This window comes from Metopolophium dirhodum, chromosome 3, assembly GCF_019925205.1.
Source record: "Metopolophium dirhodum isolate CAU chromosome 3, ASM1992520v1, whole genome shotgun sequence".
NCBI lineage: Eukaryota > Metazoa > Arthropoda > Insecta > Hemiptera > Aphididae > Metopolophium > Metopolophium dirhodum.
Window position 1 is genome coordinate 4,909,021 of NC_083562.1, and position 60,948 is coordinate 4,969,968.

Consider the following 60,948-nt stretch of genomic DNA (forward strand, 5'->3'; position numbering starts at 1 on the left):
AAATACTATTTATTTTGAAGTATTTAAACCGTTTAATACTTTTTTATTCTTTTGATTCTTAATTTATTTCTATTTATAATTTCTTGTTTAATAAAAAAGCCTATGACGTCATGGTTAAGCTTCAGCTTTATTACAATATTATATTATATATTTATCATTTATGGACAATTCAATATCGGTTTTCATTGAAATATGACTTAATTAAAAGTTTTTTTTCTCCATGAAACAGTTTATGTTGATGACAATTGAAACGGTACATTGGTACCAGTATTAGCTTATTAAGTCAACATCAAAATATAAATGCAAAAAGCTTCTTCTTACCAGCTTATTATACTTTGTAATTATTTAACTCTTTAAAAAATTTATCGTTTATCATCGACAACAATATGGGATATTCAAATATTTTAATATAGCTATAAATTAATATAACTCTCTGTAGATTAAAGTTCATTGTTGTGGTGCATTGGTGCAACTATGTTCTTAAAATGCAATAAAATTTTTTTTGACAATGACAAATTATTTTAGAACTAAAAAGAATTTTTTTTTTTTTTGTATATGAAGATTATTTCAAATACTTCTATATTTATAGTATTTGGATTGTATTTTAAAATATTTTAGTAATTACATAAATACTTTTTAAAAATATTTTTTGCAACACTAACGATTGTGTTATAATTTTACAGTTGAATAAAACGGATAATTTTACAAAAGATATGAATAAATATGTTTCATTTTATACCTAGGTACATAGAAGACATTGAGTTTGTCATTATTATATAATGAGGTTCCATATTCAATTTTAATTTACCTACTATTAACTAAATAATAATAAAGAGATACATTTATTACAAAATAATGTAGATACTTACACAGTAAATGGTTACACTTATACAGGTGCTCATTCACGCTGGATAATTTATTAGTTGATAGTATTACCAATGATAATTTAGCATTATAATATTTACCGTCATCCGCACCTACGCTAATTATTATGGAAGAATAAAAATATGACAAAAATTAGTAAAATTATTTTTATTCATTAAGAAAATTTTTGTTGTTTGGTGAAAGTATTCTATATTTCTATCCACGCATTAACCTATAAACTTAGTTATAAACTTGGTACATGATAGGGTGGTCATTCGTCCAGGATTTCCCGGGAAATTACCCGGCTTAGGATGCCATGTCCAGGCATCCCGGACGAAGTCCTCGGGACCCAGGTTTGTACCGGTTTTGGACTTTTGCATATTAATGTCCCGGAAATTAAAATTGGTATTTTTTTGCTTACTCTGTTATCGACTTTATTTTGAACAAATCCTAATCGTAAATTATTTCGATAATGAACGTCGGAATGTACGACAATCACAGTTATAATCGTTTTCTAAATTTAGTCAACCTACTACCTTTAACTACATTATTTTTTTATCTTGAAAAAACCTTATTTTAATTACGATACGGTTACAAGATTTGAGTCCTAAGATATTGGTCGACTCTTTTCAAAACGTCAATGCTCAATATATGAAATAAATACAAAGTATGCTTTTACTGTTCAATCACTATATTCAAGGGGAAAAAATTTCGGCATTTGAATTAATTGATATATTAAATAGTTTATTAAATAACTTAAAAAACAGAAAGAATGAAGATTATATTAATACTGAAGTGGAGATAATGATTGATTTTAATGAAGAAGAGGGTTATTTAGTCAAAAAAGAATTTGATATAAATTGTCAAAAGTTTTACGATTTATGTATATCGTACTAAACAAACAAAAATACAATGGAGTAACATGGAATAATGCTAAAAATACAATAATGATGTTATCAAAATAATTTGAAGTTAATGAAGATGAATACTTTGATGAGCGATCAACAAAAATGGGTACAAATATTAAATTTATTTGAAGAAAAAGATGAAAATGTATCAAATCTTGCAATGGTTGTAGAGTTTGCATTTTGTTTACCGAGGTCAAACGCATCAATAGGGCGAGTATTTTCTTTAATGACAACTACTTGGACTGACGTTCGAAATCAAATGGATACTAAAACAATAGAATGTTGTCTGGTAACAAAAAAATATGGCTTGAGTTGCATTGAATTTTACAATGAAATAATAAAAAATCCTACATTACTGAAGAAAGTACATAGCACTGAAAAATATAAGGTCTCCATGGACGACAAAAATAAAGAAAAATAATAAATCAGTAAAATCTACCTAGATTAGTATATTTATCTTAACGGCTGGAAATTGTATTAATATATTTATTTAAATTTTAAATGCTAATAAAATAAAGATGGCCTATCTAATTGATTCATTTGAATATTATTTATATCTAAAAGTTATATACAAATACCTATGTAATTATACACTTACTAGATAATTACCTAATTTTCATGAATTTTGGTGTCCCGGATTTCTAAACACTAACTAAATTTCAATGACAAAAAACGAAATAATTAAAAAAATAAAATAGGAACACACATTAGCAAACCGCTTACTAAAAGAACATTTTCTTCGTTATTTTGAGGTTATAAATTAAAATTGTTTACTACTAACCACGGTCTTGGAAGATAAGGTCGGACAACTATACATTATCAGCATTCCGCTTAGTGAGGCAAATCAATTTCAAAATTTGGCCGCTGTACAATTGAGCGCTGCCCCGCAGACTTTTTTTGAGGTTATGGCATTATAGTATTATACAAGATTAAAATAACCTTCGACCATATAAACTAGCTAGTTTATTATAAATCAACTAGTTTATATGTTCGGAGAAAATAATATAATAATATAGTTCATAAAAATAACCCCGAATGCCATATAAATATTGTTCTTAACCTCAAAATAACTCTAACCGGCAGCGCTTTTGCGGCAATTTGGGAAATGTTTTTGCCTCATTAAGCGGAAATATAGCAATTGGCAGGAGGGTGGGAAGTTGTCCAACTTTCTCTTCTAAGACCGTGCTATTTACCATACAGTTAATAAAAACGGTTTATATCACTAGACTAGAAAAACAGACTGTTAATATCACTATCATGGATGAAAAATATCATATTAGTTTGACTTGAAATAAACAACAAATTACATTATCACAATATCACTGGCCGCCGAATTTCAATTATTATATCAACATATTGAACTTAAATAAACAATCTTACATATAATCTTACATTCATTATTTGAACATTTAACAATGGAAATAAATCATTATACGTTAATTTTTATGTTCAATGTCATTAAAATTGAAATATTTATCTCGTATACATATTTCTGAAGTTATATATTGTGAAATTCAAAACAAATTACTGCCTACCATAGGTACCAATTTAATGCATATCTAATATGCACAGACAATTAATGCTTATGACTGAATTGTTGTATTCAAGCTGATTTATTTTGTTCTAAGTACATATTAATATGATATATATTTATTTGGTATAATCGTCCAGATAAAATTTTTTTTAAACTTAATTGAGTTTTATATTGTACCAAAGTATTGTGTATTATTTATAACATATTAAGATATCGATTCTGTAAATTGTCGTATTGTTAGTCTCTCGCTTCATTAACAAAAAACATTTATATTTCTAACATAATAAGTAATAACTAATTAAATTACATTAAACTATTAATGTAATTGATATACCTTTATACTAATATAATAATGTATAATATGTTTAATTATGTAACACAGGTAGTCAATCACTAATGATGAATATATAATAATATAATATTTTGTATTATTAATATATAGTATATGTCTAAACAGTACTTTATGATAGACAACTATGACTATAATATGTTAATTTGTTAACTGTATAACACTCTTGGTTAATTCAATAATAATTGTCTTCACACACCACGTTTACTTAATTGTAATTTATATTTTTACATTAATTAAGGTCAACATCTCAAAAAAGTAATAATATTTTGGTATGTAATAAATAATAATGTATGTAACATTTTATATGTTATAAGATTTTTGTGTAACACCGCCATATAATAAAACAGTATTTATATAAGTTTTTATATTGCTTAATATATTAATCAATGCATATATGTATAGCACAAAATTTTATGAAAGTAATAAATACAATTTTACAAAATTTCAGAACACCACTGATATAGGCTATTATTATTATTATTATTATATCTAAATTTAAGCCATTTCTTGTAAATCTATAAATTAAATACTAGCTGATCCCGGGCCCTTCGTTGGCCATTAAATGTATCAACTCTATATGACTCAACCTATTCAGTGTATGGTGTTTTAATTGAGTAGGTAGTCCATGTTATAAATTGATATCCTAGTTTTTCTAGAACTTGGAAACCCTCTTTTGCTGACTATAAGAAACAAAAAAATACATTTAATTGTAATTCTTGTAAACATATATTTTTTAGTAACTGTAACATAGCTATTGAAAATTAAGAGTTATTTATATATGTGTTTAGTTATATTGTATAATGTATTATGTGCCAAGATGAGGTACCTAATTTCTGATCCATAGACTTTAACGATACTGGATGAAACTTTGAAATATGATCTTTAATAAATGGATGTTATAATAAGATATTAAATGTTTATTAAAATACAACTTGGAACAGGTTGGGTTCTAGGTATTAGGCTTAAATCATAATATCAGTTCAAGTTCAGATACATAATTTGGAGGCAATTGATTAACAAAGATTTTAGGTACAATAAATTATGCATGATGTACTTACAGTATCAGTTAAAGAAAAAAATATAAGTATTAAGTAAGTATTGTAGGTACCTATTTTAGATTCTGATTGGAGCGATGATTGTATTAATTTTACATTAATGTGTTTTTAATTATTTTATTTTAATGTTGTGTCATTACATTTTGGTACAGTTAAAATGCTTAACAGCTTTTCTACTTCATCATTTCTGGTATTGAAAAGAATCTAATTAGTACTTTGGAGGGTCAAAAGTAAAAAATTTCCAGACATTTTCAAAACATTAACAATTAAGGAAAAACTAAGATTTTTCAGCAAATCCAGTTTAAGAAAAATTCAATTTTGTTTTTTGGTGTAACTCTAAAAAATAAACTTCAATACATTAAAATGTTTAAAATATTTTGGATTTTTTTTAAACTATTTAATATTTAAAAACATAAGGGAATTCGTTCATAATATAAAATCAAATCTATGGAAGGTTATGGTACTTACAATCTATAAGTATAGTACCTACAAAGTTATAATTTGGAATCATATTATATATCATCATTAATAGGGTTCAGATTTGAAGGCAAATGTCTTTCTTTTATTAATCATAATAGAAAAATATTTTTATACAAAAATGTGTTTCATTTAATTTCTTAGACGATGTATGCATTATTTTTTTTGCTTTATTTTGCACTTTTACTTATAAATGTCTTTTTAAGATTAAGATATTTTCGTAATACGTAGATTTTCCTTTTCCATTTATAAAATATTTTAAGCCTGAACTGTAACCGTTTTTCTGAAGACAGCTTGTCAAAATACATCGTCAATTTTTTTATTATTACAAACTAGTTTATTTTGCATTAAATTAACTGGTGTAATTCAAGTAAGTTAATTTTTAAAATTGTTTTCAATTAATTCTTAGGACAAACCTGGTTAACGAAAAAGGTAATCTATTTATACAAAATAGCATAAACTTAAACGTGTGTGCATTTGAAAGTGTTTGATAAATGTCAACTATTTTATTTTGTAGTATATTTATGAATTGCTTTTTATATAAATTAAATGCCTTTTTTCGCCTTAATGTATCAATAATATTCTATCCTCTGGTAATATTGATATATTTTATACATCATTATAGGCATGTACCTAAGTATATACATAATTAGTATATGTAATTCATTATTTACATAATTTTATACTTGATAACTTTGGAAATTATTATCTCAAAATTTTCTTTTTATCATTTGTTTTTATGACGCACCCTAAATTGATCGATGCCCTTGAGCACTTATATCCTATGCTCCCCCCTCCCCCCATAGGATTACTATGAATACCTATATTGTAAATAAAAAATTTAGTATTAAGATGTACAACCTTTTTTTCCTAAATTAAATATTATGTTTTCAATTTTCACATAATTGCACACTTCAATAGAATTTTATTTAGTATTTTGTGTCATAAAGTTACAAGCCATATACCAAAATGATTCACATCTAATTGTCGGAACACTGAATTCCCAAACTTGTTATGTGTTCTTTGAAATTTAAATAGGTATGTTCAGATGCTCCGTGCTATTAAAATTGGATACTGGTTCCGCAATATATTACCTACAAATTAAAAGTTTTCTGTCTCTGACCCACACGCTACACGCAACATAGCAAATTTATGTTTGGCAAAACCAACCATGTGTTGTTAGGTACTTTTAATTTTAGGCCGATGCTAGAGCCCGGCATTAGAGTGAATCACCTATTATCAAGTTTTAACTTCTACCACGTTAAGATACTCAGAACTTTGCCTGCGTGTCTTTGGATTAAATAGTAATAAATATTAATAAATATTAATGAACAATAGTTCAGAGGAAAATATTAACGAATTCGAAACGATAGCTAGAGAAACGTTAGATAGAATAATAGAAATAAACGAAAACGAGAATAATTTAGAAATTGACGTAAACAATACTGATAGCGAAATAATTGACAACATAGAAATACATAATTTAGACGAAGAATTAGACACATTTAACGAAGAAATAATTAACGAATGTATAGAAATCAAACCAATAAGTAGTGATATATTAAATAAAAGTTTACGATTAATAAACCTAGAGGAGTTTGTAAATAGTCCTGCTTCTAGCGCAATTCGCCAAGGTATACGAAATAATAGAAATAATATTCACACCGAATATATACAACCGAAAAGAACAGTCAACGCTAAGAAAGCGACACCGATACGAAACCGATAAGTGCGTTAGACGCAATAAAATTAATTCCTAACTATTCAGTTCAGGACAATCCGAAATATATCAATTTTTAAATGCATGCGGAGTAATTATAAATACGGTAGACTCAGAACAGCACCCTTTCATGTTAAAAATGATAGCAGCTACTAAACTATCAGACAGAGCTTTTAACGTAATCAGATTAAGGAAATTATTGAATGGGGCGATATGAAGAAATATAGTTAGACGCGTTCGAAGTAAAAACAAAAAATCCTACTACTCTCGAACATGTATACCGTATTTCTGTGAACAACTTTTAATGACCAATCTGGCCTTCAATTTATCTATATTGCCGTCAGTTTTATATTTGGTTTTGAATACCCATGCATTACGTAATGCAACCTTGCCCTGAGGAAAATTAACTAGTGACCCGGTCTTGTTTTCGTGTAATGACGTTATTTCCTCGTGCATAGCGTTTTCCCATTCGTTTTTATGTGGTTTAGTAATCGCTTCGTTACGATTTAGTGGCTGGTTGCAATTGGCGATGAACGACGACACATTATACCTGATCGGCGCTTTTAATGTTTTCTGATCCCGCAATACCATGCCATTCCTGTTGTCGACCATCGTCGATTCGACCTTGATTAGATCATCCTTGATCTGAGTCGGTGTATCTGTGAATTCTAATTCGTCTACAATTATATTTTCAAATTTATTACTTTCGTTTTCGAATATAATGTCTCTAGACACTGAAATTGTATTTGTTTTCGAATAATACACACGATAACCTTTCGTCTTATTTGAATAGCCAACGAATATTCCTTTTTCACTCTTTGGATCCCAATTCTTACGTTTTTGTTTTGGTATATGTGTATATACGACAGTACCAAAAACTCGTAAATGTTTAATATCTGGCATGACCTTATAATATAACTCGTATGGTGAGTTATATTTAACTAAACTGGATACTGTTCGATTAAGTGTTAAAACCGCCGTGTTTACATCCTCTGCCCAAAGTGAGACATTCAGATTTTTGGCACAAATCATTGTCCTCGCTGATTCTACGATTGTACGATTTTCTTGTTCGGCTTTTCTATTCTGCTCCGGCGTATATGGAACTGTAGTATGGTGTCGTATGCCGTATTTTTGCAATATACCTGTAATTTCTTTATTAACGAATTCTAACCCATTATCCGTTCTTAATATTTGACCTTAGAACCTGTTTCTGTTTCAACACTTTTTATAAATGTTTCTAAAATATTTTTTACTTCATATTTATTTTTAATAAAATATACCGTCCTGTAATGCGAGTAGTCGTCCTTGAATAATAAGAAGTATTTCGAACCACCTATGGAGTTAATCTCCATCGGCCCACATAAGTCTGCGGGAATCAAATCATTTTCATTGAAATATTCTGTATTACTCTTACTAAAAGTTTTACGACTTTGTTTACCTATTATACAACTGCTGCACATGAACTCGTCGTGTTTCGCCAAACAACTTTTCACGTAAGTACTGTATATTCTGGTGTGCTAACCGCTCGTGCCATACGGACAACCTGTTTTCGACTGCTATCGTCATGTAGCTGTTCCGGTTTGTCGGCATTTCCACCTTGATTTGCAATTCAAACAACCTTCCGCAACGCTTACCTGCGCATACAGGTTTTCCTTTTTTCGTGAACATACACGTTTTATTATCCGACGTTAATTCTAAACCTTTATCTAACGCCGCCCCGCACGAGAATAAATTAAATTTTAAACCCGGCACGTGCAATACATTTGCCATGTATTTTTTATTCCAATAACCGTTTACGTATGATAATATATTAATATATACCTGTTGCAAACAGATTTGTCCCATCGCCTATTGTGATTTGTTGCGTGTTATCTAATGGTTCATAACTTGAAAACCACTCTCGATTCGTGCTCATATGATCTGACGCTCCTGAGCCTAATACCCACACATCTGTTGTAGTATTATTTATCATGGACTCGCTTACAGTTAATGCATTTAAATTTGTAATTGTATTACCGGTTTTGCCACCGTTCGTACTAAGTAGGTAATTCCTACAATCTCGTTTATAATGCTCGATTTTACCACAGTAATAACATTTAACATTACTTTTATTTGTAAATTCTTTTTTACCTTTGCCATAACTGTCGTTTCTTCCATGAGATCTGTTTTGAAATTTGGCTGGAAATGCACCCGATTTCTCTTGTTCACCAATTTCTCCTTTGATCTGGATCATCCACGATTCTTCGATCAACAACCGACTAGTTAAATTATTTATTGTTTTACTTCCCGCTGGGATAGAATCCCAAGCACTGTAAAAATGATTATATTCTTTTGGTAATATAATTAAGATTTTTTTCATAACCATGTTATCCGTAACTTGTTCACCCGCTACGCTCAGTTTCCTTCCTAAATTGACCAATTTAGAAATATGCGTCGACATGTCATTTGTCGGTTCCCTCGAATAACTGAAAACTTTTTGTTGAAGCAAATGTATACTTGCATCAAACTTCTGCTCGTAAATACTCAGCAGTTTCTCTCACATTTCCAATGCAGTGTCACAGTTAATCAAATATTCTAATGGACCTTCGTTTTTTGACATTTAGCATCTGCTTTTATCCAGGCAGTTGTATGCCTTTGCCAACGTATTTTGGCATCCTCAGTCGTCTCTGTTTCCGGCAACTTCTTGATAGGTAATCCTGGTTTAGTCCATTCACCTGAAACTATAGCATCTACTTCCAAGCCACAAGGCATTAAGTATTACCTTCATCTGGAACTTCCATAACGACCAGTTTTCTGCACATAATTTTGTTATCTTCACCGAGTCTTCCATGACCGATGGATCCCGTATACTTGACCTGTATACCAATTTACCAACAAAATTTCAGCGTGTACACTGTTCCGCCGTTTTCCCGAAATTCAGGAAATCTCCAACTAGTTGTAGTTTTCTGCGTTAATACAAATATAAAAATACTTTGATCACGAACTCACTAGACTGTGTGTCCTGGGGATCTGTGTTCTGGGCCCATAACCTGTTGAAAGTGACGCTTGACGGACTAATGACTTTAGTATTAGGATAAATGAATAATAACACGACAATATGATTATGTATAAGTATAATATATGATAACGTACAACTGGACTATTTAACTGTGACAGTACACACACACCGTATACGGACTGTACGACGGTGCCTGTGCAAATGAGTATAACATACATCAAAGGCCCTATATATATCCACAACTAAGGTCATGTTGCATCCGTAAAGAGAGTGAGTCGTATACTTGTATAACTAAATACTAAATTGTACACACGTGACTACTAATATAAATTGTATGTTTCAACAATAATATATACATCTTTCAACGATATACTATAATATATACCTAATCATATTTTATACACCATATAATTTTAAAATTTGATTGAATTTTTAAGTTATTTATAGGCTTGTATGTATTAGTTTTTTTAAAAATATTTTATACTATCGATAAAAAAATATTCACTTTGTCAAAAAACTTGAAAGTTTAGTACAAGGTTCCTCGTTAGGTTGTTTTTATCGGTATCCGGCCAAAATAGCGAAACAATTACCGCGAATGTAAAAATCGCGAATTAATAATAGCGTAAATAAAAATAGCGAATTGTAAAAAAGAGCGAAAATACATAATAGCGAAAAGAGAAACATCTGTCTGTCGGGTTGCTTATATGACACAGTGTAAAAATCAAACATATTTGTTAAAATAAAAAATGGATACACATAGTTTATAAATGAGATTAATAAATTTAAAAAAGTAAAGCATACAATAAAATATGGAGTGATCATGGAATATAAATGAAAAATCATTATATTTAGTGTTTTATTTGTCTCTTATATATTTGTTGAATACATTCATTATAATTATAATATCGTTAAGTTCTAATAATAAGTATTTATAGTAGCAATAATAATAATTTTAAATAAAATAATTATATTCAATTTAAATATAATTATATTTAGACATTCAGTGACAAATTATATGCTATACCTTTTATGAAGTTCTTATTTTCATTAGTATATGACATTGTATAAGTTAAATAATAATTAAGATAGCATATTGACGATATCAGTAGGTATAACGATATTATTGTAACCTACCTGCATAGGGTTTTGTCCTAAATTTATTTCCCTGCGAGATATTTAAAATGATATATAATTTTAAGTTTCGTTATTATGCATGATCGCTTATTTTGAAATTCGCTGTTTTTATTTACGCTATTATTGATTCGCGATTTTTACATTCGCGGTAAATTGTTTCGCTATTTTGGCGTAGACCCGTTTTTATCGGTAGGTAAAAGTCTGACAAATCAGATAGGTATCATCGCAGTATTTTGATACGCATCCTCCACTTTTTACTTCGCCTTTAGCGTAGTTTTCCAACTCTTATTGGCTGTCAATCATATACATACATATATAACATAGAACAAAATCAACCAATGAGAAGTGGAGAACTACGAAATCGGCCGGAGGTGAAGGGATGCGTATTTACTGCGCAAAACTAATACAAACTGTGATGATACCTATCTAATTTGTCAAGGGTAAAAGGAAGTCTATAGCGTATATTCATAATATTTTTTCATGCGCATATGAAGTTAAAATGTTTACAAGTTATTTTAAGTTATACATTCATAAAAATATTTCTATTTTTATTTTAAATTTGAAAATTCATTACAAGAGTCCTTATAATTTATAAGACGTGTCTCGTACCAGGTCCATATTATTAGTCTAGTTATATGACCGCCCGGTAAATATGCCACTTCGTACTTATAGTAAAGCAAATATCGCATATACTACTGCATACTCTATTGCCTCAATGTATATCCTACGAGTGGTTTATGTTAGGTTAAGTTATTAATTATTTTTCAGATATAATCAAAGATATATTATAATTGATGTAATGTGTATGTGATATAGGTATGTGTATAATGGTATATGGTGGCACATGGCAACCATAGCAGAGTATGGGGGACGCACAGTCCATATATTAGTATTTAAGTCTTGGGTTATATTGTGTGGATATAATTATTCAAGAGTGAAGATGGATAAATAATAATTATTATTATTGAGATTCTAATTTATACTATTAAATAGTAATTATATATCAATAATATTAAAACAAGTTATTCAAATATTTCATCTGAACTAATCTAAGCTAAATACCTACTACTGTTCCTATTCAAAAAGTGTTAATATTTAGAAGAAAAAATGAATGTTTAAAAATATATTTTTAATATACCTAAGTATCGATGAATATCTAATAAATTACAAATGTATACTTACCTATCGCAACACAAAATACTTGATAGGTATATGCTTAGGTAAAATGCTAAATTTGTTTTAAATCTAAAGTTATAATGTCATTTGTGCCCCTTTGCAGAAAACATTTGGCGCCCCCGTAAAGGGCCTTACCATGAAAAATATGGGAGGGATCGTCATGAACTTTTCAGATTATGAGAAGAGAAAAGAATATTGTTTAACAATTTCTTGAACACTCCTCTTCCGCAAAGACACAATTGAGGGTATGCTACTTATGATCCCTGCTTATAATTCTTCATAATATAAGTTTGTTTTCGTTTTAATTTTTCATATATGTAAGTACCTTAATTTATATCTAATTTAATAAGATTATTATTTACTAAAATATTTTTAATTTTGTTAAATAATTTAGATGACACGGTACGCAGCGGCAACCAGTGCAAAGTACAGGTACCGCAGCGACCGGTCTATACTTTTGTCAACCACCACCACGGGCCACGACAGCGCGAAACCGTCGACTCACCCACTGCGCCGCAAAGGCACATGGCGGGACGGGAAGGCAAGTCGCACAAAACGAGTACTGGCCACCGGCAGCTTCGCTCTCGCTTCGTAAACGACAACTTTTGTCTTTTGCGTACCGTGTCACCAATGACCATCATACACAACGTCACGTTATTTATTTATTTGTAATTTAAACGGGCTAAAAGCCCAATACATGTTTTATTATATGTGTATAATTGGTGAAATTAAATATTATTTTAAATGAGTAAAGTATAAATCGAAAGAAAAACAGTAAAAAATAATAATATGACAATAATTTGAGAAATTGAAACATAATATGTGACTAATGATAATATAAATTATTATAATTACAAATTAAAAGAAGTAACAAGTATACATATAGTGTTGGACACAAACTTAATCGTAATTGCATAACGTAATATCACGACCAGTCTTGCACTACATATAAAAGTTAACCGACGAACCTACCGCCCGACCGCACTCCAACAGTCAGCCTTGTCAGACCAACGGTGACGTGCCGTACTGTCATTTATTGTTTGCCACAACTATTGTTTTCTTTTCAACAACTGTACATTCATACACCATTATGCCAACAACTTCATCCCGGAGCATGGACCACCCTGTTCAATATCCGATAGTTTCGTGAGTCGGCTGTCTGCCACACATTTTGTATTTTTTATTGTATGTGATACCTTGTTATTATTTCGGCTGTCTGCCGACTGCCACTCATATTATTGTTATATTATTATTTATATGTAAACATTATTCCCCTATTGTTCGCGACCACCCCTAACAAGTTTATACAATATAATTTGTTTTGTATGCAATATATCAAGTACGAATAGATCAAAATAATACATATTGTACATAGTCAATCCCTCATGTCCGATAACTTAACAACGCCGGGTAAATCCCGCGATCTGTTGAAGTAAAAGTTAAAAATATCAATTTGAGTATCGTTAGCTTATTTTGTGGATCTATTTAATGGTGCATTTAATATATAATTAGTTCTGTGCAATTGATTTTGAAATGTATAAAAATGTCTAGTTTGCCTTTGGGGGACATTTATAAAACTAAGCGATTCAGGACAATCAATGTAGGTAACCATTTTTACTGAGATGATAAGTTTATTCTCTCTAATTTTAATTTCAGTTATAGATTTAATGATCTTGTCCAATTTATCTGAAAAATCGACGTTGGGCATAGTAATAAAAATAAAGAAAGAATCACAAGTATAACATAATATAGACATTGATTTATTACTATTAGAAAAGAAAGACGGGAAGTATATAATGTGAATACTTGTTGTTACTTGGGAAAAGGTTAAAGCTCAACTGATGTATGTTATTAACGGTTCAAATATTTCTGTAAAAAAATCGCCAGAGTAAGCGTTGAAAGTTTCAAATAAATAAAGCATTTCGTCGTTTAAATAAACTATATAAATCGTTTTGTGTACTTCTTTCACCACCACACCACAATCACGACCAGATTGTCATGGAAGGACACACCACATCAACGACAGCCTGTCTCAAATTAGCTCCCCGGCGGGGAATCGAACCCCGCCCACACAGCATAGGGGACATGATTACATTTTGTGAATGTTTTAAAATTATTAAATAATAAATATTTTTATATACATGAACATTTGGACAAAGAATACAACTAAAATATTTCCTAATTATTTACACAACTTTTTAAAATATTTTGAGAACTACATAATTATCCTGAAAATAATTCACCATAGTTCGAAAATATTTTCATGCTGTATAAGCGGTCTCCTGCGTGACAGGCAAGGATACTTACCACTATAATACCAAGCACTATAAGGATAAAATAATGATACTTTAATAATGACTAAATTGAAGAAAACTAATGATAATATGAAAATATTTTGTTTTTTTTTTTATTATTTATTGAAGGCTTCAAAAAGACGACAATCGTGTCCATAAATTCAATACATTCAATTTTCAACAATTTTTTTTTTAAAGATTTATTTAAATATTATAGTGAGGTGTCGTCGATCCATTGCTCTAGATGTTCGATGTAAGCACGGTTATCTTGATAAAGTCTGTGATGAAACCCACATGAGTTCGAATAGTTTGATAGTTTTGTGGTTTGTAAGGATTGAATTCTGAATGCTTCGGGCTAGTTGCATTTTGTATGTACGATGGTAATTAAGATGATTCCGCTAAAAAAGTCGCTTAAGATGAGGACATTATTGTGGTTTTTGGAGAATGAGAAAATTATAGCTTCGAGTACCGCGAAAGTTTCTGCAGTGGATATGCTGGAGAAAGGGACGATTTTATGGAGACTGTCATCTTCGGTATGTGTCATGATGAAGCCGGTTTCATTTGCTGTTTAAGAAGCGTCTGTATAGATGTGGAAGTAGTCTATGAATTCACTGTTTATTATTACGTAAAATGTTTGATGATATCAGACTATGGAGTGTGTCTTTTTTGTTAATTTGGTATTGTAATAATTGGTTATTATTTACTATCGTAGTAACTATTGTTATATTATATTGATGATAAAGAACTCATTTTTATGTTATTTAAATTATAAAATAAAATGTAAGGCAAAAAAATTATTTTTATATGTCTTGATTGATATAAATGTGTTCGAAGAGGAAACCATTGGTAACAGATATCACGTTTATACGGTCTTTATCTGTTATGTGTCATTGTATGCCGTTTTAAATTTTTTTTAAGAGAAAAAACTCTATCACATTCATCACATTTATACGGCTTTTCACCGGTATGTTTCCTTGCATGGATTATTAAACTTGATTTCTGGGAAAAAGCTCGATCACATTCATCACATTTATACGGCTTTTCGCCCGTATGTGTCCTGAAATGATTTGTTAAATTTGATTTCTGAGAAAACATTTGATCACAGTTGTCACATTTATACAGCTTTTCGCCGGTGTGTGTCCTTGTATGCATTGTTAAATTTGATTTCTGAGAAAATGCTTGATCACAGTTAACACATGTATACGGCTTTTCGCCTGTGTGTGTCCTTGTATGCCTTATTAAATTTGATTTCAGGGAAAAAGCTCGATCACATTCATCACATTTATACGGCTCTTCACCGGTATGTTTCCTTGCATGATTTATTAAACTTGATTTCTGAGAAAACGCTTGATCACAGTTATTACATTTATACGGCTTTTCGCCGGTATGTGTCCTTGTATGCATTGTTAAATTTGATTTCTGGGAAAACGCTTGGTCACAGTTATTACATTTATACGGCTTTTCGCCCGTATGTGTCCTTGTATGATTTTTTATGCTTGATTTCTGAGAAAACGCTTTATCACATATATCACATTTATAAGGCTTTTCGCCGGTGTGTGTCCTTGTATGATTTATTAAACTTGATTTCTGAGAAAACGCTCTATCACAGTTATCACATTTATACGATTTTTCACCTGTGTATGTCCTTGTACTCTTTGTTAATTTGGACGCTGTATTATCCAATGGATTTTTCCTTACGCAGTTTGATGTCAAGTCCAAATTCATACAAGTAATGAAATCTGCAGAATTGCTTTCGCTTAAAACTGTTCCTTCAAATTCAAAACAGTCAATACAATTTACTTCAGTTTTTATTTGGGTATCAATTGTGTTAATATTCTTTTCAGTTTTAGTTCTAAAAAATAAAATAAAATATTTTAAAAATGTTAACCTTTGTCAAATAAAGGAAAATAATTTTTAATATAAGTATGGATTTTTTAATTATGAATGAGGGTGCACCTTATAACCAAATTGCTATGAGGTTTTTCAAAATATTTTATAAATTATAATTAAATAATATGGACGAACACTTACGAATATAAATATATAAATATATGTATTTTAAAATATAATATATAATATATTCAAATATACTTAACAATATTCATAGCATTTTTTTGTGGATGTGTACAATGATAAGTAATTTAAATAATTGTTCAATTTTCAACTACAGTTTTTTTTTGGTGCTAAAATGAGCCTTTTTTATTTTGGAGTTGAAATTTAAAATTCCTTGTAATTTTTCAAATAATTGGACAAAAGAATGAAAGATAAACTGGAATTTTTTATGAACAACAGTTTTTAACAAAATCAATTTCTTATTTTAGATACTAAACGGATAGATGAATGTATTTATTTATTTATTTATTAATCTTTACGTGCTGAACCCTTTTACAAGGTTGCGGCACACAGAATATACATAAAAATATACTAGGATAGATATACAACAATATTAACTAACAATTTAAAAACGAGGAAGAGGGACATTATACGCTGTTATAAACCCATTTCATTTAGTAGTAGTATAAGAATTAAGATATGTATGTATTGTTATATATATATATTTATATATATATGTGTGTGTGTATATGTATATTATATATATGTATCAGTGTACCCTTCTGAACGAGCTCGGCCACATTATATGGCATTTCGCTTCGTGGAAAGTTTTAAGCTAAAACGAAAAGGCCCGACCGCGCTCGTCTCGAAGGGAAATCTGTCGTAGTCTTGCAGAACATCCGAACTCATGTATACTAAATTTGCTTTACGTTGCTTGAATAATAAGATTCCCGTTCAAACAGGTTAACACCCAGGAAAGGGTTGGGGGTCAGCACATCAAGGGTCCTGCTACCTGCACGATAAGCTAAGCTATTTATTTTTTGGCCCAACGGTGAAACAGGGGTCTACTCCTCCATCATGTTTGTGAAACAGCATTTAAAAATAAAGTGTCGTCAGTCTGCTTGGTCAGCCACAAATGCACACAAAGATGACGGGTGACAGAGACAGTGGGAGTAAGGGTGACAGAGTGAGCATGTGGAGATTATCTAAATTAATTGGCCGATATTCCTACACACGGTATCAGTCGGCATGGCCCAGACCATGGAGACGATAGAGGGGAGCGTGTGGGCGTTCACCGCACTGGAAGGTATTGTCGAGATCGGCGGACTTGAACCCACGGGACAAAAGTTGCTATCGCACGCACACGGAAACAATATTTTTTAAATAACTGCAGCCTATTGTATAAAAATTAATATGTCACATTGGAAACTCAACTCTGGTCATCATAAATAAACTAATTGGCTGACGAACTGTCAACACTCAGTATCATTTTCGAATAAATACAATGATTTTATATTGTTGAATTCAAATTTAACATATCATCCAATACAGTGAATCGCTTGCCAACCATTTTTTTTTTGTTCATTTTTATAAACCATCTCTTAATAGGTTAAACATCATGTTTAAAAAAAATTGACAAAAATTAAAATTGTGTCAGCAAATTTAATATTAATTAATACTAATTTAATTCATACCCTTTTTGAAATGATCGACTATCATTGTCATGGTCTATTTCTTCAATAATTTCCTCTTTGATGATTCCATTAAATACGTCTTGTTCATCAATATTTTCCTGTTTAATAATTCCGTTACATACTTGATCGTCATGTCTATTGAGTGGGATTGAAGACAATTTGTGTATTTTATCATTATACCTAAAAAAATTGATTTTTTTATCAGTATGTACTAATGGGTTACTTATGTATAAATCAGATACATTGCACAAATTTAATGATAAATACATAAATTAATAAAACAACTAGTTTTAAAATGTAGGTTAAAAATTAATTTATTAATGACACACTTATTACTAGGGAACGGATTTGAAGGCAATATAATCAGTAAAAAAAGCATTTAAAATGTAAAAAAAGGCATTTAATTTATATAAAAAGACAATTCATAAATATACTACAAAATAAAATAGTGAACACTTTTTAAACACTTTCAAAAGCACTTTTATGCTATTTTGTATAAATAAATAACCTTTTTCTTTAACCAGGTTTGTCCTAAGCATTAGTAAAAAACAATATTAAAAATTAACTGACTAGTTATACCAGTTAATCAATTGCAAAATAAACTAGTTTGTATTAAAAAAAAATTGACTACCACGGTTTTTTAAAATTATAAAATCAACTGAAATTTAAACACAAAAAAGTCAGTTATAAGTACAAAAGGCTAAAAAAGTAAAAAAAAAAGCAAAAAAATGCATCCGTTGTCTAGGAAATCAAGTGAAACACATTTTTGTATAAAAATTATTTTTCTATTATGATTAATAAAAGAAAGGCATTTGCCTTCAAATCCGAACCCAACTAATTACAATGTTTTTGCTCACTTGGAATTTATCCCGCAATCATCAGTAGTTATTCTTAATGGTTCCATATTATGTCCTCTATTGTTTGTTTTTCAATTAAATACTGTGAACATGAACCATAACAATATTAGGTACCTTATATTATCAAACCTTTCAATTGCTATGACCAACTTGTAAGAAGGGTTTGTAAGGTGTCTATTTGTACATATTATTTTTCAAAACATTTTTATTTGGACTGCCACAAATAAAAGGAAAACACTGATATGTATTTAATATTGAATATCGAGTCAGTATTTAGTGTTTTAATATATTTTTTAAATACATTTTCATCGTGTTTGTACAATTATCTAATTACCAAGGACAAATTTATAACAGCAATAAAGTATATTATAAAGAATAAGTTATAAAAAAAAAATAGGATTTACTTAAAAGTATTTAAGTCATTACTCAAATACTCTTAAATTAAAGTATTTAAAATACCACCCAAATACTATAAATAATAAAGTATTTGAGTAATACTCTAATACTTTTGAAAAAATTTTGAAATAGGTACAAAAAAAAATAATTTGTGAAATAATTTGTTATAACAAAAGTTTGTTTATTGCTTGTTAAAAACTTGTTCTGTTCAATAATTAAAATTCTTATAAGATATGTTAGTTGTACCGCAACTATGAACTTTTCTCTACAGAGTTATACAATAATTTAAAGCTATATGTATTTGGATATCTCATAATATTGGATAATGATAATTATTGATAACCATTTTCTTGGTAAATAGGTAGGTTGTAGGTAGTAGGTACTTATAATTAGTAATAATAATTTTGTATAATTAAATTATTATAAACTATAAACTATTAAGTATAATAGCCTTTAAGCAAAGCTTTTTACATATATATTTGGTTATTGACTTACGCTAATAGTGAAACTGACTACAGTTGTATCTTTACAATCTTTGTCAACAATAAAATGTCTTCTGGAGAAAAAACATCAAATCGACGAAAACCGATACCAAATTGTCTGTAAGGCATAATTAATGATAAATATATAATATTATATTATTATAATGTTAAAGCAAAAGGTTATGAAGAAAGAAGAAGTAAGAATAAGGCTATGTAAGATTGTCAGTGTTGTAAAATATTTGAGTAAAAGTAAAAGTATGTCAAATACATTTTTCTGTACTGAATACTTTTTTATTCTTTTGATTCTTAATTTATTTCTATTTATAATTTCTTGTTTAGTAAAAAAGCCTATGCCGTCATGGTTAAGCTTCAGCTTTATTACAATATTATATTATATACATATTTATCATTTATGACAATTCAATATCGGTTTTCGTCGAAATATGACTTAATTAAAAGTTTTTTTTCTCCATGAAACAGTTTATGTTGATGACAATTGAAACGGTACATTGGTACCAGTATTAGCTTATTGAGTCAACATCAAAATATAAATGCAAAAAGCTTCTTCTTACCAGCTTATTATACTTTGTAATTATTTAACTCTTTAAAAAACTTATCGTTTATCATCGACAACAATATGGGATATTCAAATATTATAATATAGCTATAAATTAATATAACTCTCTGTAGATTAAAGTTCATTGTTGTGGTGCATTGGTGCAACTATGTTTTTAAAATGCAATAAAATTTTTTTTGACAATGACAAATTATTTTAGAACTAAAAAGAATTTTTTTTTTTTTTGTATATGAAGATTATTTCAAATACTTCTATATTTATAGTATTTGGATTGTATTTTAAAATATTTTAGTAATTACATAAATACTTTTTAAAAATATTTTTTGCAACACTAACGATTGTGTTATAATTTTACAGTTGAATAAAACGGATAATTTTACAAAAGATATGAATAAATATGTTTCATTTTATACCTAGGTACATAGAAGACATTGAGTTTGTCGTTATTATATACTGAGGTTCGATATTCAATTTTAATTTACCTACTATTAACTAAATAATAATAAAGAGATACATTTATTACAAAATAATGTAGATACTTACACAGTAGCTGGTTACACTTATACAGGTGCTCATTCACGCTGGATAATTTATTAGTTGATAGTATTACCAATGATAATTTAGCATTATCCGAAGAAATTACCCGGCTTAGGATGCCATGTCCAGGCATCCCGGACGAAGTCCTCGGGACCCAGGTTTGCACCGGTTTTGGACTTTTGCATATTAATGTCCCGGAAATTAAAATTGGTATTTTTTTCTTACTCTGTTATCGACTTTTTTTTGAACAAATCCTAATCGTAAATTATTTCGATAATGAACGTCGGAATGTACGACAATCACAGTTATAATCGTATTCTAAATTTAGTCAACCTACTACCTTTAACTACATTATTTTTTTATCTTGAAAAAACCTTATTTTAATTACGATACGGTTACAAGATTTGAGTCCTAAGATATTGGTCGACTCTTTTCAAAACGTCAATGCTCAATATATGAAATGAATACAAAGTATGCTTTTACTGTTCAATCACTATATTCAAAAAATTGAAGGGGAAACAATTTCGGCATTTGAATCAATTGATATATTAAATAGTTTATTAAATAACTTAAAAAACAGAAAGAATGAAGATTATATTAATACTGAAGTGGAGATAATGATTGATTTTAATGAAGAAGAGGGTTATTTAGTCAAAAAAGAATTTGATATAAATTGTCAAAAGTTTTACGATTTATGTATATCGTACTAAACAAACAAAAATACAATGGAGTAACATGGAATAATGCTAAAAATACAATAATGATGTTATCAAAATAATTTGAAGTTAATGAAGATGAACACTTTGATGAGTGATCAATTAAAATGGGTATAAATAATTAATATATTTAAAGAGAAAGATGTAAATGTTTCAAATCTTGCAATGGTTGTAGAGTTTGCATATGTATATCGGGGTCAAACGCATCAATAGGGCGAGTATTTTCTTTAATAACAACTACTTGGACTGACGTTCGAAATCAAATGGATACTAAAACAATAGAATGTTGTCTGGTAACAAAAAAATATGGCTTGAGTTGCATTGAATTTTACAATGAAACAATAAAAAATCCTACATTACTGAAGAAAGTACATAGCACTGAAAAATATAATGTCTCCTTGGACGACAAAAATAAAGAAAAATAATAAATCAGTAAAATCTACCTAGATTAGTATATTTATCTTAACGGCTGGAAATTGTATTATTATATTTATTTGAATTTTAAATGTTAATAAAATAAAGATGGCCTATCTAATTGATTCATTTGAATATTATTTATATCTAAAAGTTATATACAAATACCTATGTAATTATATACTTACTAGATAATTACCTAATTTTCATGAATTTTGGTGTCCCGGATTTCTAAACACTAACTAAGTTTCCATGACAAAAAACGAAATGATTAAAAAAATAAAATAGGAACACACATTAGCAAACCGCTTACTAAAAGAACATTTTCATCGTTATTTTGAGGTTATAAATTAAAATTGTTTACTACTAACCACGGTCTTAGAAGATAAGGTCGGACAACTATACATTATCAGCATTCAGCTTAGTGAGGCAAATCAATTTCAAAATTTGGCCGCTGTACAATTGAGCGCTGCCCCGCAGACTTTTTTTGAGGTTATGGCATTATAGTATTATACAAGATTAAAATAACCTTCGACCATATAAACTAGCTAGCTTATTATAAATCAACTAGTTTATATGTTCGGAGAAAATAATATAATAATATAGTTCATAAAAATAACCCCGAATGCCATATAAATATTGTTCTTAACCTCAAAATAACTCTAACCGGCAGCGCTTTTGCGGCAATATGGGAAATGTTTTTGCCTCATTAAGCGGAAATATAGTAATTGGCAGGAGGGTGGGAAGTTGTCCAACTTTATCTTCTAAGAGCGTGCTATTTACCATACAGTAAATAAAAACGGTTTATATCACTAGACTAGAAAAAAAGACTGTTAGTATCACTATCATGGATGAAAAATATCATATTAGTTTGACTTGAAATAAACAACAAATTACATTATCACAATATCAATGGCCGCCGAATTTCAATTATTATATCAACTTATTGAACTTAAAAAAACAATCTTACATATAATCTTACATTCATTATTTGTACATTAAACAATGGAAATAAATCATTATACGTTAATTTTTATGTTCAATGTCATTAAAATTGAAATATTTATCTCGTATATATATTGCTCAAGTTATATATTGTGGAATTCAAAACAAATTACCGCCTATCATACCAATTTAATGCATATCTAATATACACAGAAAATTAATACTAATGACTGAATTGTTGTATTCAAGCTGATTTATTTCGTTCTAAGTACATATTAATATGATATATATTTATTTGGTATAACCGTTCAGATAAATTTTTTTTTAAACTTAATTTAGTTTTATATTGTACCAAAGTATTGTGTATTATTTATAACATATTAAGATATCGATTCTGTAAATTTTCGTATTATTAGTCTCTCGCTTCATTAACAAAAAACATTTATATTTCTAACATAATAAGTAATAACTAATTAAATTACATTAAACTATTAATGTAATTGATATACCTTTATACTAATATAATAATGTATAATATGTTTAATTATGTAACACAGGTAGTCAATCACTTTTGATGAATATATAATAATATAATATTTTATATTATTAATATATAGTATATGTCTAAACAGTACTTTATGATAGACAACTATGACTATAATATGTTAATTTGTTAACTGTATAACACTCTTGGTTAATTCAATAATAATTGTCTTCACACACCACGTTAACTTAATTGTAATTTATATTTTTACATTAATTATGGTCAACATCTCAAAAAAGTAATAATATTTTGGTATATAATAAATAATAATGTATGTAACATTTTATATGTTATAAGATTTTTGTGTAACACCGCCATATAATAAAACAGTATTTATATAAGTTTTTATATTGTTTAATATATTAATCAATGCATATATGTATAGCACAAAATATTATGAAAGTAATAAATACAATTTTACCAAATTTCAGAACACCACTGATATAGGCTATTATTATTATTATTATTATATCTAAATTTAAGCCATTTCTTGTAAATCTATAAATTAAATACTAGCTGATCCCGGGCCCTTCGTTGGCTATTAAATGTATCAACACTATATGACTCAAACTTAGTTCAATTTGTTATTTAATACTCAGTGTGTGGTGTTTTAATTGAATAGGTAGTCCATGTTATAAATTGATATCCTAGTTTATCTGGAACTTGGAAACCCTCTTTTGCTGACTATAAGAAACAAAAAAATACATTTAATTGTAATTCTTGTAAACATATATTTTTGATCCATAGACTTTAACGATACTGGATGAAACTTTGAAATATGATCTTTAATGAATGGATGTTATAATAAGATATTAAATGTTTATTAAAATACAACTTGGAACAGGTTGGGTTCTAGGTATTAGGCTTAAATCATAATATCAGTTCAAGTTCAGATACATAATTTGGAGGCAATTGATTAACAAAGATTTTAGGTACAATAAATTATGCATGGTCTACTTACAGTATCAGTTAAAGAAAAAAATATAAGTATTAAGTAAGTATTGTAGGTACCTATTTTATATTCTGATTGGAGCGATGATTGTATTGATTTTACAACAATGTGTTTTTAATTATTTTATTTTATTGTTGTGTCATTACATTTTGGTACAGTTAAAATGCTTAACAGCTTTTCTACTTCATCATTTCTGGTATTGAAACGAATCTAATTAGTACTTTGGAGGGTCAAAAGTAAAAAATTCCCAGACATTTTCAAAACATTAACAATTAAGGAAAAACTAAGATTTTTCAGCAAATCCAGTTTAAGAAAAATTCAATTTTGTGTTTTGGTGTAACTCTAAAAAATAAACTTCAATACATTAAAATGTTCAAAATATTTTGGAATTTTTTTAAACTATTTAATATTTAAAAACATAAGGAAATTCGTTCATAATATAAAATCAAATCTATGGAAGGTTATGGTACTTACAATCTATAGGTATAGTACCTACAAAGTTATAATTTGAAATCATATTATATATCATAATTAATAGGGTTCAGATTTGAAGGCAAATGTCTTTCTTTTATTAATCATAATAGAAAAATATTTTTATACAAAAATGTGTTTCATTTAATTTCTTAGACGATGGATGCATTATTTTTTTTGCCTTATTTTTAACTTATAAGTTATAAATGTCTTTTTAAGATTAAGATATTTTCGTAATACGTAGATTTTCCTTTTCCATTTATAATATATTTTAAGCCTGAACCGTAACCGTTTTTCTGAAGACAGCTTGTCAAAATACATCGTCAATTTTTTTATTATTACAAACTAGTTTATTTTGCATTAAATTAACTGGTGTAACTCAAGTAAGTTAATTTTTAAAATTGTTTTCAATTAATTCTTAGGACAAACCTGGTTAACGAAAAAGGTAATCTATTTATACAAAATAGCATAAACTTAAACGTGTGTGCATTTGAAAGTGTTTGATAAATGTAACTATTTTATTTTGTAGTATATTTATGAATTGTTTTTTATATAAATTAAATGCCTTTTTTTGCCTTAATGTATCAATAATATTCTATCCTCTGGTAATATTGATATATTTTATACATCATTATAGGCATGTACCTAAGTATATACATAATTAGTATATGTAATTCATTATTTACATAATTTTATACTTGATAACATTGGAAATTATTATCTCAAAATTTTCTTTTTATCATTTGTTTTTATGACGCACCCTAAATTGATCGATGCCCTTGAGCACTTGTATCCTTTGCTCCCCCCTCCCCCCATAGGATTACTATGAATATATTGTAAATAAAAAAATTAGTATTAAGATTTACAACCTTTTTTTCCTAAATTAAATATTATGTTTTCAATTTTCACATAATTGCACACTTCAATAGAATTTTATTTAGTATTTTGTGTCATAAAGTTACAAGCCATATACTAAAATGATTCACATCTAATTGTCAGAACACTGAATTCCCAAACTTGTTATGTGTTCTTTGAAATTTAATTAGGTATGTTCAGATGCTCCGTGCTATTAAAATTGGATACTGGTTCCGCAATATATTACCTACAAATTAAAAGTTTTCTGTCTCTGACCCACACGCTACACGCAACATAGCAAATTTATGTTTGGCAAAACCAACCATGTGTTGTTAGGTACTTTTAATTTTAGGCCGATGCTAGAGCCCGGCATTAGAGTGAATCACCTATTATCAAGTTTTAACTTCTACCACGTTAAGATACTCAGAACTTTGCCTGCGTCTCTTTGGATTAGCTTTTCACAATATTTTAATTGTTATATAATTAATAAGCATTTTAAACAATTTAAAGTATAATAATTTTCACGCTCATATTATTAAATTTACTTACCTTATAACTTTTAGTTGTACTGATTTCTTACACACACATAAATTGTTATTTTTATTATTGGAAAATATTATATAATAACTATTAATTAAAAATGTCTAATGATCTGAGTAATCAAAAGAGAGTTTGTTCAAAAAATTTTATACTAAAAAAATAATTTATCAATTTATGCTCAAACAAATCATTGAGGGCATATTATTGAGTTCATCTTATTTAAGTACAACTCCCTTTGAATTAGCTACTCCATTGTATAGAACACGTGTAGATTTTTGAAGCCCATTTTTAAGCCCCTAGCCCATATTTTTAAGTCCATAGCCCAAGTTGAAGCCCGCTAGCCCAAGTAGAAGCCCCTAAGCCCGAATTTAAAGCCCAAATCGAATAAAAATATATGTATAAAGAATTTTATATTGAGATTATATTAAACGTTAAGTAAATTGAGAAATAAATGAAGAATAAAACAAATATTAATGAATATTAATGAATAGTAATAAATATTAATAAATATTAATGAACAATAGTTCAGAGGAAAATATTAACGAATTCGAAACGATAGCTAGAGAAACGTTAGATAGAATAATAGAAATAAACGAAAACGAGAATAATTTAGAAATTGACGTAAACAATACTAATAGCGAAATAATTGAAACATAGAAATACATAATTTAGACGAAGAATTAGACACATTTAACGAAGAAATAATTAACGAATGTATAGAAATCAAACCAATAAGTAGTGATATATTAAATAAAAGTTTACGATTAATAAACCTAGAGGAGTTTGTAAATAGTCCTGCTTCTAGCGCAATTCGCCAAGGTATACGAAATAATAGAAATAGTATTCACACCGAATATATACAACCGAAAAGAACAGTCAAAGCTAAGAAAGCGACACCGATACGAAACCGATAAGTGCGTTAGACGCAATAAAATTAATTCCTAAGTATTCAGTTCAGGACAATCCGAAATATATCCATTTTTAAATGCATGCGGAGTAATTATAAATACGGTAGACTCAGAACAGCACCCTTTCATGTTAAAAATGATAGCAGCTACTAAACTATCAGACAGAGCTTTTAACGTAATCAGATGTAAGGAAATTATTGAATGGGGCGATATGAAGAAATATAGTTAGACGCGTTCGAAGTAAAAACAAAAAATCCTACTACTCTCGAACATGTATACCGTATTTCTGTGAACAACTTTTAATGACCAATCTGGCCTTAAATTTATCTATATTGCCGTCAGTTTTACATTTGGTTTTGAATACCCATGCATTACGTAATGCAACCTTGCCCTGAGGAAAATTAACTAGTGACCCGGTCTTGTTTTCGTGTAATGACGTTATTTCCTCGTGCATAGCGTTTTCCCATTCGTTTTTATGTGGTTCAGTAATCGCTTCGTTACGATTTAGTGGCTGGTTGCAATTGGCGATGAACGACGACACATTATACCTGATCGGCGCTTTTAATGTTTTCCGATCCCGCAATACCATGCCATTCCTGTTGTCGACCATCGTAGTCGATTCGACCTAGGCTGGATCATCTTTGATCTGAGTCGGTGTATCTGTGAATTCTAATTTGTCTACAATTATATTTTCAAATTTATTACTTTCGTTTTCGAATATAATGTCTCTAGACACTGAAATTGTATTTGTTTTCGAATAATACACACGATAACCTTTCGTCTTATTCGAATAGCCAACGAATATTCCTTTTTCACTCTTTGGATCCAAATTCTTACGTTTTTGTTTTGGTATGTGTGTATATACGACAGTACCAAAAACTCGTAAATGTTTAATATCTGGCATGACCTTATAATATAACTCGTATGGTGAGTTATATTTAACTAAACTGGATACTGTTCGATTAAGCGTTAAAACCGCCGTGTTTACATCCTCTGCCCAAAGTGAGACATTCAGATTTTTGGCACAAATCATTGTCCTCGCTGATTCTACGATTGTACGATTTTCTTGTTCTAGTAAAAAACAATATTAAAAATTAACTGACTTGAGTTATACCAGTTAATTAATTGCAAAATAAACTAGTTTGTATTAAAAAAAATTGACTACCACGGTTTTTTAAAATTATAAAAACCTAACCTAACCGCCGACCTCTGCCGCTCGATATCCACCTCCAACTGTCTGATGTCCAGTTTGACCCTTTCGTTGCATGTCGACAACGAATCTCCGTCTGACTCGGACTCGGACCCTTGTCCGTTCGTTTTGCCACCACAGCGGCCAAAAACTCTGTTGCAAGCGCCCGAAAACATCGTCGAATCACGCACGACGATTGGGCTGTATATCAGCTCGAAATTGACGAATTATTTACGCGAAACCATGATCAACAATCATACTATTTATTAAGTAGAACGTTCACTTGTGTGCAAAGTGCGTACGGAAAACGCTGGCTCATGACAAAATAAAATAAAATAAATTTGTTTTGTCGTGGACTAAAGTTTATAGGTCTGTGAGTCTATGTCGCCAACCATTAACCTAATAGCCAAATAGTTAACGATCATGCCAAAAATTGACAACTCTATAGTTTATTCCATGATCGAAATATACCTAAAGGACCTTATCTAAGCCCATGGACCTTATCTTTTCTATGCTGTGAAATATCATGTGAAATAATAAATTACCGATGGCCGACGCATAGACCATAGACAAGTTCGAACCACCATATAGACAATAGTGTACTAAAATAGAACAACAATTATCACCAAGGAGATTATAGAATATTACTACATTAGCGCCAGGGTTGGGCAAGATACTCAAAAAAAAGTATCATCATACACGATGCGTGCATTTATAGCGTATCAAGATACAAGATACATGATACTTTTACATTTCCAATCGAATTTCATTAACTTATACACAATTCACTATACTGTCTATACATTATAAATACATAATAATAGTATTTATAAATACTTATAAAGTCATTATTATATTAGAATAAGTCAATATAGGTACACATTATACATTTATAACTTGTATACATCACATATATAATTTAAATACACCAAAATTAATTAATTACATAAAAATTACATCTAAATTTATACTTATGTATAGTTGCTTTAAGTGTATAATAAAATTGGTTATGGCCTTATGGTCAAAAATGAATAAATAAATGAAATTTGTTTTGGTCTTATGGACTTAATAGCTATGGTTAGTTTAAATTAAATGTTATTTTTATAAATTAAATCTTAAAATTAATTGAAGAATTAATTTTTCAAACATTTTGTCTGATAGATTAGATCTACTGGGTGAGTGCACAAAACTATCAAATGAAAATGAACGCTCAACGGGAGCAGATGACCACAGACTTGTATTATATTTTATATATAGTTTTTTTATAGATGGATAATAATTTAAGCGCTATTGTTGTTCAAAATAGCACACAGCCCCATATGAAACTGGTATAGGCTATGGATTCTTTTATTATCAATGAAGATTTCATTCATAAAAATATTTTAATATTATAAAACATTTTAATATTACGGTATCCGTTGGTCAAACACGGAATTAAACCACTTTTTCATTTTCATTTTGACGACACTATTTCCGCTATATGTCCAAACACGGGCACATGGCTTTCAGATTTACGCTTTTCGACTTTCATAATAGAAATTCACTAGACTAAACCGGTTTAATCTATGGAATTTCTATATAGTATATATAATATTTTAGGCATATTATACTAATAATCTTGATAAATATTTGCGTAACGCCGTAACGTCATCATAATATATGATAATATAATAATAATAATTATAATGCTTCCAAAACCAAAGGCCAATGTCAATATGTCATAAAATGTATATACTTAATTGCCATTAAAAAGAAAAAATATGGGGGTGAGCATGCTTGGTAAATCACCTTGTATGCCCAGTATTTAATTTTTTTTGCCAGTTTTATTTACTTGCAAAATTTGAATTGAAATGTATTCCATACATAGTAATAGTAACCATAATATTTAAATATATATAGTTTCCATGAGAACGGTCAACTATACTATTAAAATAACATTTGTCTTTCACTTCATAATTATTGATTGTTTAAAGATTGCGCTTACAGTTACTCGCCTTCTTCTATTTAAAACAGAAATGTCTTCAAATACGCTAAACCAGTTAGATGACGTGTTGGATGATGTTAGTACCACGAGCCGTGCAATGGTCGCCGCCAGAAAGACGGTTCGACGTAAAAGCCGAGCCTACATCATGCCTTTGATGTCGTTGAGCCGGCAAATGGATTTGTACGGGGGACTATCGAGCCGTGCCAAATATTTCGGTGCCATGGCAGCAAAAAGACTGCAGACAACGTATTATGCCAACATTGAAGTGGCGATCGAGGCAAAAAGGAAAGCGCCCACCGGTTTAATAGACCAAATAACGGAATCGATATTCCGGAAGCTGGTCGCGGCTTGTCAGCAGGACTTGCCGCTGGTCGTCGGAAAAACGGTTCGTCGGAAACGCCGATTATACATCATGCCTTCGATGTCGTTGAGCCGGCCAATGGATATGTACGGGCCATTCTCGAGCCGTGCCAAATATTTCGGTGCCATGGCCGCGAAAAGATTACAGACAACGTATTATGCTAAGATTCAAGCGGCGGTTGAGGAGGTAAATCAAATAGTGGACCCGATAATCACCGATATATCGGCACAAAATGGGCGCCGATCAATGGCTTCGACTTCGGCCAGTGCAGAATTTAACGGCGTCGCGACAAATTATCATTCTAAGCCGAATATTGCGGCAATCGAATTTGAAAGCGATGTGCCGTCTGGTTCGAGGAGTCTGGATTCGGTGCAGGTAACCGGGAAAAACATAAAAAAAAGACGCCGTACGATTTGGTCACGCACAAAAAAATTTATAATGCGTATGTTGTGCTGTAGTACAGCTACTGAAGATTAAAAAATTATTGTCCTAACCTAACTTATGTATTATGTTCATGTATTATTTATAATGAAAATGTAAATTGTAAATTTGTATAAAAAAAAGATTACGTATGTATTATTTTTATGTATTATACCTACACGAAATTGCTTTGATTACAAATAATATATTATGTTTATGTTGAATAATTCAATATCGGTTTGAATTTTATGTATTATTAATAATGAACACTAAAATACAATTGAAAAAAAAGGTGGGCAAGTGACCCAGTCTCTGTGATTGATGTGTTAAATTTAAATTCAATGACATTGAATACGAAAAACGGTTCTGACTTCTGAGTGAAGACGATCTGCCATCCTAATGACAATATTACTAAGTATATAGGTATTATGATATTACTGCTGTTAAGATAATTTATTTTACTAACCAAACCAATAGTAAAATACGTAAAGTAGATTACAGTAATTTTTTCCTAATAAATTGCATTTTAAAATGTCCTGTGTATACAGCAAATAATATATACATTAATAGTTTCAAGTGGGTACCTACTCACAGTAAAATGTTTTAATTATAATAAAATAACTAAAATCATTATTCGTCATTTAATTATCTAATTTTATCAACATGTTAACTACACTTATAAAAAAAAATCGTGCAAACATATTTTTAATAATTTTCTTTTATTATTAAAATAACTATTTATGAAGAACCATGTATTAATTTTTTAAATCTTAGATATAAATAAAAATTATTTTATTAATATCTAACTCATAATAGATTGCAAGTTTTCATAATTTTGACAAATTTTGTCACTCATAAAAGAATATTGTAGATTTACGCTCAATTATTTTTTTTAATTTCCACTAATAACCTTTGAGTTTTATTTTAAGTTTTTTTACGGAGCCCCGCTTGTATCCTTTTTAGAAAACAATTCTCACTAATCAATCTGTTTGATAAGACGCCTGTTATGAGAAATGTAAATGATATTGCCAAAAAAGAGGTAAGTGAACTATAATATTATAGTCTATAGACAACCATTTGTCTATCTGTTTTAAATAAAAACAATTATATTGTGGTTTAGCGTACTGATCTTATTTTACTGTTATTAAAAATAATCAAACTATTTGGAGTGATATTCTTGTATTTTGATACATATTAAGTAGTAAGTACTAAGTATTCCCAAATTGTATTCCAATATAATATTTTGAATTGATTAGAAAATAAGTTAATAAGTAGGTGAAATAGTTAATAGACTGTATTATGTTAGAATAATATTAAATTAGTAAAACAAGATCATGTTTCTTTAAACATTAAAAGGTAGGTTGTATAATAAGAAAACAGAGTATATGATTTTATGATATACTTATCACTAGGGCCCGTATTTTAATGCAAAAAGAAACTTTTTTTTGGGTGATCTTAGACAATGATTTCCAAGTATAAAATTTGTTTCATGAAACACATACTTCAAATGGGAAACTTTTATTTTTCATTTTTTAGCACTTTATGGTCATTTTGTTAGTTTTAATACATATTTGTATGTCATACCTACAACTACTGTAGTCATTTTGTATGTCAATTTTAAGGTCATTATTGAAGCAAAATAAAATTTTTATGAACTGTATAAACCTAACCTAACCCTTATAAGTAATAACCTTTATATCCTAGCCCAATTATAAAGTATTTTTAAAACCAGTGTTTTTTTTATTATGAATATAATGCATTCCTCAATATTCTTAAAATATAATTTAACAATATAATCATTAAACATACCTTATTAATATTATTATAGGTGGCATGTCCGAACCAAAGATAACATTGCGCGTGTTAGGCGCGATGAAGCACAAGCCGCTGAAGATGAGAAGAAACTTAAGATGAGGATACAGTTAGCTGTATAATACAGTAAAACCTGTGTAATGTGGAACCTGAATAACGTGGAAACCTGACTTTTATGGAAAAATGTTACGGTACCGGCGAACCTAATGTAGTTTTAAATACATCGTTCCCTGAATAAGATGGAACCTGTTTAACGTGGAAATGGAAACAATATTTTGTCATGAACCTGTATATCATGGAAATATGTACATGTACTATTTTAAAATTATCAGTCAATGAATATAATCTATATCAATTATATAGATTATTTCGTTGAAATAAGTTTATTTTATCTATAAGTGTCGTAGTAGTGTTCTGACGTAGACTGCGTATAGACGTATATTCAATATGACGTCCAAAAATAAATGTTTAACACTAAATGAAAAAATTAAACTAATTGAGTCAAGTGAAAAAGATAAATTAACAGTAAAACAAATTTAATAATGCAACGTGTCATCCGCATTTAAATTTATCAAATGTTCGTTTAGCGTGGCTTCCAGCTAACACGACATCACTTACCCAACCAATGGACCAAGGAATTATTTATTCGATTAAAGTAAATTATCGTAAAATGGTTTTACAATCGTTATTAGCAAGTATGGATAGCATAAAAAGTGTTAATGAATTGTCAAATAAAATTAATATACTAGATGCAATTTATTGGTTGAATAAATCTGTAAACTTAATAAAACCATTTACAGTCAAAAAATGTTTCATAAAAGCCGGGTTTAATTTAGTTTTGGACCAGCCAACAGATGCCATTAACGATAACGATAACGATTTTAAATTGCTATGTTCTACAATAAATGAAAAAGTAGATAGTGATGAATATGTTAACATCGATAAGCATTTATGTACTAATGATACTGATATTATTACTGATACTACAGTGAAACCTTGCACTTCAATTTCAATAGACGTTGAACAATCCAGTTCCGAAGACGAAACAGATAATGTACCATTGCACGGCAATGATATTAAAACGTATAAGAACGCCCTCCATGAAATAAAATGATTAGAAATGTTCGCATTGGATCAAAATAATGAAAATGAACTTCTTGAATCAATTCTCAACTTGAAAAATTTAGTAGAAAAGAAAATGGCAAGTCAAATAACAAAACAAAAAACATTGGATGAATTTTGGAGTAAAATCCAATAATAAATAATATGTAAAATATATGAAATAAATAAATTAATAATAAATAATAAATTACATTTGATAAAGATCCATCGGGAAAATTTTTTTTTACAACCTGTATTAAATGGAAACCTGTTTAAAATGGAAAAAATATCCGGTCCCAACGGTTTCCATATTACACAGGTTTTACTGTAGTTTGTTCGTGTATTATGTTCATACTGATTAGTGATGACCGGCACAGTCGGCACACAGACACAGTTAAATTGTCCATTTCCCATTTCAATCTAACCATTTCACTATTCAGTATTTCAAAATTTCAAATAGGCACGTAACGTACCATATCTCGTAATATCGTGTGATCTTTTATATAATTATATACCTAGTATATTACTTATACTAGTTATATTAGTATGGTTATACATTTAAATTCGTTTAAAAAAGAAAATGTTAAGTATTTTTAATAAAAAAAAAACTCTGATGATCAAGTAAATGTCCCCTACGCCTGCGTCTCCAATAAATACTGAAAATATAATTGCAGATGAAAACTATGAAGAAAATGAGTTAAATGATGTGCCTATAGATGATGAATTTGTTTTGGGTAATTTAAGTTCAGGACCGCGTCAGCCAATATTAAAGGTAAGTAGATTTTTAATTACAAATTATATGTATATTAATATTATAAATAAGATTTTCAAAAATGTTTAAAAAGGAGTATCCTAAGACAAAATTTGGAAGTCAAAATCGAGGATTTACACCTTCTCAATTTAGTGATTTTAATTGGCTCGAATATAGTATTAAAAAAGATAGCGTGTTTTGTTTTCCATGTTATATTTTTGGAACTGCTCGTCAAACGGAAGATACATTTACTGTAATAGGATTTAATAACTGGAAAAAAGTAAGTTGCATAACTATTCTTATTAGGATTCTAATTAGTCTGAAGTTGAAGTACCTATGTATTTCAAACATAAAAATAAAATGAAAACTAAATTATGTAAGGTCAGGTGGGGTAAGAGCCTAACGGGGCTAGTGCCAAATCGGGTTATAAAAAATACAATCTTTCAATTTTAAAGTTGATTTCATGAAGATTACGAAGTTCAATAGGAATCGAATGTTGTATAATTTTGGTTACACTTTAGGTTATTAAACACAGCAGTTATCACTATTCAAAAAGCTAATCAGTTATTTACTCGTATTTTTTTAAATCGACGATAATTCAGTGGTCTAGTTAACACGCCTAAATTGCTCAAAATAATTTCAAATTAGGTAAATAAATGTTATTTTATATTTATAATAATATTTAATTTATGAGTTATGCCAATTGCATGATACAAATGAGTATTAGCCGATTATGCATTTCCCCCGTGTAAAGTTCCACACGGGGAATGTGCGACATGATTTATGGGAAAAGTGCGACATGCCTTATTTTGTTAAATAGTTAAAAAGATTTTATAAACATTGTTTGTGACTAAAATATTTATGAGTTACAAATATTCATTTTTAAATATGTAAATAGTTGACAGTTAAATTTTGAATATGTGTTAACATTATATCAATCAAAACTTAAAAAAACTAATATGTATTAGCTATAAATTAAAAAAAACTGATGGTCTGTCAAATCTTGATAAAATTAAAATAATTGAATTCTTTCAACGGAATTTCTTTGAAGATTTTCATTAGTTCATTAGTTCTCACTAGAGGCACTTGCCTCGGCCAAGGAATACCTTGTATACAGCTGTATTAAAAGTACCGGTTTTACACTTACCCCGGTAGCAGGGAAAGTGCGACACTTTTATTTTTTTTTAATTATTTTTTTTCAACTAAAAAATTATCGAAACACTTTTTTGAATACAAATTTGAATTTCTGATACGTTCATTAATGGATGATAAAGAACTATGTTCCACGTAAGAATACAGTAATATGGTGTTGTTCCATTAAACTGAGATTTTGCAAAACCCCGTCGCTGTTACCCCACCTGACCTTACCTACTTACTAGGTAAATTTATAGGCATAATTATAATAATTACAATATATTTTACACAATATTTTATTTAATCATCTATAGCTTTGTGGATCAAGAGATTCAAAGACCAAAAAATCAAAACTAAGTTTGCACGCTTCAACATTTAATCACATTAATTGTATGTCAAGATGGTTAGAATATAAAAATTTATTAAAACAAGGTAGTATCATCTCCAAATTATCAACAGCCAACAAGGAGCACATTGACAAAAATCGGCAGTATATTAAATGTTTAATTGACATTGTTATATTTCTTGGACGGCAGGGTCTTCCATTTAGGGGTCATCGTAAAAATGAAGATGCTTTAAATAAAGGTAAGTATAAACAAATAATATTATTTGTGATTTTAATGATTTGTTTACCTTTAAAAATTAAGTATAATATTTTAATTTCTTATTTAAGGTAATTTTAAAGAGCTATGCATGTTGTTTTCAAAACATCATATTGAGTTTGAGAAAAAATATATTTTCAACTCTACCATACTAGCTGGGCCATTCAAAATGATTTAATAAATATTTGTGCTTCATATGTGAGAGATAATATTGTTTCTGAAGTTAAAAAGTGTGGCATGTTTTCCATTTCATGTGATGAAGCCAGGTAAATAAAAATAAATATTTTTAAGAATGATGCTTAGTTATTTTGTAACAGTTTAAAATAATAAATCAATGTGTTTGAATACAGATCTCATAAAGAAGAGCAAATATCCATCTGTATCCGTTATACAAACAATTTAGAAGTGAAAGAAAGTTTTGTAGGATTTGTTGATGTATCATATAGTCAAAATGCTGATGCATTATATTCATCTATTATCGACTTTTTACATTTTTGTAATCTATCTGATATTCCAATTGTTGGCCAATATTTTGAAGGAGCAAATGTAATGTCTGGTCAGAAAGGAAGTATCCAAACTAAACTTAAGCAAATTTATCCATACGCTATATACATTCATTGTATGGCACACAAATTAAATTTAGTGATTGTGGACACATGCAGATATTTGAAAGTAATCCTCTTATTTATTATTTGTTTAAAAAATGTTTTAGTACTTAGTACCAATTAATAATTTATAATAATTAAAACCTTATTTTGTTTATTTAGGATCTTAGAAAATTATTTAATGGACTAGAAGCCATCTACGTACATTTCTCATATCCTTCAAAAAATAAAAAGTTCTACGAAATTCAAAATCAACTTGGTTTGAAAAAAAAATCTTTAGTTCAGTTAAGTGAAACAAGATGGGCCTGTCGTTTTAAAAGTTGCAGCTCAGTCATACAAAATTATGGTGTATTAATTCAGTCTTTAAAAGAGGAAATTGATGCTCAAAAAATTAAAGATGTCGCTGAAGCAATTGGTATTGATTTATGTAGATTTGTATAATTTAATGGCAACTATATTTTATTTTATTATTCAGTGAAAAAAATATTGAAATTATATTTTTTGTTTTAGGTATTATTTCAACAATTAAGTCTGATGATTTTGTAATATATTTATTCATATTAAAGGAAGTGTTACAAATTATTCATATACTATCACTCCATTTACAATCAAAATCAGCAACTCTGGGTAAATCTAAATCTTTAATAACTGGAGTAATTACAACTTTACAAGAACATCGTGATTCTGAACAACATTATAATACACTTCGGAATGAAATGCTTGAATTTAGCACTAAACATGAAATTTATCTTGAAATTCCTTTGGAATGTAAGAAAAAATATAAAAATACTGAATTAATTTATACTTTATGATTATTTATTTATTTGGTTATACAGTACTCCCTCGTTAACACGAACTCGGTTAACACAAATTATTGTATAACGCGAACCGGTTTTTCAGTCCAGAGAAAGGCTCTATACTATAAGATAGGGGTTTTTTTATTTCCTCGGTTTATACGAATTATTTCGGTTAACACGAAACTCGAACAAATTTTAGGTACCATATTGTCGTTTTGTTGATTAACACGAACAGAAAAATGTCAATCTGTACATATGTATCTAATTGTTTTAAGAAAGCCTGGAACATTGAAAACGACGCCAACTTAACCCCCGAAATACACATTGAGGATGTAATTGAGGACGATTGGAATAAATTGTTAGCTGTAACTTCTGATGAAAATGCTCAAACTTTTTCAAGTTTTATACTAATGGATAATGATCTCGATATCTGCGATGAGAATGCTGGAGAAGATGGAGAAGATGAAAACCCCGAAATCTCAGATCAAGAAATTGAACCTACTGAACCTCCAGTAGATAAACCCTCTCGGGCTGATGTGTTGGCAGCCTTTGATACCCTCGTAAAATTTTCCCAAACCAGTGCAGAGTTAGATTGCAAATTTGATAACCAGTTGAACAGCATCAGAAAACAGTGCTTAGAAAACTATGAAGTTACATTCACCCAGAAACCTATCACTGACTTTTTTAAACCGACGTGAGTTTTAAATTAATTTTTTTTTGAAAAAATGTATTAAAAATATTTCTTTATATATGTAATGTAGCGTAGTAATTAATTAATTAAAAATATTTCAAATATTTGTTTATATGTAGTATGTACCAAAGAAATGAAAATTTTTATTTTGAAGATTACTTAATAAAAAAAATGTATTTGAGTGTAAAATAACGTATTAGATTTAACCTTCTCTGATAACACGAACAAATTCGTGTTAAGCCTATCGGTTTACACAAATTTTTTTAACACGAACATGTTATTTTGTGGTCCCGTCGTGTTCGTGTTAACGAGGGAGTACTGTAGCTGTATCAAAGAAAAGATTACGAAAAGAACCATCTCTACTTAAAGATTTTGTTTGTTTGTCAACAACCAGTGCTAGTGATGATCATACTGCAAATATTGTAAAAACGAAAAAAAACTATTGGAAAAAGAAAGCTTATTATTGTATATTAGATACAATGATAAATATTTTAAAAACAAAATTTTCTGAAGAATGCCTCTTCAGTAGATAATTTACTAAAATTGAATTTTGAAGGTTCTTCATTTTTAATTAATCATTACAAGGTACATGTAAAATACATTATTATTTTTCAAGCATTTAACTTATGTTTAATATTTTCTCAGGATTTATTTGGAATTTGTAATCAGTCACTGATGTCTGAAATGTCTGTTTTAAAAAACATTCTGGGTGAAAACTAGTTTAGAGGAAATAAAACAGCATTTGACATTATATGATGGTAAAGTATTTCCAAATTTTAGTACAGTAAGTACAGCGACCTGTGAGAGATCATTTTCTACTATGCGACGTATAAAAACATGGTTGCGTACTTGTATGAATCAAGATAGGTTCGGCAATTTAAGTATTATGAATAAAGAAAAGGACATTCCTATCAATAATGAAGACATATTAAATATTTTTGAAAAAACCGAGATGCGTATATAATTACATTAAATATCTCTATTTATTTGAATAAATATTTAATGTTATTATAATATTATATATATATATATAAATGTACTATGTATGATACTAAACTACTTTTAGAATTCAATAAATACAGATACCATTCTTAAGTATGTACCTATAAATTATAATTTAAAAAAAATGTGTTGGGGCTTGAGCCCCCCCCCCCCCCCTAAACATTTTTCCTATTTGCGCCACTGTCTGCCACTCATATTATTGTTATATTATTATTTATATGTAAACATTATTCCCCTATTGTTCGCGACCTACCCTAACAAGTCTATACAATATAATTTGTTTTGTATGCAATATATCAAGTACGAATAGTTCAAAATAATATTGTACTTAGTCAACCCCTCATGTCCGATAACTTAACAACGCCGAGTAAATCCCGCGATCTGTTGAAGTGAAAATTAAAAATATCAATTTGAGTATCGTTAGCTTATTTGGTGGATCTATTAAATGGCGCATTCAATATATAGTTAGTTTTGTGCAATTGATTTTGAAATGTATAAAAATGTCTAGTTTGCCTTTGGGGGACATTTATAAAACTAAGCGATTCAGGACAATCAATGTAACCATTTTTACTGAGATGATAAGTTTATTCTGTGTAATTTTAATTTCAGTTATAGATTTAATAATCTTGTCCAATTTATCTGAAAAATTGACGATGGACATAGTAATAAAAATAAAGAAAGAATCACAAGTATAATATAATATAGAAATTGATTTATTACTATTAGAAAAGAAAGACGGGAAGTATATAATGTGAATACTTGTTGTTACTTGGGAAAAGGTTAAAGCTCAACTGATGTATGTTATTAACGGTTCAAATATTTCTGTAAAAAAATCGCCTAAGTAGGCGTTGAAAGTTTCAAATCAATAAAGCATTTAGTCGTTTGAATAAACTATATAAATCGTTTTGTATACTTCTTTCACCACTACACCACAATCACGACCAGATTGTCATAGTAGGACACACCACATCAATGACAGCCTGTCTCAAATTAGCTCCCCGGTGGGGAATCGAACCCCGCCACACAGCCTTGGGGACATGATTACATTTTGTGAATGTTTTAAAATTATAAAATAATAAATATTTTGACAAAGAATACAACTAAAATATTTCCTAATTATTTACACAACTTTTTAAAATATTTTGAGAACTACATAATTATCCTGAAAATAACTCACCATAGTTCGAAAATATTTTTATGCTGTATAAGCGGTCTCCTGCGTGACAGGCAAGGATACTTACCACTATAATATCAAGCACTATAAGGATCAACAGTTAGATAACTAAAATAATGATACTTTAATGATGACTAAATTGAAGAAAACTAATGATAATATGAAAATATTTTGTTTTTTTTTTTTATTATTTATTGAAGGCTTCAAAAAGACGACAATCGTGTCCATAAATTCAATACATTCAATTTTCAACATTTTTTTTTAAAAGATTTATTTAATTATTATAGTGAGGTGTCGTCGATCCATTGTTCTAGATGTTCGCTGTAAGCCCGTTTATCTTGATAAAGTCTGTGATGAAACCCACATGAGTTCGAATAGTTTGATAGTTTTGTGGTTTGTAAGGATTGAATTCTGGATGCTTCGGGCTAGTTGCATTTTGTATGTACGATGGTAATTAAGATGATTCCGCTAAAAAAGTCACTTAAGATGAGGACATTATTGTGGTTTTTGGAGAATGAGATAATTATAGCTTCGAGTACCGCGAAAGTTTCTGCAGTAGATATGCTGGAGAAAGGGACGATTTTATGGAGACTGTCATCTTCGGTATGTGTCATGATGAAGCCGGTTTCATTTGCTGTTTAAGAAGCGTCTGTATAGATGTGGAAGTAGTCTATGAATTCACTGTTTATTATTACGTAGAATGTTTGATGATATCAGACTATGGGGTGTATCTTTTTTGTTAATTTGGTATTGTAATAATTGGTTATTATTTACTATCGTAGTAACTAATGTTATATTATATTGATGATAAAGAACTCATTTTTATGTTATTTAAATTATAAAATAAACTGTAAGGCAAAAAAATTATTTTTATATGTCTTGATTGATATAAATGTGTTCGAAGAGGAAACCATTGGTAACAGATATCACGTTTATACGGTATTTATCTGTTATGTCTCATTGTATGACGTTTTAAATTGTTTTTAAGAGAAAAAGCTCGATCACATTCATCACATTTATACGGCTTTTCGCTGGTGTGTGTACTTGTATGCCTTATTAAACTTGATTTCACGGAAAAAGCTCGATCACATTCATCACATTTATACGGCTTTTTACCGGTATGTTTCCTTGCATGGATTATTAAACTTGATTTCTGGGAAAAAGCTCGATCACATTCATCACATTTATACGGCTTTTCGCCGGTATGTGTCCTTGTATGCTTTGATAAACTTGATTTATGGGAAAACGCTTGATCACAGTTATCACATTTATACGGCTTTTCGCCGGTATGTGTCCTTGTATGTACTGTTAAATTTGATTTCTGAGAAAACGCATTATCACAGTTATCACATTTATACGGCTTTTCGCCCGTATGTGTCATGAAATGATTTATTAAACTTGATTTCTGAGAAAACGCTTGATCACAGTTATCACATTTATACGGCTTTTCGCTGGTGTGTGTCCTTGTATGCCTTATTAAACTTGATTTCACGGAAAAAGCTCGATCACATTCATCACATTTATACGGCTTTTTACCGGTATGTTTCCTTGCATGGATTATTAAACTTGATTTATGGGAAAACGCTTGATCACAGTTATCACATTTATTCGGCTTTTCACTGGTATGTGTCCTTGTATGGATTATTAAATTTGATTTCTGGGAAAACGCTTGATCACATATTTTATATTTATAAGGCTTTTCGCCGGTGTGTGTCCTTGTATGATTTATTAAACTTGATTTCTGGGAAAAAGCTCGATCACATTCATCACATTTATACGGCTTTTCGCCGGTATGTGTCCTTGTATGCTTTGTTAAACTTGATTTCTGGGAAAACGCTTGATCACAGTTATCACATTTATTCGGCTTTTCACTGGTATGTGTCCTTGTATGGATTATTAAATTTGATTTCTGAGAAAACGCTTGATCACAGTTATCACATTTATACATCTTTTCGCCGGTATGCGTCCTTGTATGCATTGTTAAATTTGATTTTGATGCAAACCTTTTCTCATAGTTATAACATTGAAACGGTTTCTCGCTGGTATGTGTCCTTGTATGGATTATTAAACTTGATTTCTGAGAAAACGCTTGATCACAGTTATCACATTTATACATCTTTTCGCCGGTATGCGTTCTTGTATGCATTGTTAAATTTGATTTTGATGCAAACCTTTTCTCACAGTTATAACATTGAAACGGTTTCTGGCCGGTATGTGTCCTTGTATGGATTATTAAAATTGATTTCTGAGAAAACGCTTGATCACAGTTATTACATTTATACGGCTTTTCGCCGGTATGTGTCCTTGTATGGCTTATTAAACTTGATTTCTGAGGAAACGCTTGGTCACAGTTATTACATTTATACGGCTTTTCGCCCGTATGTGTCCTTGTATGATTTTTTATACTTGATTTCTGAGAAAACGCTTTATCACAGTTATCACACTTATACGGCTTTTCGCTGTTATGTGTCCTTGTATGGATTATTAAACTTGATTTATGAAAAAACGCTTGATTACAGTTATCACATTTATACGATTTTTCACCTGTGTATGTCCTTGTAATCTTTGGTAATTTGGACGATGTATTATCCAATGGATTTTTCCTTACGCAGTTTGATGTCAAGTCCAAATTCATACAAGTAATGAAATCTGCAGAATTGCTTTCGCTTAAAACTGTTCCTTCAAATTCAAAACAGTCAATACAATTTACTTCAGTTTTTATTTCGGTATCAATTGTGTAAATATTCTTTTCAGTTTTAGTTCTAAAAAATAAAATTAAGTATTTTAAATATGTTAACCTTTGTCAAATAAAGGAAAATAACTTTTAATACATAGTATGGATTTTTTAATTATGAATGAGGGTGCACCTTATAACCAAATTGTTATAAGTTTTTTCAAAATATTTTATTAATTGTAAGTACATAATATGGACGAACACTTATAATTAAATAATATTAATATATAAATATATGTATTTTAAAATATAATATATAATATATTCAAATATACTTAACAATATTCATAGCATTTTTTTGTGGATGTGTACAATGATAAGTAGTCAAAATAATATTGTTCAACTACAGTTTTTTTGGGGGCTAAAATGAGCCTTTTTTATTTTGGAGTTGAAATTTAAAATTCCTTGTAATTATCAAATAATTGGACAAAAGAATGAAAGATAAACAGGAATTTTTTATGAATAACAGTTTTTAACAAAATCAATTTCTTATTTTAGATACTAAACGGATAGATGAATGTATTTATTTATTTATTTATTAATCTTTACGGGCTGAACACTTTTACAAGGTTGCGGTACACATAATATAATTTAAAATATACTAGGATAGATATACAACAATATTAACTAACAATTTAAAAACGAGGAGGAGGGACATTATACGCTGTTATAAACCCATTTCATTTAGTAGTAGTATAAGAATTAAGATATGTATGTATTGTTATATATATATTTATATATTATATATGTGTATCAGTGTACCCGTCTGAACGAGCTCGGTCATATTATATGGCATTTCGCTTCGTGGAAAGTATTCAGCTAAAACTAAAAGGCCCTACCGCGCTCGTCTCGAAGGGAAATCAGTCGTAGTCTAGCAGAACCTCTGAACTCATGTATACTTAATTTGCTTTACGTTGCTTGAATAAAAAGATTCCCGTTCAAACAGGTTAACACCCAGGAAAGAGTTGGGGGTCAGCACATCAAGGGTCCTGCTACCTGCACGATAAGCTAAGCTATTTATTTTTTGACCCAACGGTGAAACGGGGGTCTACTCCTCCATCATGTTTTTGAAACAGCATTTAAAAATAAAGTGTCGTCAGTCGGCTTGGTCAGCTACAAACGCACACAAAGATGACGGGTGACAGAGATAGTGGGAGTAAGGGTGACAGAGTGAGCATGTGGAGATAATCGCACGCACACGGAAACAATATTTTTTAAATAACTGCAGCCTATTGTATAAAAATTAACATGTCACATTGGACACTCAACTCTGATCATCATAAATAAACTAATGGGCTGACGAACTGTCAACACTCAGTATCATTTTCGAATAAATACAATGATTTTATATTGTTGAATTCAAATTTAACATATCATCCAATACAGTGACTCACTTGCCAACCATTTTTTTTTATTAATTTTTATTAACCATCTCTTAATAAGTTAAACATCATGTTTAAAAGAAATTGACAAAAATTAAAATTGTGTCAGAAAATTTAATATTAATTAATACTAATTTAATTCATACCCTTTTTGAAATGATCGACTATCATTGTCATGGTCTATTTCTTCAATAATTTCCTCTTTGATAATTCCATTAAATACCTCTTGTTCATCAATATTTTCCTGTTTAATAATTCCGTTACATACTTGATTGTCATGTCTATTGAGTGGGATTGAAGACAATTTGTGTATTTTATCATTATACCTAAAAAAATTGATTTTTTTATCAGTATGTACTAATGGGTTACTTATGTATAAATCAGATACATTGCACAAATTTAATAATAAATACATAAATTAATAAACCAACAAGTTTTAAAATGTAGGTTAATAATTAATTTATTAATGACACACTTATTACTAGGGAACGGATTTGAAGGCAATATAATCAGTAAAAAAAGCATTTAAAATGTAAAAAAAGGCATTTAATTTATATAAAAAGACAATTCATAAATATACTACAAAATAAAATAGTGAACACTTTTTAAACACTTTCAAATGCACTTTTATGCTATTTTGTATAAATAAATAACCTTTTTCTTTAACCAGGTTTGCCCTAAGAATTAGTAAAAACAATATTAAAAATTAACTGACTTGAGTTATACCAGTTAATTAATTGCAAAATAAACTAGTTTGTATTAAAAAAAAATTGACTACCACGGTTTTTTAAAATTATAAAATCAACTGAAATTTAAACACAAAAAAGTCATTTATAAGTACAAAAGGCAAAAAAAGTAAAAAAAAAAGCAAAAAAATGCATCCGTTGTATAGGAAATCAAGTGAAACACATTTTTGTATAAAAATTTTTTTCTCTTTTGATTAATAAAAGAAAGGCATTTGCCTTCAAATCCGAACCCAACTAATTACAATGTTTTTGCTCACTTGGAATTTATCCCGCAATCATCAGTAGTTATTCCTAATGGTTCCATATTATGTCCTCTATTGTTTGTTTTTCAATTAAATACTGTGAACATGAACCATAACAATATTAGGTACCTTATATTATCAAACCTTTCAATTGCTATGACCAACTTGTAAGAAGGGTTTGTAAGGTGTCTATTTGTACATATTCTTTTCTAAAAATTTTTATTTGGACTGCCACAAATAAAAGGAAAACACTGATATGTATTTAATATTGAATATCGAGTCAGTATTTAGTGTTTAAATATATTTTTGAAATACATTTTCATCGTGTTTGTACAAAAATCTAATTACCCAGGACAAATTTATAACAGCAATAAAGTATATTATGAAGAATAAGTTATAACAAAAAAAATAGTATTTACTTAAAAGTATTTAAGTCATTCCTCAAATACTCTTAAATTAAAGTATTTAAAATACCACCCAAATACTATAAATAATAAAGTATTTGAGTAATACTCTAATACTTTTGAAAAAAATTTGAAACAGGTACAAAAAACAATAATTTGTGAAATAGTTTGTTATAACAAAAGTTTGTTTATTGCTTTTTAAAAACATGTTCCGTTCAACAATTAAAATTCTTATCAGACATGTTAGTTGTACCGCAACTATGAACTTTTCTCTACAGAGTTATACAATAATTTAAAGCTATATGTATTTGGATATCTCATAATATTGGATAATGATAATTATTGATAACAATTTTCTTAGTAAATAGGTAGGTAGTAGGTACTTATAATTAGTAATAATAATTTTGTATAATTAAATTATTATAAACTATAAACTATTATGTATAATAGCCTTTAAGCAGAAGCTTTTTACATATATATTTTGTTATTGACTTATGCTAATAGTGAAACTGACTACAGATGTATCTTTACAATATTTGTCAACAATAAAATGTCTTCTGGAGAAAAAACATCAAATCAACGAAAACCGATACCAAATTGTCTGTAAGGCATAATTAATGATAAATATATTTTTTTTTTTTTTTTTTTTTTTTTATTAGCTTTTAGTCGGATACTATTACAGCTCAAAAATGATAAATATATAATATTATATTGTTATAATGTTAAAGCAAAAGGTTATGAAGCTATGTAAGATTGTTAGTGTTGTAAAATATTTGAGTAAAAGTAAAAGTATGTCAAATACATTTTTCTGCCATGTCCAGGCATCCCGGATGAAGTCAAATATACAAATACCTATGTTATTATAAACTTACTAGATAATTACCTAATTTTAATGAATTTTGGTGTCCCGGATTTCTAAACACTAACTAAATTTCCATGACAAAAAACGAAATAATTAAAAAAATAAAATAGGAACCCCGTAAAAGGGGGTGAATAGGGTCAATTTTAAAGGTTTTTTGAGAATATCTCTTAGAGTTTTAAACATAGGTTCATTATTTTTTTTTTTAATGAAAGGTAAGATGTCTTCCAATATAATTTATTATAAAAAAATACATTCCCATAACCGGATTTTTTTATATATTTTTTTAAAAATGTGACCCTATTCATACCCACTATGGGGTGAATAGGGTCACATGATTATTTTGCTCTAAAAACCTATTCACACTGTCCCAGAGGTTAATAGGGTCAGAAATATAAATTTTTAAAAATGTTAAGTTATACCTATGAAATGTATTGATCAGTGAAAAATAGTTGAAAGTAGTAAAAATGAAAAAAAAACACAATTGAAGTTTAAAATAATAAATACAGTTCTTTAATTTTTGAATTAATAATACAATATTTAAGCAATAGGCAGGTAATAATATTTTTTTAACAATAGAATAAGCACCTTCATATAAAAATAAAAATAAACAACACTGGCTTTTTAAAGAATTTTCTTAAACGCGTTATTTATTACGCATAATAATATTTTCTTTTTTATACCTAATACTAATTTAACATTTTATTCAGTCCTTGAATTCAAATCTGTTTTTAATCAAACTTAACAAACTAATAGGTACAATTCTTAAACAACTAATAAGTAGGTAGATATGTAATACCTATAACAATCCAGTCTTTAAATTTACTTTAGATAGGTAATGACATTTTTAAATACTAAATAACATAGGTAACTTTTTACTACCTAGGTATTATATACTGTTTAAAATATCACATAGTTTCACAGTAAATTGCATTCGACCCCTGTGCAGACTCTTTGGTGGAGGAACTATCATTACAATATCATCTAGCTTAAATGTGTAGAAAAATATATTACGTACGTAGGAAGAAATCTATAGGTACCAATTAATATATACACACTGACCCTATTCACCCCAAAAACAAATTTTTTTTTGTTTTTTTTTTTTTAGATTTTTAAAAATAATATAAATATCTATTATATTTGAACGAAAGAAATATTTTCGAGTTCAAAATAAGTTTAAGTAACTTAAAAAACTTATTCCGTGCATTGTACTTACTTTGATCTGCGATTTCCACATGAAGTTTATTGAGCACATGATAAGGTTCAGATTGCACTATCTACTGATAATAGAAAAAAATCATATCATATGATTGTGACATATCTATAATTTTGTAATGCGTCTCTAGTTTCCAAAGACACATTAACATTATTGATATCATTATTATTTTATTTGTTATCACATTAAATAAGAAAAATACAAGACACTGACCCGATTCACCTCCATGACCCTACTCACACCCTTTTATGGAACAGTGAACACATTAGCAAACCGCTTACTAAAAGAACATTTTCATCGTTATTTTGAGGTTATAAATTAAAATTGTTTACTACTAACCACGGTCTTGGAAGATAAGGTCGGACACAAGGTGGATATATAGAGGTGTAAACACTCTGATTATAAATTGATTGAAAAATGTACACCATTTGTGATTGCCACCGGGAGCGCTGACTACCCGATGAAGGCTCATAATGTTCGTACTTCTATACGAAAATACGATTTACAATGCTGAATGCTTGCAAGTTGTAATGCCATAAAAAATAAAAATATAAGATATCAATTTAATTTAAATAATGAATAACTTAGATGGATTTTTATTAAATAATTTTGAAACATAAATCTATCTTCAATTATACAATTATTGATAATTATCCACATTTTTTTTGGGAATATTGATTTGTGGAGTAGTTGTAGACATGTTGCCTACCTATTTGTGTTATAATTAAAAATTTAAATTTATGAATTTATTGTAATGATTGTCATATTGAAATATATTGATTAAAGTACCTACCTAATTGTAAATTTGTTATTTCCTTAATTTGGTACCACTACTTGTCATAATATGTTTATTTTTGTAAAAACATATTGTAGTTATTCTAATAATGGAATTATTGAAAATACCATCTCACTACTCAATGTCTCTATGGAAATTATTTATGTGTATAATAATAGTACCTATTTACATCATATTATTATCCTAGTGTACCTCTTTTGGCTTTTGCATTCTTTTAAGTATCTACACAACCTACTTTTTTTGTACAAAAGGTGGTATGAAACTTATTTTTGTAACTTATCGAGTATTGTAGTATGCCTCTTAAGTGTTTTGTACCTGGGTGTAACTCTGGGTTACCCAAACAAAATAAAATATACAAACAGCAGGGAGTAAAACTGCCTTCAGTATTCCATCCTCCTGAGGTAGATATTTCTTATACTAATTAATAATTAATATATATTTATATTATTATGTATATGTATATTCAATGAAAAGTTCATATTAGGGTAAATAATTCATTACTTTTTAGAACATGATTGATACATGGAATTTAAAAATTCCACGAGCAGATAGATTATTAACCAAAAAAGATGGAGTATGTGAACTCCATTTTGCTCCTGAAGATATTATTTCATATAGGATATTTGAGGATGCAGCAGGAAATGAAATAAAACATCAGCTCAAGAGAGTTAGTTTAAATGCTAACGCTATACCATGTATTTTCCTTAATTTACCATCTTATTTCAATAAAAATATTAAAAAACGAAAACCTCCAATGGAAAGGTCAATAGTACCAAACAATCGCAAAAAGAATAAACCCAGTGATTTAAATATAAGGTATAATAATATTATGAAACAATAACACATTCCTTCATTAATTTAAATAATATTTATTAAATGTCTATACAGCCTGTAAATGAAATAATTAATAATCCTGAATTGGTCACTGATATAAAAGAAAAAAATATAATTGAACCACTCAGCTACAATGTTCATACTGATGCAAATAACATTAAGTTACCATAATATAAATATAAAATAGTAAAATACTACTTAACTACTGGTACATGTTTTCCAATCTGGATATTAAAATATATGAATTAAAAGTACCATATACACACATTGTACATATTAAATTAAGTTACACTATTTAAAATTTAAAATATTAATTATTAGATCATGAAGTCCACAGTCCTCGTAATTACTAAATATACTAATTAGTAATTAGATTAATTAGAATAAAATGCTAAATTGCATAATGTGCCATACAAAATTGAATGTGTTTGAGCCTTCATCGGGTAGTCAGCGCTCCTGGTGGCAGTTACAAGTGGTGTACTTTTTTCGGCCCACTATCATAATGTAAAAGATGGGAAGTGTTTACACCTCTATATATCCACCTTGGTCGGACAACTATACATTATCAGCATTCCGCTTAGTGAGGCAAATCCATTTCAAAATTTGGCCGCTGTACAATTGAGCGCTGCCCCGCAGACTTTTTTTGAGGTTATGGCATTATAGTATTATATAAGATTAAAATAACCTTCGACCATATAAACTATTATAGCTAGTTTATTATAAGCCAACTAGTTTATATGTTCGGAGAAAATAATATAATAATATAGTTCATAAAAATAACCCCGAATGCCATATAAATATTGTTCTTAACCTCAAAATAACTCTAACCGGCAGCGCTTTTGCGGCAATATGGGAAATGTTTTTGCCTCATTAAGCGGAAAAAACTGTTAATAGCACTATCATGGATGAAAAATATCATAACAGGTTGAATAAACAATAAATTACATTATCACAATATCACTGGCCGCTGAATTTCAATTATTATATCAACTTATTGAACTTAAATAACAATCTTACATATTATAAGGATTCATTATTTGAACAATTAACAATGGAAATAAATCATTATACGTTAATTTTTATGTTCAATGTCATTAAAATTGAAATATTTATCTCGTATAAATATTGCTGAAGTTATATATTCAATATTGTGGAATTCAAAACAAATTACTGCCTATCATACCAATTTAATGCATATCTAATATACACAGAAAATTAATACTAATGACTGAATTGTTGTATTCAAGCTAATTTATTTTGTTCTAAGTACATATTAATATGATGTATATTTATATGGTATAACCGTTCAGATAAAATTTTTTTTAACCTTAATTGAGTTTTATATTGTACCAAAGTATTGTGTATTATTTATAACATATTAAGATATCGATTAATTGTCGTATTGTTAGTCTCTCGCTTCATTAACAAAAAAACATTTATATTTCTAACATAATAAGTAATAACTAATTAAATTACATTAAACTATTAATGTAATTGATATACCTTTATACTTATGTAATAATTTATAATATGTTAATTATGTAACACAGGTAGTCAATTACTATTGATGAATATATAATAATATAATATTTTATATTATTAATATATAGTATAAGTCTAAACAGTACTTTATGATAGACAACTATGACTATATTATGTTAATTTGTTAACTGTATAACACTCTTGGTTAATTCAATAATAATTGTCTTCACACACCAAGTTTACTTAATTGTAATTTATATTTTTACACTAACCCCGGTCAACATCCCAAAAAAGTAATAATATTTTGGTATATAACATTTAATATTAACGCTTAACATAGCCGTAAAATAAAACAGTATTTATATAAGTTTTTATATTGTATAATATATTAATTAATGCATATATAGCATAAAATATTATAAAAGTAATAAATTAAATTTTAAAAAATTTCAGAATCCGTGGAACACCACTGATATAGGCTATTATAGTTTAAGTGTTAAACAGTGTCATTATTATTATTATTATATTTAAATTTAAACAGCTATTTATTGTAAATCTATATATTAAATACTAGCTGATTCCGTGCACTATGTTGCCTGTTAAATGTACCAACACTATATTACTCAAGCTTTGTTCAATTCGTAATTTAATATTCAGTGTATGGTTATAGATTATAAGTATTTATATTTTACACTGTATGTCTGTGCCGTACTGTATATATTTAAAATGAAATTGGAATTATATTCGGTTAGGTATATTAAGATTATTATTATTATTAATAGGTATTAATATATTATTAGTTTAAGAAAAATTAACATGCAAAGTTCTTTGAACAATTTTCAATTGGAATATTCAAATTGTACCAATTAGTAATTTATTTATTTGTTGTATTAATCATAAGTTTTTTTTTTTATTATTATTTTTATTTGAGATAAACAATCTGTACCTTAGGGGCACAATAAGCTTATATGGTAAGAGTTAATTATAACAGGCTACACTTGAGGTGAGAAGTCACTAATGACACTCACTAATTGATTTTTTTTTTTTATAAAATTATTTAAACAAAACTGGTGCTCGGTCTTTGGATTAACTGATGGGAGAGGGGTGAGCAAGTAGGTCACGACACCATTTCCGTTTTAGACGTCTAGGTGGGTTTCCAGGAATAGTAGGGACTGCGAGATTTCGTATTAACGGGTTGCTGTTGGAGGTAAGACGATTGTGGAAGCGTTGGTAATGAGCTATAGCTTCTTCGTGTACTAATTTTATTTTTAGATCAGTGTGGATAGTGTGGTTTGAGACGTAAGGAGGGGCATTTAAAAGTTTCCTGAGTGCTATGTTTTGAAAGGTTTGTATTTTATTTATGTTTGATTTTTTTGCATTACCCCATAGCTGAATGCCATATGTCCAGACTGGTTTGATTAAAGATTTATATATGAGCAGTTTTGTGTTGATATTAGTGTAATTGTTATTGTTAATAAATGTCTTGAGAAGGCGTAACCGAGAGTTTAGGTTTAGTCGTTTAGATTTAATATGGTGGGCCCAGGTTAATCTTCGATCTAGAGTTAGCCCAAGAGACCATAAGTTAAATATAAATTCTTATGTAATTATATTTATTACAATTATTATAAACTTATACAAAGGTATAAGTGAACAACTTAACTCAATTTAAATGTATAGTATTTTTATAAACAATAATTTGTTTTTTAGAATCTTAACAATAATTTAATGTTTTATTCCTCGCAATCTTATTTAATTTCAAAAATGATAAAATCATTATACAGTTGTTCAATTTCATCCATCTGAAACTGGTAATGACGAAATATATGTATGAACAGAAGAAAACATAATTGAGTAGGTAGTCCATGTTATAAATTGATATCCTAGTTTATCTGGAACTTGGAAACCCTCTTTTGCTGACTATAAGAAACAAAAAAATACATTTAATTGTAATTCTTGTAAACATATATTTTTTAGTAACTGTAACATAGATATTGAAAATTAAGAGTTATTTAATTATGATGGTAACGCTTTGGAGAGCACTGTTAGTTAACTAACATAGTCAACATATGTGTGTAGTTATGTTGTATAATGTATTATGTGCCAAGTTGAGGTAATTTCTGATCCATAGACTTTAACGATACTGGATGAAACTTTGAAATGTGATTATTAATAAATGGATGTTATAATAAGATATTAAATGTTTATTAAAATTCAACTTGTAACAGGTGCCGAGTTCTAGGTATTAAGCTTAAATCATAATATCAGTTCAAGTTCAGATAGATAATTTGGAGGCAATTTGTTAACAAAGATTTTAGGTACAATAAATTATGAATGATGTACTTACAATAACAGTTAAAGACAAAATATAAGTATTAAGTAGGTATTTTAGGTACCTATTTTAGATTCTGATTGTAGCGATGATTGTATTGATTTTACAATAATGTGTTTTTAATTATTTTATTTTATTTTGGTGCAGTAAAAATGCTTAATAGGTTTTATACTTCAGCATCGTTTCCGGTATTGAAAAGAATCTAGTTAGTACTTTGGAGGGACAAAAGTAAAAAATTCCCGGAACGTTTCAAAACATCAAGAAAAATAAACCAACAATTAAGGAATAACGGGAATTTTTACGCAAAATCAGTTTTTCACAAAATCGATTTTGGTTTTTGGTGTAACTCTAAAACAAATGAACGTATACACATGAAATTTTGACTGGTCGTTCATATTAGCATTTTATATACACGATAAAACTTTCAAAATATTTTGATTTGTTTTGAACTGTTTAGGAACATTTTCTGTTTCCAATTTTATTAGTCTTTTAGATTCTGAGCGAAGCGATGAATGTATTGGTTTTACAATGATGTGTGTTTTTTTTTTATTTTTATTTTTTTTTTATTTGTGTCTCTGTCATCACCTTTTAGGACAGTAAAAGTGCTTGGATTTTCTTCAATAGTAACTTTTCTGATAGGAAAGTGAATCTAGTTGGTACTTTGGGGGGTCGAAAGTAAAAATGTCCCAGTAGTTTTCACAAGCGACGTGAAAAACAAAAGAAAAATTAAGGAAAAACGGGAATTTTTACACAAAATCTGTTTTCGAGAAAATCGATTTTGATTTTAGGTGTAACTCTAAAACAAATGACCGTAGGCACATAAAATTTTGACTGAATGTTTATATTACTATTTTGTATACACCATAAAATTTACAAAATATTTTGACTCTTTTTGAGCTGTTTACGGCCATTATCAGTTTTCAATTTTTTTAGTTTTTTTTTCTATAAATATCAATAAAATTTTATCTGTTGAGTAAAAAAGCTTGAAAATTTAATAGAAGGCTCCTAGGTTATTGTTTCAAAAGCACAGTTTTTATTTATAAGCATTTAAAGTTCAAATTTTGACAAAATACGGAAAAATCACGAAAAATAGCAAATTATTTTGAGTTGAGAATTCATAAAAATTTTCTTTTTAAATCTAAGATTTGAAAATGTAATATAAGATTACTCATAAGTTTGTCTACCTTTATCAAAAAAAAAATGTCTAGAAGAAACTTAAATTAAATTTTTATGAGCGTCTGAAATTTATATTTTTACAACATTTGATATTTACTTGATTTCTCATGTAACAATTTTTTTATTTTATTGTTATTAAAAAACGAATGACTGTAGATACTTGAAAATTTCATTGAATGTTTATATTAGCTTTTTCTATACACCATAAAATGTTGAAAATATTTTGACTCTTGATGAGCTGTTTACGGACATTGTCAGTTTTCAATTTTTTTAGTTTTTTTTTCTATAAATATCAATAAATTTTTATTTGTTGGGTAAAAAAGCGTGAAAATTTAATATAAGGCTCCTGATATATCGTTCTAATAGCAGTTGAAAAATATTAAAAATACATATGCACAATTTTTTTTTATAAGCATTTAAAGTTCAAATTTTGACAACATTTATCAAATTTATAATTTATTAATTATTTTGTGGTTAAAAATTTATAAATTTATAAATGTTTAACTTTTATGGCTAAGAATTGAAAATTTAAAACAAGGCTCCACGTAAATAGGTTATATATAAATTACTTTATTCACAATAATATCATCAAATATGCTTGGTAAAATCATAGGCTGACTGACCGTTTTCGCTCAGAATCGTTTTTCTTATACAATGATATTATATCATTGAATTCAAATTTAACACCATCCATTAAAGTTACCCACTTGTAACCTACTGTACAGCAGAGCGACATCCACTTACCCACCTTTTTTTTTTCTATAAATCTCAATAAAATGTTATCTATTGAGTAAAAAAGCTTGAAAATTTAAAATTTAATAGAAGGCTCCTAGGTTATTGTTTCAAAGGCAGATGAAAAAAATTAAAAATCCTTAGTCACAGTTTTTATTTATAAGCATTTAAAGTTCAAATATTGACAAAATACGGAAAAATCACGATAATGAGCAAATTATTTTGAGTTGAGAATTCATAAAAATTTTTTTTTTTTAATCTATGATTTGAAAATGTAATAAAAGATTATCTATAAGTTTGTTTACATTTATCAAAAAAACCTTGTCTACAAGAAAGTCAAATTAAATTTTTATGAGCGTTTAAAAAATTCATATTTTTACAACATTTGATATTCACTCGATTTCTCGTGTAACGATTTTCTTATTTTATTGTAATTAAAAAACGAATGACTGTAGATACTTGAAAATTTCACTGAATGTTTATATTAGCATTTTCTATACACGATTAAATTTTGAAAATAATTTGACACTTTTTGAGCTGTTTACGGACATTGTCTGTTTTCAATTTTTTTAGTTTTTTTTTTCTATAAATATCATCAAAATTTTATTTGTTGGGTTGAAAAGCGTGAAAATTTAATGCAAGGATCCTGATATATTGTTACAATAGCAGTTGAAAAATATTGAAAATATATAGGCACAATTTTTTTTTATAAGCAATTAAAGTTCAAATTTTGACAAAATTTATCAAATTTAAAATGTAATAATTATTTTGTAGTTTAAAATGTATAAAATGTTCAACTTTTGTAGGTAAGAATTAAAAATTTAAAACAAGGCTCCATGATGTAAATAGGTTATATATAAATTACTTTATTCACAATAATATCATCAAATATAATTGGTAATATCATAGGCTGACTGACCGTTTTCGCTCAGAATCGTTTTTCTTATACAATGATATTATATCATTGAATTCAAATTTAACACCATCCATTACAGTGACACACTTGTAACCTACTGTACAGCAGAGCGACATCCACTTATCCACCTTTTTTTTCTATGAATGTCAATAAAACTTTATTTGTTAGGTAAAAATGCTTGAAAATTGAATATAAGGCTCCTACTATATTGATACAATGACATTTGAAAAATATTAAAAATCCTTAGTCACAGTTTTTATTTATAAGCATCTAAAGTTCAAATATTGACAAAATACGGAAAAAAGATCACGAAAATGAGCAAATTATTTTGAGTTCAGAATTCATAAAAATTTTTCTTTTTCAATTTAAGATTTTAAAATGTAATACAAGATTCCTCATAAGTTTGTCTTCCTTTATCAAAAAAAATTGTCTCCTTAAAGTCAAATTAAATATTTATGAGCGTTTTAAATTCATATTTTTACAACATTTGATATTCACTTGATTTCTCATGTAACGGTTTTCTTATTTTGTTGTAATTAATAAACGAATGACTTTATAGACACTTGAAAATTTCACTGAATGTTTATATTAACATTTTTTATACACGATAAAATTTATAAAATAATTTGACTCTTTTTGAGCTGTTTACGGACATAGTCAGTTTTCAATATTTTTAGTTTTTTTTTCTATAAATATCAATAAAATTGTATTTGATGGGTAAAAAAGCGTGAAAATTTAATGCAAGGCTCCTGATATAATGTTACAATAGCAATTGAAAAATATTAAAAATACATCAAAAATACAAGTTCGAATGTTGACAAAATTTATCAAATTTCAAATTTAATAATTATTTTGTAGTTGAACATTTATAAAATGTTCAACTTTTATAGCTTAGGATTGAAAATTTAAAACAAGGTTCCACGTAAATAGGTTATATATAAATTACTTTATTCACAATAATATCATCAAATATACTTGATAATATCATCTGATCGTATTCGTTCAGAATCGTTTTTCTTATACAATGGTATTATATCATTGAATTCAAATTTAACACCATCCATTACAGTGACCCACTTGTCACCTACTGTACAGCAGAGTGACATCCACTTACCCACCTTTTTTATATAATTAGATAAATAATATTAATCAATAAAAAGTAAAAAAAAAAATTAATAATTTACCATGCGATATTGGACAATTAGAATGCAATATCAAAAATCGGATATATTACGATTGTTAAAAAAATTCTCCTTTACAATTTTTATAATAGGTTATTTTGCTGTAAATCGCTTAAATAAGCCTTATTACTTGAAGAACAATATTATAGATTTTATTTGTATAAAATTCGGATATGAAGAGCGGTGAAGGGTGAAGGGTGAAGGGTGAAGGCGAGAAGGGTGAAGGCGCCCTAGTGAACAAAATATGGCATAAAAACTTGGTTTCGTATAATTCAAGTAATACGGCTTATTGAAGCGGCGTACAGTAAAAATACCTATGATGAAAGTTGTGGAAAAGAACTTTTATAACAAACGTAAGAAGTCCGATTTTTATATTGTTATTAATTAGTTAAATAATTAATCGATAAAAAGTAAAAACAAATTGTTAATTTCCTATGCGATATTGGACGATTGGAATACGATATCAAAAATCGGATTTCTTACGATTGTTAAAAAAGTTCTCCTTTACAATTTTTATAATAGGTATTTTTACTGTAAACCGCTTCATTAAACCGTATTGCTTGATGAACAAAAGTATAGTTTTTATTTGTATAGAATTCGGATACCAATACAAAATATTTTAAATCGAACCAAATTAAATAATATTTGTTACAAATAAAATAATCATTTTCTTATCTGGTTATTTATAAGCTACATACGGGCGCTCGGCTGCGATAAAAACCTGTTTTGACCATAGTATGGTACTGCCGTGTGTGGTGTGGTGGTATAACACGTAGTATCGAACGCTGCCACTGCTTACGGGCGCAGCACTTGACGAGCGTAATTTTCTGCGGTTTTCTTATAAAACATACTTTGCGCGTTTCAAGAACATGGGTAATAACTGAGTGGTTTATTTGTAAAAACACCTACAAACAAAATTGTAGAGGAGATTTTTATCTGGTTCCGTTAGAAGCCCGATTTCTGATATCTTTAAAACATCATGAAATATATCATGATTAACAATACACTTTTATTTAATTTTTTAAAAGTTATTTTCAGGACTTAGAAACGAAAATTTCAAAAATCGGGCTTCTTACGGAACCAGATAAAAATCTCCTCTGCAATTTTGTTCATAGGTGTTTTTATGATCAAACCACTCAGTAACCCATGTTATTGGAACGTGCAAACATGTTTTTAAAGGAATTTTTCGAGTGATTTTTTTCCGTGACACGTCCTCTTAATAGTTATTACGTACGTATAGTTGTATATTTTATAAGCATTTTTTCGCAAGACAAGACGTATTCTTTATTCCATCATTCACAATTATTTATTTTATAATAATAAATAATAATTAAAAAAATATTCTTTGAATTTCTATTGACATTTTTATCTTGGTTATTTCGACTAACTCAACTTTGGAAATTGACCGATAAAGTTGTTTATTTTTTTATTGCAGCTGCAGGTACACTGTCTAGTGTCTATATATTAAACGATACGTGTGCAATCGCCAACTAAACGAATTTAAAATTAAATGCGTGTAAATAATTTGTATTTGCAGTCTGAATCTGCAGAAATTTTCTGACTTTATATTATTTTACGTCTGCTTACGCAGTAAAAATTACAAATATAAATTTATAAATGCGGTGACTGATACCGTATTCGCCGGTATACTTGCAAGGCCTATAGGAGGCGATGAACAATTGAAATAGAAACTAAAACCAAACTCAAAAGAACCTAGTCAGAATTTAATAATCCAAAAAAAGATTGAAAACTAGAACTTTACTCACACAATTCGAAATTATTATATTTTTAGTTCCCTCGATTTAAAAAATTTTGTTATAATAGTTATAAGTATTTTGAATTTACTACTTAGAGATGTAGTGATGAAATACGAGTTTGTTATATTTTAAACAAATTCAATTTTTAGTAAAATACCTCATTTTTTAAAACTGAAACCAAAAACAAGAAGTTTTCAATAAGAAAATATAATTAAGAGTACCTGCGACTGAACCAGAATCTTTGTTTAAAAGTAGGATAATAACTTTGTATCAGTGTTAGCATTCAATGTTCTTCTGAAATTAAAAAATATATCCAAAAACTTAAGTCTTATAATTAATTGAAAGTGGGTCATTCGTTATTGAATTATAATATTATTTATTATACGTTAAACACATGTGCCAAATATTTGTATTATTTTATGCTTACCCATATTAATCTATACCATAAAAAAAAACTGTAAAAATAAAACCGTGTAAACACTGTAAACACACAAACTATGTATACATTTAATTCACCCGAATAATTTGGTGGTCTAATTTTGACTAAATGACTCGTGTAGAACATTGGTGAATATTTCAACCTCTAAAACTTGGTATTTTCAAACCCTGTCTAAAGTAACTGGTGCCTAATTAAAAACATACATTATTGTAATTAATTACAATTTATTAATTACATTAATATATTATATTATGTAGTAGCCGTTAAAATATAAATTATGAAATGTACATTTATAATTTATATTATATAAAAAATATTTCTATTGAAATCCGGCTTATAGCACAATAAAAAATATTTCGAGATTAATGATGCACTGGACACTGGTGAACCAATACGCATGAGTGTTCGGTTCAATAAACCCAAACGTTTTTCACATTACAAATAGAGAATTGGCAAACGGTCTTCGACACGTACCTACATAATATTATATTGTTACCGGTAGTACTAACCTACCTACTGAGTTAGGAAGTATTTGAATATGTGAGTATATTTCGATGTTTTACTTAATAATCTGTGCTGCAGTAACGTTAAAAATGTAAAATATTAATTGTAAAATAATTGGATAGACATTTTTTGGCAACATTAACTTTAGGCACGTTGATAAAAAAGTAAAAACCACGGGAGTTTGATCAACTTCAATAAGCGTCAAGTAATTAATAAAAAAATCATTAAAACAGGGTACTTACATTTTTCGTGAAAACGGGTGTTAGTGAATAGTGGAAAAGGGAAAGGCACACTTTTGATGTAAGCGTGTTACGACCATACATTTTTCAACCTCTAAGACATATTAAATGACTAATGATTAAT

General features: G+C 28.5%; 5 protein-coding genes across 7 annotated transcripts in view; 2 read left to right on the forward strand and 3 right to left on the reverse strand.

The window, feature by feature from the left end:
- Nucleotides 1–908, reverse strand: part of LOC132940293 (zinc finger protein OZF-like) — a 6,365-nt gene extending 5,457 nt beyond the window's left edge. Inside the window, exon 1 of the mRNA XM_061007804.1 lies at nt 870–908. The gene's annotated coding sequence lies outside the window, so the exon portion shown is untranslated. The remainder of the gene's footprint in view (nt 1–869) is intronic.
- A 13,751-nt stretch (nt 909–14,659) lies between these two features.
- LOC132940292 (zinc finger protein OZF-like) lies at nt 14,660–20,558 on the reverse strand. 2 transcript variants are annotated; one of them, XM_061007801.1, is made up of 4 exons: nt 19,788–20,558; nt 18,897–18,978; nt 18,040–18,219; nt 14,660–16,364 (listed from the first exon to the last, which is right to left on the reverse strand). In XM_061007801.1, the coding sequence occupies exons 2-4, from the start codon at nt 18,941–18,943 to the stop codon at nt 15,386–15,388; spliced, it is 1,206 nt and encodes a 401-aa protein (XP_060863784.1). In that variant the 5' UTR covers nt 18,944–18,978; nt 19,788–20,558; the 3' UTR covers nt 14,660–15,385. The 2 variants fall into 2 exon arrangements, with proteins under 2 accessions (XP_060863784.1, XP_060863785.1); XM_061007802.1 differs by lacking the exon at nt 19,788–20,558 and having other exon boundaries at nt 18,897–19,224.
- A 16,578-nt stretch (nt 20,559–37,136) lies between these two features.
- Nucleotides 37,137–38,042, forward strand: LOC132942217 (zinc finger MYM-type protein 1-like). Its single transcript, XM_061010536.1, has 4 exons — nt 37,137–37,259; nt 37,355–37,607; nt 37,703–37,960; nt 38,029–38,042. Exons 1-4 carry the CDS (start codon nt 37,137–37,139, stop codon nt 38,040–38,042), a joined length of 648 nt encoding a protein of 215 aa, XP_060866519.1.
- Nucleotides 38,043–40,879: 2,837 nt separating this feature from the next.
- On the reverse strand, nt 40,880–48,510 carry LOC132940288 (zinc finger protein 271-like). 2 transcript variants are annotated; one of them, XM_061007795.1, is made up of 4 exons: nt 48,440–48,510; nt 45,976–46,057; nt 45,119–45,298; nt 40,880–43,618 (listed from the first exon to the last, which is right to left on the reverse strand). In XM_061007795.1, the coding sequence occupies exons 2-4, from the start codon at nt 46,020–46,022 to the stop codon at nt 41,800–41,802; spliced, it is 2,046 nt and encodes a 681-aa protein (XP_060863778.1). In that variant the 5' UTR covers nt 46,023–46,057; nt 48,440–48,510; the 3' UTR covers nt 40,880–41,799. The 2 variants fall into 2 exon arrangements, with proteins under 2 accessions (XP_060863778.1, XP_060863779.1); XM_061007796.1 differs by lacking the exon at nt 48,440–48,510 and adding an exon at nt 47,248–47,665.
- A 166-nt stretch (nt 48,511–48,676) lies between these two features.
- LOC132941890 (uncharacterized) lies at nt 48,677–50,240 on the forward strand. Its single transcript, XM_061010116.1, has 3 exons — nt 48,677–49,636; nt 49,744–50,044; nt 50,122–50,240. Exons 1-3 carry the CDS (start codon nt 49,529–49,531, stop codon nt 50,238–50,240), a joined length of 528 nt encoding a protein of 175 aa, XP_060866099.1. The 5' UTR covers nt 48,677–49,528.
- The last annotated feature ends 10,708 nt before the right edge of the window (nt 50,241–60,948 follow it).

Excerpts from the sequence above, each read along its gene's own strand:
- LOC132940288 (XM_061007795.1), bottom strand. The coding sequence starts at position 46,022 with ATGGAACCATTAGGAATAACTACTGATGATTGCGGGATAAATTCCAA. Across the intron at positions 45,299-45,975 it reads GATTGCGGGATAAATTCCAA|GTATAATGATAAAATACACA; the intron begins GTGAGCAAAAAC and ends CAATTTTTTTAG. Across the intron at positions 43,619-45,118 it reads AGTCGATCATTTCAAAAAGG|AACTAAAACTGAAAAGAATA; the intron begins GTATGAATTAAA and ends TTTATTTTTTAG.
- LOC132942217 (XM_061010536.1), top strand. The coding sequence starts at position 37,137 with ATGTCTGGTCAGAAAGGAAGTATCCAAACTAAACTTAAGCAAATTTAT. Across the intron at positions 37,260-37,354 it reads ACACATGCAGATATTTGAAA|GATCTTAGAAAATTATTTAA; the intron begins GTAATCCTCTTA and ends TTGTTTATTTAG. Across the intron at positions 37,608-37,702 it reads AGATGTCGCTGAAGCAATTG|GTATTATTTCAACAATTAAG; the intron begins GTATTGATTTAT and ends TTTTTGTTTTAG.
- LOC132940292 (XM_061007801.1), bottom strand. The coding sequence starts at position 18,943 with ATGGAACCATTAAGAATAACTACTGATGATTGCGGGATAAATTCCAA. Across the intron at positions 18,220-18,896 it reads GATTGCGGGATAAATTCCAA|GTATAATGATAAAATACACA; the intron begins GTGAGCAAAAAC and ends CAATTTTTTTAG. Across the intron at positions 16,365-18,039 it reads AGTCGATCATTTCAAAAAGG|AACTAAAACTGAAAAGAATA; the intron begins GTATGAATTAAA and ends TTTATTTTTTAG.
- LOC132941890 (XM_061010116.1), top strand. The coding sequence starts at position 49,529 with ATGCCTCTTAAGTGTTTTGTACCTGGGTGTAACTCTGGGTTACCCAAA. Across the intron at positions 49,637-49,743 it reads CAGTATTCCATCCTCCTGAG|AACATGATTGATACATGGAA; the intron begins GTAGATATTTCT and ends ATTACTTTTTAG. Across the intron at positions 50,045-50,121 it reads GAATAAACCCAGTGATTTAA|AGCCTGTAAATGAAATAATT; the intron begins ATATAAGGTATA and ends AAATGTCTATAC.